This window comes from Phoenix dactylifera, chromosome 2 (assembly GCF_009389715.1).
Source record: "Phoenix dactylifera cultivar Barhee BC4 chromosome 2, palm_55x_up_171113_PBpolish2nd_filt_p, whole genome shotgun sequence".
NCBI classification, from domain to species: Eukaryota; Viridiplantae; Streptophyta; class Magnoliopsida; order Arecales; family Arecaceae; genus Phoenix; species Phoenix dactylifera.
In genome coordinates, this window is record NC_052393.1 from 17,747,757 (window position 1) to 17,819,845 (window position 72,089).

Consider the following 72,089-nt stretch of genomic DNA (forward strand, 5'->3'; position numbering starts at 1 on the left):
GCTCCGATTTTGGGGAGGAAGTGATTCTATCTTGCTGGTACATAGAGTGCAGGCAAGATTGGTAGAAGGTTGGAAACAAAAGTTTCTTTTGGTGATGGGCAGAGCTGTTCTAATCAAGTCGGCACTTTGTGCGATCGATAAAATTTCATACAAATGAAAGCTATAGGGTTGATAAATGATAGTTTCATTAGCCCATTGACTCGTAATCTGGGTACCAATCTACGTTTGACATCATAACTAGGCATTAAAAAGATGATTAATATATAAAAATCAATCTATGTTTGGTACCATACTAGACAATAGTGAAATGACTAAAATGCAAAAAAATCATGTAGTCTTTTCGCGTGAGATTTGTTGAGAGAACAAGATATCAAGTGCGGTAGAATTTGATATACATGTTGAAATCTTACTCCGCTTAAAAATTCATTTGTGCTTCCTTGGTGATGTCAGGCGTAAGATGTCTGATTGGGGATGAAAATTCCATCAAATGTATTTAGGGACCCATGGATCTTGCATCTACCTTTAAATCAAACCCATGTTCTCTTGAATAGCTTTGCTCTGGAGAATTCAAGGTAAAAAGATCGGATCGTAAATGAAGAAAGGAGATGGGATGAAACTCTTATCAAGCAGGTTTTTGGAGAAGAGAGCTCAGCAAGTCCCCTCTCTCTTGCTTTGTCGAGGTTTAAGGAGCATTATAAGCTTGGATGGGATGGTTTTGTATCTTCCAAAGACATGGTTAAGGATTTGTATAAACTTCGTTGTTGCAGAACCCTGGCTAGCAGGAATGTGGCATAGATAAGTGTAAGAAAATATAAAATATATAAATAAATCTATCTTATTTTATTAGCTTAAGCTTTTAGGATAAGTGGTGATTTTAACATGGTATCTATGAGACCCTGGAACTGGGCCCGGTCCACCCCAGTCCCAACGCAGCAACGGGATGGATTCTTTCCATCCCGAAGAAGAAGGAAGAGCCCTATTTTAGGGCTTTCTTCTCCTTCTCCTTCTCCTTTGAGCCCACCGAAGGAGAGCCGCCGCAAAGGGGGGAGGGTCTTCTTCGCGTTGCCGCCGAAAGTGAGAGGGAGAGAGAGGGCTATTGGGTTCGTACGGGGGGTCTTCTTCCTCTTCATTGCCGTCGGAGAGGGGGAGGCGCCGGTCTTCGTCGGGGCGGAGGTAAGAATCCTTAGCCTTTTTCTCCTCTTCTTTCACTGCTTGGCCATGACGTGTGGTGGGTTGGAACCGGCCGATCGCCGGATTTGGGTCCAAAACGGCTTGCTCTAGCCGTCGGCGTGTTCGCCGCCGCCAGTCGCCGGGGGTGGCCGGATTTGCTCCGCCACCCGCTGCCGCTGCCAAGGCCGGCCACCGCGGCCGCCTTGGGTTCGACCGGGAGGAAAGAAGAGGGGGCGGCGGCAGGGGGTCATGGATCCCCTGTTTCGCCGAAGGAGAAGAAGGGAGTCGGGAGAGGAAAGAAGAAAGAAGAAAAAGAAAAGAAGGAAAAAGAAAAGAAAAGAAAAAGAAAAGAAAAGAAAAGAAAGAAAAAAAATAATAATAATAATAAAAGGAGGGTGGTTTACGGGTATGAACCCGGATCCGATCCCGAACCCGGGGTGCTAGATACTTCGGCAGGGTCGGCCCTGGGAGAATGTTAAAATTTAGGTTTTATATATATATTGTGATGAATTTTAAAAGAAAATATGGTTTTTGAATATTAGGTTCTGCGAGGAATTTGCGGAATTAATTGGATTTGTTGTGGATCGCGTTCGCAAGGTAAGTGATGTAACCTCTTTTCTAGATTTATCGGCAAACTATATATATGTTTCACGAATCGAATTATTCGTGATTTCCAATTTGATGCATGGATTATATGTGTATTTTAGAGTATTATATAATTATAATTGAACGTATTTGCTTCTGATTTGAATTGTGTTTAATTGCTCTGACATTGTACCTTTTGGCTTGGAACACTAAACATAATGTAAGAAAAGATTATGACTTGAAATAGATTCAGACTTGCAGTCGGTCTATGTTGAGGACCCTACCAATGGGGGCTAATACATTGGTACCGCAAGAAGAATAGTCGGTGATATGATCCTACCACAGGGAACATGTGGTCATAGTTCCTGGCTGTTGAGTTGAATCTAATAAATTGAAAGAAATTAAGATATGAACGACATTTGGTTTTGACATTGTATGTTTTTTTTTATATATAACTGAAATATGAAATAGAGAACAAATCGAACTATCGACCTGGCTATGTTGAGGACCCCGCCAATGGGGGCAGATACGTTGGCAATTGACTGTCCTGAAGGACTCACCGCAAGAAGATTAGTCGGTGTTGATGACCCTGCCACAGGGAATATGTGGTCATAGTCCAGGATCGACATGATAAATTGAATATGTGAAAGAATCTTGAAACCGCGAAAAGAATCTTTTGAATTTAAGAAATACTTGACTTATACTTTGGAACTGCATATTTATTTATTTTCCACATATTATTTGCTTGATTTACCTAGCTAGAGTGTTCATTAACAACTGGGCTGTCTCGCTCATTATACTATCTCTTGTTGTTTTACAAATTTCGAGAACTAGTTTATTGGAGATTCAAAATGGGAGAGCGACTAAAAGGATTGTGGCACAAGTTATCTTAGATTAGGGTTATTTAAGTTGATTTGTTATTATGGACATTTATTATGATTGGCGGACTTTTGTTATTTAAGAATTTGGTTTCTGCATGTTGGTCAATTATTGTTCCGCTGCGTATTTAGAACTGTGAGACATTATGACTTGAATCAGTCAATGGAATAAGATTGCATTTATTCAGTTAAATTAATTAGATTTATAAAATTGAGATGTTTGGTGAAGATGCCTTGCATGCTCGTGGGGAGAGTTTCCTACGGGTGTATGGCGGTTGGCGCGACCCCCGGTTCGCAATCTCGGGTCGGGGGCGTGACAGTATCAGAGAAGAGGTTCTAAGTTCGAACCCTGTCTCCACACTTTATGCCCAATGCAGTGCTTATCTCTAGTCTTTCTTTAGACATGCAAAGCTCAATTCGAGGCCACATCGAGGTATATTCTGTCTAACCATACTATTTTTAAGCGCTACATTCCTTATCATATTTGGTTGGAATAGCTGAGTCTTTGAGAACGTCATGATTAGCCCCCAGCCGATCCTTATGAAGGCATCCATCCATGCAAATGAATTTAGCCATTCTAATGCCTCAAGAGAGATCTTTGACAGCAAAAGAAACCTTGTCTGTATCTTCTCATGTGATTTACTTCATGTGGGAGCCTCTCCTCCTCTCCAGCTTCCTCAAGATCGACTTTAATGCTAGTGTATGAATGGTGGAACCAATGTGAGGCTGGTTTTGTGATTAGAGGATCCGGTTATTCTTTACTAGTGTTAGGTAGTGCTTATACGATATTACCGCACCGCTTCCGGTGTTGAAGGCAGCATGAGAAGGATCAGTGTATGCCACTATGATTTTGGAGGCTAAAAGAGGACTCCAGGATGGTCATAGGTCAGCATATGATTCAGACTGGTGGAGCCCACCCACTTTTAATGGATATTTGGAGAATTGGATCTTCCTTGGCATCTTTTGAAGCCACTTATATTTATGAAGAAGCCTATTCTGTGGCTGATTGAACGGCCTGCATTCATGGCTCATCATCCTGACTCGATGATCTGGGAGTCTTGGGATTTAATCCCCATTCATCTTCGTGACAAGTTTGATCTCCGATGCTTCTGCTTGTAGTATTTATTCAAGGGCTGTGCAATCTGCAGCTCCAAAATCATAAAGTCATGATAAGAGGACAAAAGATCTTAATGATATAAATGCTATGAGAAGAAATCACCATGAATTAACAGCTTCTAGAGCGACATATCACAGTTATCTCCGATCTAATTTTTCCTTAATTAATGATATAAATACAAAGTGAAAGTTATCTTAGTGATTTAATTTTCCGTGCAAGTTTCATAACTTCTGAAAAGAACATAGAGGGCGTTTTACAATAAATGCAATTCCATTTTCATCATAACATGGAGTAGCTTGTGTGCATCACCCACTGTGTAGACTATGGACATATTGTTGCACATCAAGGCCACAGCAGATTTTGCACCTAACCCAAACCCTTGCTGTCGAACATGCAGGGTACTTAAAAGAGTTGGGGTTCTCCATATGTCAAGCAGTAGGAACCAAATGCTTTTATAATTAACAGAGATTTCAACTCTCAGATGTTAAGAAAAATCTATGATGTTCATAAACTATAGAAGAAGAAGAAAAAAAAGTAATTTGATATTGGAGGAGAGGAAAGGTGAGAAGGGAAGCCATCTCAGTGATCAACTGGATGCCTTCCTTGCACCACCACCTAATAGAGAAATTATATCCTACACGGCATGTACTATGTGGCCATTCACGCTACTGATCACAGCCTCTTGTTCCTGTGAGCTCTATGCATCAAGCGCTCGTCTCAGTGCACCGTTATAGAAACGAGCGGTTGTAATGCACGCTGTGCGGGATTTGATTTCTCCACCTAATGATGGTAACAAGTGCAGGCAAGTCAAGAACCGGTTAGGCCAAGAATCTATCTCCCTCGTTCCGCACACGCATTGACTTGCTTCCGAGAGACCCACATTCCACACACCCCATTGTCATATTTAATACCACCATCTTAAACCGTCCATTTGATACAAGCCATAATCCTATTGCTAATAATAGTAAATAAACCTTGTTATTAGCTACCAAATCCAACCCAATCCAATCATTCAAGAGAGCATCATGGGGTTTGCATGGGTTGGGTTGGGTGACATGTAGTATAACCAACCCAATAGTGCATAAAATTACCCAAGTCAAGCCCTCACACCTACTTTAAGCTTTCTTTATGCATGATATGCATGCATTATACAATTCCATTATAAAATCCAAGCCAACAATTAGCTAATTTTGTAGTCAAATTTTAAATTAGTGTCTTCCTGTTATAACGGGCCGGCAGAAGATATCTATGGTCCATGTAAACCACTAAACACATGCATCATATATACATTATATAAGGTATGTATGCTAATGGCACTACAAGAATATATTTATTGGTCTCTACTTTATAATATGGGAAAAGCAGCAGAAAAAATCGGTCCTTACATTATAAAGAGTGACATCCATTGGTACATGATTTAGAGGGTTTCACAGCCTATCTTTTTTATTTTATCTTCTTTTTTGTGTAGGCCAGCTCTTAAGGCAGACACTCTTTTTCTTACTCCTCTTTGACAAGGGCAAACCCATCACCCATCTGTATCACCCTCATCTTTTGTTGAATTTTAAATTAATCATTTTATTATCAGAATTATGCGCATCTATATTTATACTTTTTTATAATGCAAATTTGTCCATACATTTGCTGAATTTTAATGCCATGGACTCAATTATGAGAAATCTTTAAATGATGACATAATTAAAAATAATCTTCACAAACAACCATCAAAAAAAGATTAGGGGCTAAGCGATTGTTTTGGGGAGGTGAAGGGCCTTGAACCGGGATGGTGGCTCCTATAAGCAAATATTTTTTGGCTAACCTTTATTTCTTGGTTGTTCAGGAATTATGCGTTCTTTTAGCAGCCCTTATAAATCTTTTTCTTTTTTTTGGCCTAATATTAAGCATCACAAGCATATATAGTGAAATAATCATCCATTCATCATGTATTCTATATTTTTTTAATTGTATATAAAAACTACTAACTAAATTTTTAGATACCTTGCGAGTGACAGATAATTAAGTTATGTTATAAATTTCACTGCAAGGGAACTCCGCTAGGCCCCTCTTAGTTTCATCAGATGTCATGACTGCAGTAGCTTTGTTAATTGCTTAAATCCAAAATTTCTTTTCTCATAGCTTACCAAAATACACAGCTTGCTATCATCTTCCTAACTCAAGTACACTTATGTATGAAACATATAATAATAATAATAACAACAACAACATCAACAACAACAACAATAATAATAATAATAATAATTAGTGGAACAGAGATATTAAAAGAAGAGGAAGAATAGTGAAATGAATCATTCTAGTAAGAAACAATTGCTATTTCAATTGAAATAATGGATGCAGGCATCTTAGCGAGGGGTCCAAGATGATTTTTCTGTCTAAGCCAATTTCAGACTCGGTCCCTTCTCTTTTATGGATATATGTGCTTAAGCGCATGCAATGAAGATTGTTCAGTTTCTCCTCCAATAGTTATGGGCTTTATATAAATCGACTATAATTAAAGAATAATTTGGAAACTTGTATGGTTCTTTTAAGTTAATGGTAAAATAAAATATTGAAGTCAAATGCTTGGTATCCTTAGTGAGAAGAGCCCATAACCACATCTGCTGTTACTTACTCAAAACTAATTGGGCAGAAATTCTTCATCTCACATATTACCAAAAAACTCACCTATTATGTGTAGAAATATTGGTGTAGAAAAAAATTGCAAAGAGCCAAAGATATAGTAAATAGTCAAAAGAATAATTTTCATTCAGGAAAAAAAGTACTGCTTATTGTCCTATAGAACTGAAACTCTGGAGGGATGCCTCATCAAACTTCCCAATACCAACTCTTCCATGTGCGGATCATATGCCATATTCCGATCCACAAAAGTTAGAGAGAAAGAGGGAGAGACACCACAAAAGAGGTGTTTATGGTAGAGCAGATTTTATTATTAGAAGTGCTAGTAATGCTTTTGTAGTTGCAGGTGGCGTTAGAATTTATGACAACCATTTCAATAGCAGAATTGCATGATGTGTGAAAAAGGCCGTCTTATGCCATTTAAATATTTTGGACTACTCATATTTATAGAGAAGAGATTCTCAGACACTTATTAGATGGCTTTCTGCCGAAATCAGACTTCATTCTCTTCTCTTGGATTGCTGGCGCTTGCTACGTTTGTTGCTCATATTCAAGATTTCTTATATATATATAGGAAAATCAACCGTACAAGTGATTGGATGGTGTGTTATGTGGCTAAACACACAGTATCAACAGTATGAGATTTTAGGACACAGATTTACTTATACTCATTCAATTTAATTTATCTGATTTATCAAAAAGCTTAAAAAAAATCTACAGTAGTGTATTATATATATATATATATATATATATATATATATATATATATGGCAGCTGCTTTACAAGTAGTCCCTACAATCTTTAGTAGTGGAAGTGTGAGGGCGGTGAGCGGGGCCCTCTTTGCTTTTCCATTGAAAGCCAAGCTAGCCACCCATCTACTTCTCCGATAAATAAAGCAAATGTACAGACATGTAAAAGAAGGTAAATAATGTCCACATATTAGAAACTCTAACAGGAAGAACAAAAAAAAATACTTAAAAGAAAACAAAAGAGGGTGAGGAGGAGCGAATTCTCCGTGGTTCTAGGCTTGCACTCCAACTCCCTATCACCGAGAATCCTCGCACTAGAAGTTGACGGTTTTGCTTCAAAGCCAACCGAACCTCTCCACCCCTATTCTTATCCTTCTTGTTTGCCCCCCTCACAATATTACTGACCTCCTCTCTTTTTAGCTAGCCCTTGTTAGAGAAGCAAGGCAAGGACATGCCTTTACCGTGCTCCACTTTTGTTTCATTTTTAGCTATAACTCCCTCTCCTTTCTCTCTAGCTATACCTGTGATTTTTTTGGAGCCAACCCTTTTCTTAACCAACCTTAGCTAAGGGGCCGAGTGCACACAACTCGGTTAGATAGCTCTTCCTCTCTGTCCCTTTCTATTTGTTTCTTCCCACTCCCCCTCTCTTCACTCCACACCTCTCCTATTTCCACCTAATTTCCTATATTTTAACTTCTCTCTCTCTCTCTCTCTCTCTTAGCTATATGTGAGCAAGTGAGCTTGGCAACGGAAGGAATGGCGGACTAATTCACGGTTCTTCGTCACAAGAGGAAAGGGCGGCTTTTGACTCCTCTCGCTATATATAAATAAATAAACTCCCACCCATCCCATCTTTGCTCTGCCTTTCTCTCACTATAAATATATTATCGACACCCTCTTCCACTCCATCCACCTCGCTTCCTCCATCACTCTACCTTGTTTTCTCCTCCTCCTCTTCTCTTTCTCTCTCGTCTTAGCTAGGGGAAGGGGATCGATCGAGATGGAAGCTCCAGAAGAAGCCATGGGCTCCAACAGCACCACCAGCAACGGCATGGGCGGCGAGTGTACTCATGGCGCCTCCGCCACCATCGTCGCGAAAGGAAAGCGCACCAAGCGGCAAAGGATCCACCCGCCGGCCCTGGCGGCTGCCATGGCGGTCACGGACTCCTCGTCGGCCTCCTCGGCTGATGCTTCGGGGAGCATCACCGAGGAGGAGGAGGACATGGCCAATTGCCTCATCCTCCTTGCCCAGGGCCGCGGCCGCTCCCTCGATCCCGGCCCCAAGCCGGAATCGCCGGCCGAAGAGGGCGGCGGGACCGAGAAGTTCACGAGCCGGAGATTCACAGAGGCGGCGGCGACGACTACCGGCGGCAAGGCTGGGTTCTACGTCTACGAGTGCAAGACATGCAACAAATGCTTCCCGTCGTTCCAGGCGCTCGGCGGGCACCGCGCCAGCCACAAGAAGCCTAAGCTGGCGATCCCGGCGGCCGAAGAGAAGAAGAAGATGGTCGAAGAAGATATGCTGCGGATGAGCATGAATTCTTTCCCCAAGGCAGTCGTCGGCGGCAGCAGCAGCAGCACCAAGCCGAGGGTGCACGAGTGCTCGATTTGCGGTTCGGAGTTCAACTCCGGCCAGGCGCTGGGGGGCCACATGCGGCGGCACCGGCCGGCGGTCATCCCGGAGGCCCCAGAAGCCAAGAAGGAGCGGACTATCCTCTCCTTGGATCTAAACCTTCCCGCGCCCTCCGACGACGACCGGCCCGACCTCCAAACACCGTCCTCCCCGGCTTTCTCCTTTGCCACCAAGCCGCCGCTCATCTTCTCGCCGTCGGCGTCAGCCCTGGTGGATTGCCATTACTGAGACCAAAATAATGGAAACAAAGCCATCCATTCTTTCTTTCCTTCTTTTTCATTTCATTTCATTGGCCTTTTATTTTTTTGTTCCAACAGATTAAACTGGGGATTATGTGGGTCATGTGAACTACTTATTCGCAAGTTGCTATTGATATATATCTATATATCTATATATATATGGAGAAGATTCTTTGAATTCTTTTTATCAATATTGATCTTAGTTTTCTTCGATTGAGCTGGTGCCCATATGCCTTCTGCGAAGGGGACGAGGAGAGAGTGCCATTGCGTTCACGTAAAGGGAGTGAGTTCTCTCTCTTTTTCACTCTCTCTCTCTCTCTCTCTCTCTCTCTAAGAGTTAGCTCGGTTTGGTTTCTCCACCACCAAAGAAAAGGCCGTGGATTAGGTTCGTCCTCCCATGAGTTTGTTTCGTTTGTAAGACACCTATCCCCGCCCAATAAATGCCAAAGGCCTAAAAAGAGACGGACAATGTGGCAACTTGGTAACTTTCAAGGCCCTTGGAGCCTACCAATCACCCACTTGGACCATCCGCCACCTCTCTCGCCCTTTTATTTTAAAGGAAATTACTTGTTCGACTCTAGAATTGCATGCACTTGATACTTTTACAGTGGCCAGAGCTTGCAAGTGACTCGCTTCGCTCCCATCAACCATTATATATCCAGCACTGACCATTTACAAAGCACCAAATTCAACAATTTATGCGGTTCTAAAATTCATGTACGCATCAATTATTTTGGCTTTCGTACAGATTTTTATGTGCATCACCGAAAACCACCAGCTACCGAGGGACCAATGGACAGAAGAGGTTGCCTAATATCTAAGCGCCTAGACATATCTCCTATAAACGAGGCCATCCCAACTCATTCCTCGCCTAACATCACGACATCGATGTAACATATCAAGTGCAATGCATGTGAAGCTACCACCGTATAACAACTCCTTCGAAGAACCGAAAAATTTCTTTCGATTAACCTTATATAATACTCCAAGATCTCATCCAAAATAGCTAGTTAGAAGATATTATTTTAATTTTCTGATCCTGTATAAGTACCCAAGACGAATAATCAATGTGGGATAAACACATGGCCGCACGGGTTCTCATAACTTGTGACCCCTAGAAAATTTGGCTATGGAATTACGGAAAATTTCCTTAGGGCTGATTTAGTTCGCGGAAAGCATTTTTCCTTCTAGGAATATGATTTTTGGGAAGTTGATTCCTGAGAAGAGAATGTCTGGAAAAGAACTTTTGGCGTGTTTGATTGACAATAGAAAAGTCATAGATTTTCAGAGTGCTTATGTTTGGTTGACCATCCACTTTCCTGAAAAAATTGTGTAATTCATATTATACTCTTAATAAAAATTAGGTCTTTAATTAATGCCTCTTTAATGTTGAAGGACTTTTTTGAAAAAAAATAAAAATTGAGTGATTTCTGACTCACGGAAAAGTAATTTTACATGATTCTCATGGAAAAGACTTTTTCATAAAACGTGGGAATCATATTTCCATGATAATACAAATTTTCCATCTTTTTTAAAAAAAAATCCAACCAAACAAAAGGCATCCATTATTTTTTCGTTGACCACACTTTTCTTCCTTCTTTTCTCGCGAACAAAACGAGCCCTTAATAAGCTTAGCTTAACGGCATCTTCGCGACTTAATCTAGGCTTATTAGACTTGAGTGCACGTTTTGGCAGTGAAAGGTGTGGGGGTGCATGACGATGCCACATGGGGTTGGGTGGATGCCCTTTTTTTAATCCATCGACTCCACCAGCCCTTTTTTTTATTCTTTGAACTATGAACTGTTTCAAAAGATTTTGATTGGTGGGATTCCTCTCAGCAAGTACAGTTGCCTGCTACTAGCGGAGTGCTTCACACCCTCAGCAAAGTGACGAGCTTTCACCGGCGTTTATGAAGTCAAGGGCTACTCCAGTAGTTACAAGTCGCTGGATGCTACAGCGAGGCCACTTTGCCTTCTGGCTTCTGCCGGATGCTGAGAACTACTTTTTGTGATAGAATTGAATCCATGGATGGTGGTTGGCGAGCCATTGGGTACAGAGATGGCAACACAAAATATAGTTTGAGGGTCGACTTCGTCATCATGGTTACCATCCTTCCACGGTATAAGCTTCCGTGTAATGGCTGGTTTGCTGATGACCGTTCGACTTGGACTTCGCAGGCTCCCGTGGTGGAGTCGGTGCCGCTTGACACTTTCTATGGGCTGTCTCTGGAATAATATCTTAATAGCCTTTCAGGAGCATTCCATGTTGCATGCATAAGAATCTGACTACTAAAATGAAAAATGAATAAATACTCCTTTTTTTGCACTGATTATTTTCAATTAATGAACAATCTGGTTAATTATAACTCTTTTTTTCTGTATGTCGCCGCATGTTAATCAAGAATTAAAACATATAGTGATTTATATAGATCAAAAGGATAAAAGCTTCTTCATATACTTTCTGTATTCAAAAAAAAAAAAAAAATCAAAATATTAAAAATGACTGAAAATAATTTCTATTATTTAAAGGAAGTCAAATTCCAAAAGAAGAAAATAGTGAAGCATACTACTATATTAAATCCATCGGCAATTAATGTCAAGCATTGAAGCATATAGCCATCAAGAAGCACATATATTGTTTCTTAGGATCGATATTGTTAAGGATTAATTTTATTTTTTCTTAAACAAAAGTAATCTTGGATCCCAGGTCATGCTAAGGCCTAGATTGTCGGTTCCTCGTTGTGATGATTGCATCTTTAGCCACCACTTGTGTGCGTGTCAATGAAGATTAATTAGGGAGGCTGTGTAGGACGAGTGTCCTTGCCAACGGCTATGTTCCTTCCTTATTTCCACATCATGTTTGCCATAACCAGTAAGCTTTCGCGATTGAGTTGAAGCTGGATTACATGGATAACAACAGAATGATGGGAAAAAAATCTTATGCAGCTATGCCTTCAAAGTGAGGCAATCCTGTGGAGTCCTCGCCATCATGAATAGCAAAAATGAACTCTATGAGCTGTGGAAAGAGAGAGAGAGAGAGCCGGGAAAACAAAAACGTTATGTGAGTTTAAAGGAGAGAGCCGATTGCAATTAAAGATACAAGAGAGTTTATTTGGATTTTGTGGTAGGATTTGATTTGGCCCGAATGGTTGTTCTCTTGTGATGTACGAGTGACTTATAGTTGCATTGTTTGAGTAATTTGTGGACATCTTGGGATCTATGGGTCTCTCTCGCAGGAGCTATGTATGATGGGAATCGAGGTTGTCACTTGGTCACCCTGTCTCGGAAAACAATGAACGGGATTTGGACAGGCCCATTGGGCATTCAGGCCCTTATGTATATGATTAGTTGCTTCTTAGGCTCGGCATGCGGATACTAATTTCTTGGGATGGATTACAGCCAGGTCAGAAAGGTAGTTGGGATGTTCATGAGAGGTGCATAGCTCCAAACCTATTTACACCGTTATTGGAGTTGAGAGGTATTGGCATTAGGTATTGGGGAAGGAGCAAGATGGTATCGAACAAATGCTGCAGTTGTTATACTCCTCTTGAAGCTGGTTTCAAATAAGGCAGTCACAAAGCAGAAAAAAAGAAAAGAAAAAGAAAAACCAGCGATTTGATGTTATCATTTTTTTTTCTTTTTTTTTATTTTTTGATAGCCGGGTCGAACAAGTAAGAGGGTGTTACCACTCAGCTCGCATTATATGAACATAACAAGATGAAAACGCAATGCAATGTCCAAGTGCAAAAAGATCTGTGTTTTTATGCTTCTACACCCTAAAACTTGTCTCACTTCTATCAAACACATAGATAAATAACATATAAGTATTCAGAGTTTTGGCACCGATTCGGCTAACCTTGCTCTAAACATTAGACACTGTATTTGTGACATCAAGCAGCATGTATCTGATAGTGTTAATAAAATTTTGGTAGGCAATAAGGCTGTCAAGGATGAGAGCAAGCAGGTAAAATCTTTCATAAAACTGTAGCTACAACTCCGTTATTTTCTGGATTCATGATAGTGATCTGGTCTATCTGCTAGGCCGAGCCAACATCACGAGGCCAAATGTTAGATATGAGTACGGCATAATATTTTTTTTCAAGACTTTAAATTGCTTGCATATGATCTGTCTAAATGCTGTCACCTGTAAATTATAGTACCGCTGCTTCAACTTGGATATGTGCAGAGAGGAAAAACGGAGCAGGTTTCATTTACCACTGCCAGGAGAAAAAACAAAGGTTAGCAGAAGTGACTTCAAAGCTGAGGAATGCCACCTAAGACGGTAGGGTCTGAGCGCTGTTCTCAAGCAACCAGTTTACTGTGGTTAACTGAAGAATTATAAGAGATTACTTGGACATCTTATGTGCACTTTGTTTTCAGTTTGCCAAGGTTTTCCATGTGATATCTTTTTTGCACATCTGCTAAATTGCATCTGATGGTCTGTCGGTGGCCATTGTAGCTGTTTCTCACCACTTCAGCTCATGTGATGCCTTTACACAAATTCCTGTTCAAGTGCCTCCTAGCTTCTCTGAATGGAAATTTATACATTTGTACTATCAAGATTATTGCAGTTGCTTTAGTTTTGTGTTCTTAATGACCTGAAATTATGCTCTTTTTTTTCTGAAGGAAAATGACCTGAAATTATGCTAATTAAAGATATATAAATTTCTGAGAATTATTTGTGTACCCTAAGGGTTCACTTAGAAGAAGCTCCAATCATTAATACTGGCACTTGATTTCTAATCTTCTTCAAAATACAAGTTCATTCAACTACTTAATCAGCATGTACCCAAAAAAAAAAAAACTACTAAATCGTCATTTTCTTTTCTTAACTTGCCAATTGTGATGACACTGAAGACAGCCACGGGCAATGAAATCAGTTCTTACCTTGGCACCCTTTGGAAAGATGGTTCAGACCAACCAGGATGTAAATTCTATTGCAAGGAAGCATTGCTCGCAACCTTCTAAAATAAAGGTAGGTAGCACCTTCTCCATGTTTTGAAAAATGAATATAAAGAGACCGGTGCGATAATTTACCTGCATACAAAGCAAAAGTTGCTTTATTTGTGTTTTATGCATTTTTTCATGAAAGCATAAGTTTATTGCTTACCAAAAGGAAAAAAGACAGAAGTTTATTGCCCCATCCCAGTTCTGTCAGCATCCAATTATCACTGATGTGACAATACACTAGCTATGCGAAAATTGCACTCCGAAAATTAGCTGATAATTAATTACAGATCTTGTGTTCATGCCCTGCATTACTAGTCTTGTGTATTGCATATCACTTGGTCTTCTAGTAACCTAAAGCAAAGTTCCAGGATATCAATGCTTGTAGTAATAAAAGTTTCTCTAATACCATGCCCCACGGATCCACAAATAATTTGCTGTTAATCTCCAGCTCCTGCCACCAGAGCTTAAACCCATCACAGCACTAATAAACTGGATTGCCCCTATATAAATCCAAGTTTTATCAATCCAAATGTCATGCCAATAGCATTTTGATGAGTTTTATTTTATTTTTATTGACCTGGCCAATCATAAGTCTTGATGTATTAATATGAGTACAAAAGAAACCAGACTGGCTTAAATTAACTCTGAATCAGGACTCTAAGTCCAACTTTCACTAGGTTACAAGCATTTATAACAAAAGGATTTATTGAAAAGATACTTGAGATTATGCCTAGTTGCCTTCCATATTACTTGTTCCTTGCACCTAACTCCAAAAAACACATTGTCCGCAGCAACTCAAAGTTGACTTCAAAACATCAATAAATCACATAACTGGAGTCAACCCAACAACACCTGCACATACAATACAGTGACGAGAATGAAAAGATGAGAAAAGAAAGGAAAATTATTGATAGCTGAACCTGTAGAAAAGGAATAGTAACTATACACAGAGAAGAGATAATAATTGCAGCTTGACCATGAAATCTAAGTAAAATGTGAATATCTGCACTTGAATTATTATGCCCCTCGGAACCATAACCTTCAGAATTTCGACATTTCTAGAATCAGGTAGGTTTAAAGTTCTGAAATTTACAAAATATTGGACAATTTGCCAAAAGTTTGGAAATAATTCAAATCATTGAAATAAGAAATTAACAAAATAAGTTTAGAATTATCTGTATGTTTATATTTTTAATAAAAATAATAAGCATAGGATAGGTTGGGACAAGAAATAATTGCAAAACAACATCAGCAGCAATAATAGATAGTGCCCTTAGCTTGTATGCTATTAGTTTTCTTGAATCAGTTCATGAACAAAACAACAAAAAAGTCCCCAAGAACTCTTGATTAATTTGACTCAACAATCATTAGGTCAAATGGAAAATATGAATAACTCAAGAAGTTTATATGATTCAGACAGCATTCTTCAAGCTAAGCACAAGAACTTATCCTGTTAGAAAGAGCAAATTATTTTTCCAGTTGGCACTTGGCACCATAGATATCTACAATGTCAATTGAAGTAGTTTTGCAAAATGTTATAATGATGCTTAAAGCAAGAGATTTGTGAAGTGAGCCTACAAAATTATCAGCTCTGATGCACCCATTTTTCCTATCTGTGCTCAAGACTTCAATGCTACCTAGTGATCGGCACTACACATATATTATGTAACCGGGTTAAGTTCATAATCATCTGTAATAAATTAATTATTATGTATACTTGGGCCCATAGCCGCTGTCTACTCTTGTTCACTAGTGTCTAAATATGCAATGCACATGAAGGTAGTACTCATCTGAATTAAAGATTTTATCATTCATGTAACTTGATACATACACTCCTAAATTAGGGTCGTGCAATTTTTTCTCTGATTCACCAACCTGCTAGTTCTTTTTATGAGGCACAAGAACTGAACTATGTGGTATATTTATTTATAATGGATTTGTTATAGTGATGTGGAGACAGGCAGTTCAGAGGTGCATGAGTGCATGATTGAAGTGACAGTCTGGATGATAATAGAATAGATAGAATAAATATACCTTTTTTGTCTTCATATCACCCAATTTTCCTCTCCAAGTTAAAATTGTTTGGAGGCCATCAGAGGCTCAACTTTCTTCTCAAAGTACGTAATTAGTATTCTAAACCATCAACTACAAAAATACATAATTTGTACCTCCCCGTCACATACCAACCTCAAAGATAATTTCCTATCTTCAATGTTCATATAGAGTCATTTACATCTTAACCTAAAATCTCAAGTCATCAAATGAATGCTCAATTGGCTTAATCATTCTATTCATCAGCATTTTCTTTACTGATGCTAATCAAATTCATTGTGAAAAATATAATATAAAAATACATGGCACCATATTTCGCAAAACTCAAATTGCATTGGCAAAACTTTCAGAAGAAAATTATCATTCTCCATATCCTCTTCATTATACAAATGAACTAAAACTTAAAGCATGGTTAAAATCTCACACTTCACAAGAGGATAACAATTAATGCAGCAGAAAGCCATATGAGGCAGATATGCCAATTTTGGTATTCAAAGACACAAGGATTGTTCCAAGCAAACAGCATGCAACGAGACCTTCTCTATACCATATATGGAACACTCAGAGTTAATCTCCACGAAGTACTTGGGATTTAGGAAAGCAATAGCTTATGATTTATATGTGTGTGTGTGTGTGTAGAATGGCTAGCAAAACTAGAAATCCAACAGATTAGCAGAAGAGAGAAAATGTCAAAATAATTTGCATACCACATGCCAATCGCCCTCCCGCATTTCCAGTGGTAAGGCTAAGTTCATGCCCTCCTGCAAACAAACAATGAGAGAAACTAATGTTTGCATCCCAAGAGGTACTTAGAGAAAGAAGGAAAATAGGCAAAAAAAAAAAAAGCAGATTAAATAATTTGATAAATTCTTTAATAGAAAATTCATAAGAAACCATTTGAGACCAAAAGATTCTAAATGACAAATATCCAGATGACAAGATTACCCTTTCCCAGATCATCCTGAAGTTCATGAACCACAAATGCTCTTCCAATAATTGCATTAGGTCCACTCAGTGGAATCTATACATATAACGAAGACAAACAGTCATGATGCAGAATGATCAAGGAAAGAAAGAGAATGAGAAAGTTTCAAAAATAGAGAAAAGTGGAGTAAGAGTGGGAACTAAGAAAGCACTATTATTATGTTATTCGAATAAAAGAGCTAAAGATCAAATTTGAGATTTTAAGCATACCTGGTTATCTACAATTGTTGCCTCAGCCACTCCTATATTTATTTAAAGCAAAAACAACAAGCATATCCATCAATTCCTATCTTAGGTCAAGAAGCAGTTTTATGGAGCTTGCTATTATCATGAGATTACCATCAGAGTTTGCAATTATGTTTCCCAGGTCACCTGCATGACGGATTTGGTCTTCTGGAGCACCATGGGTCATGTTGTTAGGGTTGAAATGCGCCCCTGTGAGGAAGGCCAGAGTTTAATGGAGGAACATCAGAAAACATGATGAATGGTCCAGAAAAAAATGTACGGGTAGATGGGTTTGACACCATCTCATCAGGATCGGCATAACTGACAATATTGAATTCAAAAAAACTACTGCATATTCAAAATTGGGCTAACTGGTTATGCTTTTAGTTCTATATGTTTAACCTTTTTTATAAAAAAAGGGAGAATGTTTCAAATTTACCTGTTGAGATGCACCCATTGGTAGTGTCCCCATGCTCATGCTGCAGGACGGGAAAAAGGCATTATCAATGCATTATCTTAAGGAGATGGTAACAAAGTAACATATCTAAAGCACTCACAAGATGGAAGCCATGAGGTCCAGGTGTGAGTCCAGAAACACAAACTTTTACAGTTGTGGGACCTGTCAAAAAATCCTAGAATTAAAAAATCATGGATAAATTGAAGACAAAAAAACACACACACACATAGGGAGAGAGGATAGGATCGCTAGCAGCACTCACCTCTCTCACTGTCATGTCATAAATTCATGACATTTTACAATGGAACCACATGAAAATAACCCAGATTTAGTTCCACATTGAAATCAATGGTCGAATTATTACCTGACGTTTTAGCTTGTAAAGATGGTGTATAACAGGAGACTACAATTTGTGGCTTATATCAGATTTGCATGCACATGGAAAAGTTGTTGGAGCCATGTAAGGATATATATGCATGTCCATATTAGCAACTGCTATTTGATGTGTCCAAACATAACTGTTGTATTAAACACTATTCATGCAATCTGGAAGTTCCAAAAATCCTGATTTTACTAATATCTAGATTAGATGACTCTGAACAGGGTAAAGGAAGATGAGAAGGATGCCTTTATGATAAACTCTCATCCCAAATGGACTGTATTTCACGCTGAATGCAAATAACAAGTCAAGGATCTTTAGCCCTCAGGTCAAATGGAACAAATCCTACGTTGCTAAAACCAAATAAACTCTAATACCATTACTCTAACAAGGTTAGCATAACCATAGAATTCCAACCTGGGCGAGTGGAGGTTCTGACATTCAAAATCTTGATTCTATCGGCTCTTTGATTATAAAATTACAGACTTGATATGCTCCTCGCAGTTCTTCTCTCCAAATAGAACTCATGATTAAGATTCGATAAAGACAAATAACACGATCAAAGTCTCTTTCCAGTGCACAAAATAAGCGCCATCCCACAAATTAGCCAAAAATTTGTACAGAAAAAAATGGTTAAAACACAGCCACATGTATATTTGTCATAATTGAAGCTTAATTAACAATAATTCATGTAAACACAAGAAAGTAAAAATTAGAAAAAGGCAACCAAGTGTATTCCAGTTTCCATCAGCAGAATGGAAAAGAACAAAGAAAGGCGAATCGGGAGAGTAAGGAGCAAGCAGACCGTTGTCTTCTTGGAGGAGGGTGACGACGCCCTCGACCTGGGAGCTGCCCTTCAGGACGGCGACCGCCTTCTTGGTAGCGGCGACGATGGTCAGTGCCCTCCCGGGGGCGGAGACGGCGAGCCTCGAGGAGGAGAAACGGCGGGGAGAGCGCCCGAGGAGAGTCGAGCGCAATGGTCGAGCAGGGGAGGGCACGAAAGGAGAGCACCGGGCGTGGGGCGGCGACGCGGTCCAGACGGTGCGGGCGGCCATCGCCGGCGAGGTTTCGGGTTGCCCCGGAGAAACCAAGAAGCAAAGGCCGCGAAGGCTGTTTTCTTTGGTCAATCGCCGCCGCTTATATTTAAAACCTTCACAGGCTGCCCAGCCGAAAGGCGACGTGTGATCGTTTCTGGAAATTTCTGCAGGGTGACAGCATGGCCGTGAAGGGTTCATTGAACGGGTCTTGCTGCAAGGACGAGGCAGCATACCATGCCGAGTTACTGGGCCCAGCTTTGCTGCAGGCCTGGCCCGTTTGCCTTGGATTGAAGTGGAGAACATGGAGGCCCTCAATTAAAAAATAAGATTTTTTTTGTGTACGTATGCTCCTAAATATTAAAATTTATATAAATATGATTCTAAAATTAATATTTACATATATATTCTTATAAAATATTTATTTTGCATGTATATCCTTTATTTTTCCTTTTTCTTGCATATGTGTCTACACCATGCTGTCAAAAAATTAGCAGTTTAAAATAAAAAATGACTGAAATATCCGTAATAGGTAGATATACAAAAGAAAATATTTGTAAGGATATATATTTAAATAATACTTTGCGAGAGTATTCAAAAAATTTCATATATTTAGGAGGGTTTACATGCAAAAAATTCTAATTTTTTTTAAGCCTGTTTTAACACTGGGATTTGGTTAATATGGCATGACTTTTAACTACTTAAAAAGTAACAAAATTTACCAACAAACAAAAACTTTGTGTTATGACATTGAAAAAATAATGTTTCAATTAATTTATTATAGCAATTATTTGAAATATTGGATGAAAGCAAAATTTTATTAATAATATATATTTAACAACAAGATATCAAGTTGAGTAAAATGTTTACTTGTAGAAGTAAAAGATTGAAAATTCAACTACAACTCAAAAGTGCGGTCAACGAGAAAGTAAAGAGATGTTTCTTATTTGGTTGGAGTTTTCAAATGAGAGAGACGAAAAAGTTGTATTTCCGTGGAAATATGATTCCTACGTTTCATGGAAAAGTCTTTTCCTTGAGAAACATAGAAAAGTTACTTTTTCGTGATCCGAAAATTGAAATATTTTTATTTTTTTTTCAAAAAGACCCTTAAGCATCAAATCAAGGATTCTTATTTAATCCAAAGCATTAAAAGCCTAATTTTTATTAAGAGTATAATAGAAATTACATATAACTTTTTCAGAAAAATGGATGGTCAACTAAAAATAAGCACTATGGAAATCTGTCACTTCCCATGATCAACCAAACATGCCAAAAGTACTTTTCCGGTCATCTTCTTCTCAAGAATCTATTTCTCATGAATCATATTCCTATGAGAAAAAATGCTTCCCGCGAACCAAATGAGCCCTATATTCTTTTCTTTCTTTCTTTTTTTTTTTTTTTTGGTTTAGGCCAAAAATGGCTGGGCCGGTTTTGTAGACTGGGCCAAGTTTGCTGGGTTTTCTAGTTTCTTTTTCAAACTTTTCTAAGGTCCGTGGGTGGTGAAAGAATAGACCAATGGCAGTTTCTTAATGTTTCCGGCTCATCTGTAGGCATAGTAGTAGGGCGGAGCTCACGATGCGTTAAATGTATCAGAACATGGAGCAAAACATATTCTCTCACAGTCAAGTTGAAGAATCGAATTCTAAACTTCATGCTCCTTCACCACCGTCCATGGTCCAACTGATGGGATGCAGCTCCAAAAGAATTTCTGGCTGGAGCGACTAGAAATTAGAAGCATTTTTTATGGCTGCTTGATAATTGGCGGAGACTTTAATGTCATCACCTTATACCGTAATGAAAGGAAAGGGTAAACCCAAGGTCGAAAAGATTTTGCTGCATTTCAGAAGTTTATTAGAGACCTTTATTTGACAAAATTGCCTTTAAAAAGATCAACAGTTTAATTACATGGTCTAATCTAACAAAAAAACAAACATTAGCAAGGCTAGAGCGTTTACTTATCTTGGTTGAACGGCAAATTATAATGATGAATGCTGCAATGCAAGTTAGCTTTCCAATTGTTTGGCAGGGCTTTATGTAAATCCAATAGATCTTTGGTACATGTAAAAGATCAAAGAATCCAAATAGATTTGTTTGGCTAGATTTTTTCAATAAGATCCTAAATTATTATAAACAATGTCAGAGTGAATCCATGCTGCAATACCTCCTAATCTAAATAAACAGAATTAGGTCTGCTCCGATGCTACTTTAACTGCCATGCCTTCGACCCAAAAGCAAAATTTGAGTATACAAAATAGGGTGGTGATTCTTGAGCAAGAAAACTTCATAACAAAATCAAATTTTTCCAAAAAAAAAAAAGAAGGATCTCTTCGGAGAAGTTCATCTCGCATCTAGGAGTCCTGAAGTCATTACCAGCGTTATGGAATACAACTTCTATCTTGGGTTAGAAAATCAAAATCTATATAGACCAGTGCCGGAACAAGCTGACATAGAGGATAATGTATCGATTTCAAGATTGATTAGCATTTGCATTCAAAATATGCCTCATGAAATTCAGTGGGATGGGGGTGAGTTCTAACTTTCAAGATGCTAAGTTTTATAATTTTATAATGACTCTGGTCTCTTATCTCCTCTTTACAAAATTCTTAGAACGATCAAATATTTTGTCTGGCTTGCTTGCTGTAGCAAACTTAAGATGAAAAAGAACATGAACAGTTAAAAAAAAAAAAGGCTTCTGAGTGATGCCTACTTTCTTCTTTTGTGGTTCATATGAAGAATCCACATGGCACTTCCTTCCGACACATCGATATTCTCAAATTTGATCAATCTTTGAATATCAGAGGAAAACGAAGGAAATGGTCGGCTTTTCCTTAACATGCGAATGGGAAGAAGACGGGTGGGCACAAGATAAAAAAAGATAAGAAATAGTTTCTTCTAACTTAAAAGTATAAAAATAAAAATAAAAATATGTTTGAATATTTCTATAGTATTGGATTGATATTCTTATAAAAAATGGAACCATTTAGTTTATATTTTTTAAAATTTATCCAAACCCAATCCATATTCTAGCTTTAGACTGTATATTTTTTTTAAAAAATTATTGAGGTTCTTTTTTTTCTTTTCATAAGATTAAGGAGAAATAGAGTTTGATTGATAGCGGATCATACTTAAATAGGTGGTCCAATCTATTAATTTTATAGAACTTTTAATCCAAATATGTATATATATAGCTAAAAATATAAACTTCAGAAAGAAAAAAAAAAATACCATATTGGTGCGGATAACGTTACTAAAATCTACAGTCGTCGCTGTAGGTGGATGTTCCGGCCAGCTTGATTTTATTTTGAGAGTCATTATATATTATTGGGCTTATTAGGGTATTTTGCTATTTGATATTTTTTAGGACTTGTTTTGGTAATTCGTTATTTTGAAAAATTTTTATGAGACTAGTTTTTTTTTAGAGATTTATTTGCATATTATTATTTTAGAATCGTTATGAGATTGTTTTTTTAGAAATCTTTTTGTTATTTTTTAATCGAGTCCATGCACTTATTTAAAATTATTAAATAATTTTAAATTATTGAATGATTTAGAATGATTGAACAAAATTGTTTGCTTTCCTTCTCTTTCATTTTAGGACGAGAAGTTGGAAAGCATAAGGATGGTAGTTCCCCATTTTTTTTAAACTATATACATCCCCAATTATGTCTAATCACTGGGGTTGGTGGCGCATGGTCCAATGAACACCCGCATCGGGATACGAGGCCTTTGGGCCCGTCTCAAAGACTCAAACTTACTTTCCCATGGCCATGGATGCCCCCCTCACTTGGGTGGCGAAGGTCAACTTTCATGCTGCCGCCAGGCCGACGCATGCCCACGGAGAAGCTGAGGACTGCTTAGAAGGCCCTCTTCAATAAAGTAGGGCTTTAAGAGGACCCTACAGTCGTCACATCAATATTGTTATAAAAAAAAATATATATTTCTATCTATTTGTTGCAATATACGTGAACAATTTTATATATACTGAAAGATCGATGTAGTTTGATAAAATCGATTAAATTTGACATAATCAATCATCCTAGCCAATCATATGATTTTAATAAATGTGATAGAACATGTACGGATTTATACAGACCTCATTAGGGCTTGTGCCTTAAAGGATAAAAAGTTATATTGTATTATTATATATAATATAATAAATATTCTATTATATTATATTATTATTATATAAATATAAAATAAGGTTGAGGGTTATTTTAGAAATAAAAATAAAAAAAATATTTTACTGATAGAGAAAAAAAATATCCTTTCTTCTCAGACTATTTTATGAATAAATATTGCTTATGAAAAAATAACTTACTTGTCTAAAAAAAAAGCATCAGAATATAAGTAAATTAGTCAATAAAAAAATTAAATAATTTTTTTTATAATATTTATCCACTAAATAATAGAATTATAGAGCTCTCAAGCCTCCCACAAGAGGCAAATTTACCTGTGGATTTTCATGCCCTTTTGCTGTATATGTAGGTTAGGTAGTTCAAGTTTTGCCACATAATGCCGATGCATGAACTGTAGAAAATAAGCTTCATCCAAGAGTAGAATTAGAAAAAAAATAAAAGAAGAAACAATTAAGTTAGATCCACCACTCCAGTTCTCGAATGCATGTAGGGTGTCTTTGGTTGGTGATCGAAATGGGAATCAAAATTGCCATTCTTCCAATGTATTTGGTCCATGGTCGGAATTAGAATGGAATTTAAAAACTTGTGGAGAGCAAGGGTTGTAATTTTGGAAGATTAGCATATTCTTATTTTCTGGAATTGGTATGAAAACAGAATTTTTTTCAACCAAACGGTTGGAATAGAAGTCACTCATTTTTATTTTTATTTCAGAGCCCAACTCATTCCAATCAAATTTGTCCTTGCTTGTTTCGACATTTATTAGGGATCTTTTTTTTGCTTAAAAAAAGGGGTAGGGGGAGGAAGGGATAAGCCCACTCCCGCGTAGCATTCCTCACTGGGCCCCCGTCCCGCTAGGAGAATGTTCGATATGGGTAGATACCGTTTTACTCATACCCTCTCGATCCGAAAGTGAGTACGTCACATCTGGCACCACCAAAACTACCAGTGGACCAATAAGTGCTCATAGACTCCAAGTTCAAGCAGTGTCACCACATTTTAATCGACGCGCGGGTGATGTGGGAATTTATTTCACATATTTTCTTAGTCTTAATTGTTTTGTTTTAAAGTGTTTTGTATGTTCTTAGCTCATTTGTCTAGAATTTAGGTGTCTTCTATATTTATTTAATTCTTGAAAATTCTAGGCATTTTGCAGGTGTTTAATTATTGAATTTGGTTGAAATTGGGCTGGTCTAGTCAACCCAGAATACTGTTCGGTTTTTGGATTCTAACTGGAGCTACATACCTTCGTTTCATATGTTGTTTAGCTTGTTGGAAAGATAAGACATAGACCTAAAACTTTTATGAAGATCACAAAACCATGTTATGCCGTTTTGAAGTCCAAAACTTAGCCGAAACGGAGAAGTCTGAATCTGTCCAGAATTTTACTGCGGCCTAGACCCTATTTCGGTTTTCAGCTTGTATCTAGAGTTATATAAGTTAGAATAATGCAAACCTAGGTGCGTTGGAAATCTGAGAATGAGATCTAAAACTTTCATGAAGGGTCCAACTCCAAAGTATATCGTTTTGGTGCTCTAAATCCAGCTGGGAGTCAAGTCTAAAAATCAGCCTAGATTTTCGGATTTCAGCTAGCAGATAGGGAGGAAATCTGTTTTAAAATTCAAAAAAAGGAAATTCCGAGAAGAGGAGGGGGCCCAGCATATACGAAGAGGAGGACAAGCAGATAAAAAATAAAAAAATGCAGAGAATCTGAAATTCCGAGAGGAGGAAAATCTGAAATTCCGAGAGGAGGAAAAAGCTGGAATTCTGGGAGAAAGAACGGAATAGAGAATTTTTGCAAATACAGAGTTCTTTTCCTTTCTCTTATATATATATTATTATTTTTTTATTTGCTGAATTGTTATTAAGAATGTTGAATGCGAATTTATGTTTGAGAAATAATTAGATTGATTTATTAGTTATGATTTGCAAGTTTTCTTATCCTAGGGCTAGGACGTAGTCATTGAATTTTTGATATGAATTGAGTATGGTTGTATTGAATATCTTTTGTTAATTGCAATTTGATGATTTCGGTTTTCATTCTTGCAATTTACTGGCCATGAATTGCATGCTTAAGATGTTGAATGAAGTAACGAAAGTTGAAGTTCAATATTAGTTGATGAATTTATCAAACATTGGTGGTGTAGTTTAGAAATAAATGCACACCCTTGTGTTGCCCAGATAGACAACCCAAGAGGGGTTGGGTTTTACACTAATTTTGCAATTAAAACGTTTGTGGATAACTAATTAATTCTTTTTGCAGGTTAATTAATTAGATGCTGTGAGCAGTGAATGAAAAGAAAGTGCAAATAACAAGACAATCACAAACACAAGGATTTTATAATGGTTCGGAGCTAACCCTTGCTCCTACGTCCACTCCCCAAGTCTCACTTGGAAATTCACTATAACCCCTCGGATTACAGCCGGTTGTTTTACAAGCTCACAACCAAACTTGTTGTTTTACGAGGTCACAACGAACTCGGTCGGTTTTTCCAGGCTCACCGACTAGAACCACCCCGATTGTTTTTTCGGGATCACAATCGAACCCTTACACCGTTGGTTTCAACCTAGGCTCACCAACAAACCTATACACCCTTGATTCAATTCCCTGATTGAATCAAGTAAAGACCAAATGGAAAGAACAAAGACAAACAGAAAAATAGAGCTTCTAAAAAGCAGATATACATCGATATAACTAAGAGAGAAGTTTAGAGCCCTCAAACACGTTTGAGTTGGAGTAGAGAAGGGCTTCTTGAACTTTCTGTCTCCTCTTGAATGTCTGGAAGACTTGAAGGCTAGAGGAGACTTCTTTAATGCTGGGAAGAGTCGGTTGAATAGAGTTAATGGTGCTCTTCCTTCTTTTTCGTTGAAAAATCGTTTGCAGATGAAGGATTCTTGTTTTCTTTGAGTGGAATGTTTCTTCTCTCCTTTGCTACAGTCCTCTGTGGCTATTTAAGCCATTCCCCACGGAAACTAGCTGTTAGACTCACTTTACTAGCCGTTCTGCACCCTCTGCACATCCTGACAATGTGTCCGTTGGGGTCGGAGTCGACTCGCGCGATCTGGAGTCGACTCGGCTGTAGCGGGAGTCGACTCATGCTTTTCTGGAGTCGGCTCGGCAACTGTTCCGGATTTGAATTAAAGTGAGCTTCTCGACTGGGAGTCGACTCGACTTAACCCGGAGTCGACTCGCCAAAACCTGGAGCTGACCTGGCATTTTTGGAGTCGGCTCATCCCATAAAATCCACAGAGCTATTCTTCAACTTGGCCCACTCGAGTCGACTCAGAAATACTGGGAGTCGACTCGGCGCTCAGAGCCCGAACTCCCGATCTTCTGTCTTTTGGCTCGTCCAGTCTTGGAGTCGACTCGAGCTGTTCCGGAGTCGACTCGGCTCTCAGTTTCCGAAACACAGCCTTCTGTCTTTTTGGTGTAGCGCTGCCTTGGAGTCGACTCGAGCTGTCTTGGAATCGACTCGCGTCTCAGAGACAACAATTCGGTCTTCTGTCTTTTTGGGGTCGCGCTGTCTCGGAGTCGACTCGGGCATTGCGGGAGTCGACTCGGATCTCAGTGTCCGAAAACTGCTCTCTGACTTTTGCCTAGTATAACACTGAGAGTCGACTCTAGCTTTCTTTGGAGTCGACCTGCCAACCATCGGAGTCGACTCGCGTTCCTCAAGAGTCGACTCGGCTCTCAGGGTCGAAAATTGCTCTCTGACTTTTTGTCTATAACTCCCTGGAGTCGACTCATACTACTCCAGAGTCGACTCGGCAAGCTTCGGAGTCGACTCGCGCTCTTCAGGAGTCGACTCGTTGACAGGTTTTGAATTGAGTCTTTCTGTTCATCTGTCTGTTCTCAGTCGGAGTCGACTCGTAATGTTCCGGAGTCGACTCGAGCCTGTGCCAGTGCTTCTGATACGCTTGGAGTCAACTCGTAATATCCCGGAGTCGACTCAAGTCTCAGACTTTGGTTCAACTTGACTTCTTAACTTATCCAAAATATCTTGAACCAAGTCTAGACGCACTTAACCATAAATTTATAAGATTTTCACTGAAACACTAGATTGAATTCATTAGTAAGCATAAGATATACTCAAATGCTTTGATCTCATCAAAATCAAATAGGGTTATGATCAATCACTCCACAATCTCCCCCTTTTTGATGATGACAAAACATTGAGTATATGTACAGTGAATTGCGCAACACACAAGGAAATTTATTGATAAAATTTTGAAATGAATTCAAGTGTCTGGTTATTTAATTTATCCAAACTTGAAAGGTGTGAAATAATAAATTTTGGAGTTAAAGCTCCCCCTTTCATTTGGAATTATATAAGCCTTCATGTCATGCAATCAATTGTTTGGCTTATTTGTCTTTAATGATTTTGCTTTCTTAAAAGTTCAGATTCTCCCCCTCAACATATGCATTCAACTTGTTTTGATTCTCTAAATTTTCTTTTAATGCATTGAAGCTTTTGAACTTAAATTTTTGGTTTTTAGAGGAAAAATCTGTCACTTTGTTCTTGAGTAGGATTCAACTAATCTCCGAATATCCCTTGAATAGATTCTGGAGTTACTCCATTAGGAGCCCCAACAGAGAGATAATGAGCCTCGAGGTATTGAATCCACTTAGAACAAATTATTGTGTGTTTTAAAAGTTTTCCTTTTTATTGATTTTCTTTTTCCTTTTACATATCTATTAAATATATTCTCCCCCTTTTTGTCATCATATAAAAAAGGAAGTGAGTAGAACACACAAGCAAGCAGAGATCAATTTGCACAATATTGAAGAGAATTTGTCTACTCATTGTATTGATGTATATGTAAGTACATTTGTGAATACAATAAGTAAAACAGAAAATACATGTCAAAATAAAACAAAATCAGCTAGGGTCTCCTCGAGGATGTGGCTCCTCCTCTCAATCTGTTTTGCTCCATGAGGAGACCGACCCCGTCCACAACATTCCCTAGCTGGGAGATAATGGCCGAGGTGGCCCTGCTATGTGTCGTGGAGAGCTCGGTCAGAGTCTCCTGAAGTGTGTCCAGCTTGGCGATCAGCACATTCGCCAAGCACTCGGCCCCCTGACTAGTAGTCCTCATATCTTGTTGGATGTCATCGCGCATCTTCCGAGTGTTGCTCGTGACATCGCTCATGTTGGAGAACTGGGCTTGTATCAGGCTCCTGACGTTGAAGATCTCCTCCCTCAGATGAGCCGTCATCTCGGTCACGGCTGATAAGGAGGGAACCAACGCAGAGGAGGGTGCAGAGGCTGGACCTCGGAGCTCCCTCAGCAGGTCGTCATCTCTAACAATCTCCTGCCGCAACTCCTGGAGCTGCTCAGGAGAAATTCGAACCTCCATGGGCTGAGTAGGTGGAGCTGAGGAGGAAGGTCCGGCTGAGGTGGTGGGAGCTGAGGTGGAGGGAAAGGTAGGGAAGTCTGAATCAGGATCTGGACTGGGGGAATGTCTGGTAGTAGGTGTGGAGGAAGATGGTTTCCTGACCCAAGTTCCCTCTACCTTACGAAACCCCATCCTGTGTAGGGTTCCCTCACGCATGCGATCTGTCCATCGCAATGCGCGAGAGGGTTCCCCCTCAGGAATAGGAATCTCAGACTCCCTAAAAATAAGTGTGTACATCATCCCATAAGGAAGGGTGAGCCTAGGTCTATCTAGTGGCTCACATAAGTATCTATAGATCATCTTGGGGAAGTTGATAGGGGTGTCTGGGAGAATGTAGTACATGAGGGCTAGGTCCCTCTCAGACACAAAATCAAATCGGCCGGTCTTAGGGAACAATGACCTAGAAATGATGCTCAGGAAGAGCCGCATCTCAACAGAAAGTGAGCTAGCGGACACCTCATCTAAGGGGGACTGGGGTGGACTCCCTAAAATGGCCATAAGGGCCTCAGTCCTATCCTCGGGGTGTGTAGGAGATACCCCTACTTGGGGAAGGTGGAGGATTTGAGCTATGAAATCCTCGGAAATAAATAATGGGACACCGGCTACGGTTCCCTCTATCCCACCATTTTCCCTACGCACAGTTCCATAAAACTCCCTAACTAGACCTGGGTATGTGGGGAGATCTAAAGAACAAAAGAACTCTAAACCCTGGGCCCTCAACCTCTCCCCTATGGTGAAGCCCTCCCGGGAGAGATAGTCAAAGTCGACGTATCTCCCGGTGGAGACCGCCTTCCCGGCGCACGGTCGCGAGGGAACCGCCCTCGGCGGGGAACGAGCCGGAGGTTGTGGCCTCACGGGATCGTTCCGAGCTTTGGAACGTCGCTCGGCACCGATCGCGGGTTGGGGCCTCTTCCGGCTTGGGACAACTGACTTACGGGGCATGGTTGACCTAGGGATGAGGAAAACACCTAAGGGACGGAAGAAGGTCGACGGAAAAGCCCTAAGGACGGTCGGAGACGTTGTCGGAGTCGGCTCTAGGGTTTGTGAACAGTGGCGGCGGTGAATAGAAGTATTGATTAAACGCTTGGATTAGGGTTAAAAACTCGGATCCCGACCGCGAGTCGACTCCTGTAAGTCTCGAGTCGACTCGACCTCGAGTCGACTCCAAAATATGCACGAGTCGACTCCCTTATGCTGCCATTGATCTCGAGTCGACTCCCGTATATGTGCGAGTCGACTCCCCCTTACGAGCCGACTCTGAAACTTACTCGAGTCGTCTCGAACTCTGGCACGTACCTAAAAATCATGCTCTTTTCGTGCCGAATGAGGGAAAATCTCTAAGTTATGATCTGATTTGATGATCATAGATAAGAAACTCTATATTTTGCACAATCTAATCATCAAAATCAATGAGCTAGAAGAGAATATTACTAGGATGGATCAATCACTCCTAATTCTCTCCTAAGCACACTAAATCTCTCTTCACTCAAGGGTTTTGTGAAGATATCAGCTAATTGATCATTAGTGCAAACAAATTGGAGTGTCACATCACCATTCAGAACATGATCTCTTATGAAGTGATGTCTTATCTCAATATGTTTAGTTTTTGAATGCTGAATTGGATTTTTGGTTAGATTAATTGCACTTGTATTATCACAATTAATGGGAATTTTGTCTTGTTTAATGCCATAGTCTTCAAGTTGTTGTTTAATCCACATAATTTGTTCACAACAACTCCCGGCAGCTACATATTCAGCTTCAGCAGTAGATAATGCAACCGAGTTTTGTTTCTTGCTAAACCATGAAATTAAGTTTTCTCCTAGGAATTGACATGACCCGCTGGTGCTTTTTCTATCAAGTTTACAACCAGCAAAGTCTGAATCTGTGTATCCTATTAAGTTCAGACTAGATTCTTTAGAATACCATAAACCTATACTTTTTGTTCCTATTAGGTATTTAAAGATTCTTTTTACTGCAATTAGATGAGATTCCTTAGGATTAGACTGATATCTAGCACACATGCATACACTAAATATGATATCAAGTCTACTTGCAGTGAGATACAATAAAGATCCTATCATACCTCTATACATCTTTTGATCTACAGATTTACCTGATTCATCTTGGTCTAGTTTGCATGATGAGCTCATGGGTGTGCTGATTGACTTGTTTCCCTCCATATCAAACTTCTTAAGCATCTCCTTGATGTATTTAGCTTGATTGATGAAGATCCCTTCTTTTGATTGTTTGATTTGAAGCCCGAGAAAATAGTTCAGCTCTCCCATCATGCTTATTTCAAACTCACCCTACATCAAGTCAGCAAACTCTTCGCAGAGGCGATTGTTAGTAGCACCGAAAATAATATCATCAACATAAATCTGCACTACTAACATATCTTTGTTTTTCTTCTTTAAAAACAGTGTTGTATCTACATTTCCCCTAAAGAACTCATGATCTAGTAGGAATCTGCTAAGTCTTTCATACCATGCTCTAGGTGCTTATTTCAAACCATAAAGAGCTTTGTTCAGTTTTACACATGATTAGGGTATTGATGATTTTCAAAACCAGGAGGTTTACATACACCTTCTCATTAATATACCCATTCAAAAATGCACTCTTTACATCCATTTGAAATAATTTGAAATCCTTCGAGCATGCAAATACTAATAATAATCTAATTGCCTCTAGTCGAGCTACAGGAGCAAAGGTTTCATCAAAATCTATACCTTCTTCTTGATTATACCCCTTTGCTACTAGTCTAGCCTTATTCCTTATTACAATTCCATTTTCATCAAGTTTGTTTTTATATATCCATTTGGTGCCTATAATTGAATATTCAGAAGGTCGTTCAACTAGATTCCATACCTTGTTTCTAGTAAATTGGTTTAATTCTTCTTGCATTGCATTTATCCAATTTACATCTTTTTCAGCTTCTTCTATGTGTTTGGGCTCAAAATGTGAGACAAAAGCTAGATGATTATTTAAGTTCCTAAGAGATGCTCTAGTCCTAACAGGTTGAGATGGATCATCTAAAATTAATTCCTTAGGATGCCCGTGAGCAAACCTCCACGCCTTAGTCAGTCCATGATCCACAATAGCCTCTTGGCTTGATGATGCATCTCCAATTAATTTTTGATTATCATCTTGTAACGTCATCTCATCTATCTTTTCTTCAAGAATTTTAGCATCATCATCAAGATTAACTCTCTTACTAGAAGAGGTATCACTAGAATCATCAAAAACAACATGTATGGATTCTTCTATAACTAGGGTTCTTTTATTAAAGACTCTATAGGCTTTACTAGTTGTAGAGTACCCTAAGAATATACCCTCATCAGATTTAGAGTCAAATTTTCCTAGATTATCTTTCCCATTATTATGAACAAAACACCTACACCCAAAGACATGAAAATAATTTACCTTTGGTTTTCTGTTTTTCCAAAGTTCATAAGGTGTTTTCTTTATAATGGGTCTCAATAAAACTCTATTTAATATATGACAAGAGGTATTGATGGCTTCTCCCCAAAAGTACTTAGGAAGGTTACTTTCACATAACATGGTTCTAGCCATTTTCTCTAGAGTTCTATTTTTTCTTTCCACAACTCTATTTTGTTGTGGTGTCCTAGGTGCAGAAAAGTTATGAGTTATCCCCTTTTTACTACAAAACTCATCAAATAAGTGATTTTCAAATTCGGTTCCATGGTCACTTCTAATAGCTATGACTGAAGTATCTCTAGCATTTGTTACTTCTTTATGAAATTTCTTGAAAACTGAAAATGCTTGATCCTTATGAGCTAAGAACATGACCCAAGTGTATCTAGAATAATCATCTACAATAACTAGCCCATATTTATTTTCACCTAGACTTGTGGTTCTAGTTGGTCCGAACAGGTCCATGTGTAGTAGTTCTAGAGGTCTAGAGGTAGAGACACAATTTATAGATTTAAAGGAGTTCCTTGATTGTTTGCCAAATTGACATGCTTCACATATTTTATTCTTTTCAAACTTTAGTTTTGGCAAACCTATCACGGAATCTCTTTTAACTAGTTTTGATATTGTGTCCATGCTTGCATGACCTAACTTACGGTGCCATAACCAACTAGCATCATTATCCTTAGTTTCATTAACAACTAAACATGGGTTATGTTTGGCAAGATCCTCAAGGTCTACAACATACACATTCCCACGTCTTATTCCTTTAAAAACTAAACTATTGTCATTTGAGTTTGTTAAGATGCATAGTGATGGTTTGAACATAACATCATAACCTCTATCACACAATTGACTAATGCTTAGTAGATTATGCTTAAGACCATCAACATATCGAACATTATTAATAAAGGTTGAAGGGGTAATTTGTACTTTACCTATACCAATGATGTGACCTTGGTTGTTGTCTCCAAAAGTCACAGCACCTCCCTTCTTTGCTTCAAGGGTGAAGAATTGATCCTTGTCACCCGTCATGTGTCTTGAGCAACCACTATCCAAGTACCAACAATTTTTGTCGACCTTGGCTGCAAGACACTCCTCATTGTCGTTAGCCATAAAACACATATTGGTCTTTTCTTCTTGTTCTCCATCCGATGATGATGATGATGTGTCGGAGTCCGATAGGGTGGAGACGAGGACTTTCTTCTTCTTGTACTTGCTCCCCTTCTTCAGCAAAGGACACTCAGCTCTGAAGTGCCCTGGCTTCTTACACTCATAACATCCAATCCCCTCATTTTCCCTTTCCTTATCTTTATCCTTGTGATAGGAACTTGAGGGGCCTCTTCTTTGATGTGAGGACTTCTTCCGGTTGATGAATCTTCTGAATTTCCTTACAAGGAGAGCCTCATCATCATCTCCCTCATTGTCTTCTTCTTCACTGCTACTACTGCAAGATAAGTCTTTGTTAGTATGAACAGATTTTAATGCTATTACCTTTTTCTTGTGAGAAGACTCTTCTTCGCTGTGTTGTTTCATTGTGAGCTCGTGCGCCATTAGGGATCCAAGAAGTTCCTCAAGTGGAAGCTTGTTCAAGTCTTTGGCTTCTTGGATTGCCGTCACCTTGGCTTCCCATGACCTTGGTAGACAGCGAAGAATCTTCCTGACAAGTTTACTGTTAGTATAATTTTTGCCAAGGCTTTTTAGGCCATTGACAATGTCAGTAAACCTAGTGAACATGCAAGTGATTGTTTCATTAGAATCCATCTTAAATAACTCGTACTTATGAACTAATATATTTATTTTGGATTCTTTGACTTGATTCGTGCCCTCATGGGTCACTTCAAGTCTATCCCAAATCTCTTTTGCAGAATTGCAAGTAGAGACTCTATTGAATTTATTTCTATCTAATGCACAGTAAAGCTTATTCATTGCTTTGGCATTGAGTTGTGCCTTCCTAAAGTCATTGTCATCCCAATCTTTTTCAAGTTTGGGTACAGTGACACCCTCTACATAGATGGATGAGATGTATAGTCCATTTAATATAATGGTCCACATCTCGTAGTCTTGGGCTTAGATAAATACTCTCATCCTAGCCTTCCAATATGAGTAGTCGGATCCATTAAAGAATGGGGGTCTTTGGGTAGACTGGCCCTCAATGTGGGAAGATCCAAATGGGGTTGTCATTTTGATCTTTTACTCTTTGGGTAAAAAGAGTTCAGGCTCTGATACCACTTGTTGCCCAGATAGACAACCCAAGAGGGGGGAGTGAATTGGGTTTTACACTAATTTTGCAATTAAAACGTTTGTGGATAACTAATTAATTCTTTTTGCAGGTTAATTAATTAGATGCTGTGAGCAGTGAATGAAAAGAAAGTGCAAATAACAAGACAATCACAAACACAAGGATTTTATAATGGTTCGGAGCTAACCCTTGCTCCTACGTCCACTCCCCAAGTCTCACTTGGAAATTCACTATAACCCCTCGGATTACAGCCGGTTGTTTTACAAGCTCACAACCAAACTTGTTGTTTTACGAGGTCACAACGAACTCGGTCGGTTTTTCCAGGCTCACCAACTAGAACCACCCCGATTGTTTTTTCGGGATCACAATCGAACCCTTACACCGTTGGTTTCAACCTAGGCTCACCAACAAACCTATACACCCTTGATTCAATTCCCTGATTGAATCAAGTAAAGACCAAATGGAAAGAACAAAGACAAACAGAAAAATAGAGCTTCTAAAAAGCAGATATACATCGATATAACTAAGAGAGAAGTTTAGAGCCCTCAAACACGTTTGAGTTGGAGTAGAGAAGGGCTTCTTGAACTTTCTGTCTCCTCTTGAATGTCTGGAAGACTTGAAGGCTAGAGGAGACTTCTTTAATGCTGGGAAGAGTCGGTTGAATAGAGTTAATGGTGCTCTTCCTTCTTTTCCGTTGAAAAATCGTTTGCAGATGAAGGATTCTTGTTTTCTTTGAGTGGAATGTTTCTTCTCTCCTTTGCTACAGTCCTCTGTGGCTATTTAAGCCATTCCCCACGGAAACTAGCCGTTAGACTCACTTTACTAGCCGTTCTGCACACTCTGTACATCCTGACAATGTGTCCGTTGGGGTCGGAGTCGACTCGCGCGATCTGGAGTCGACTCGGCTGTAGCGGGAATCGACTCATGCTTTTCTGGAGTCGGCTCGGCAACTGTTCCGGATTTGAATTAAAGTGAGCTTCTCGACTGGGAGTCGACTCGACTTAACCCGGAGTCGACTCGCCAAAACCTGGAGCTGACCTGGCATTTTTGGAGTCGGCTCATCCCATGAAATCCACAGAGCTATTCTTCAACTTGGCCCACTCGAGTTGACTCGGAAATACTGGGAGTCGACTCGGCGCTCAGAGCCCGAACTCCCGATCTTCTGTCTTTTAGCTCGTCCAGTCTTGGGGTCGACTCGAGCTGTTCCGGAGTCGACTCGGCTCTCAGTTTCCGAAACACAGCCTTCTGTCTTTTTGGTGTAGCGCTGCCTTGGAGTCGACTCGAGCTGTCTTGGAGTCGACTCGCATCTCAGAGACAACAATTCAGTCTTCGGTCTTTTTGGGGTCGCGCTGTCTTGGAGTCGACTCGGGCATTGCGGGAGTCGACTCGGATCTCAGTGTCCGAAAACTGCTCTCTGACTTTTGCCTAGTATAACACTGAGAGTCGACTCTAGCTTTCTTTGGAGTCGACCTGCCAACCATCGGAGTCGACTCACGTTCCTTAGGAGTCGACTCGGCTCTCAGGGTCGAAAATTTCTCTCTGACTTTTTGTCTGTAACTCCCTGGAGTCGACTCATACTACTCTAGAGTCGACTCGGCAAGCTTCGGAGTCGACTCGCGCTCTTCAGGAGTCGACTCGTTGACAGGTTTTGAATTGAGTCTTTCTGTTCATCTGTCTGTTCTCAGTCGGAGTCGACTCGTAATGTTCCGGAGTCGACTCGAGCCTGTGCCAGTGCTTCTGATACGCTTGGAGTCGACTCGTAATATTCCGGAGTCGACTCGAGTCTCAGACTTTGGTTCAACTTGACTTCTTAACTTATCCAAAATATCTTGAACCAAGTCTAGACGCACTTAACCATAAATTTATAAGATTTTCACTGAAACACTAGATTGAATTCATTAGTAAGCATAAGATATACCCAAATGCTTTGATCTCATCAAAATCAAATAGGGTTATGATCAATCACTCCACACCTTGTGACCTACAATCAAGAATTTCACATATCATAATAAATTTATATAAATTTCTATGATCACAAAAGTAGACATAGGATTAATATAGGTATAGGTGTTATGCCTTGAAAGAGGATATCATATAAAAAAAGGGGATTCGGTCATTGTAATTAATAGAATATTAACAATCAGATTTAAATTCATTGAAGGAATTCAATTGATGAAATCCAAGCCCTAGGAACCTTTCATATTTGATTTTTTAGGTCAAGAAATTGCAGTCAGTCACATCAATTTGGGATCGTTTAAATAATATAGAAAATTTATAAATTAGTACTTGAATCGCCTCCTTGTGGAAACGATACTCTTTTTGCCCTATTCTACTTGTCATGACCCATGCACTTGTGGTAGAGTCTAGGGACTATCAAATTTTTGGCGCCATTGCCGGGGAGGATTGTTTTTAATATCAATACAAATAATTTTTTGCATTAATTTAGACTGTTTTGTTCTTTTTGTTAATTTATGTTTTCTATATTTAGTGTATGCCATGAAACTGTGAGCTAATTGAGCCTTTTGATCCAGAAATTGAAAGAACCTTACGAGCATTAAGAAAACAACAAAGATTAGACCTAAAGCAAAAAACAAGCAGTAGCCATGGCAGATAACCAAGATAACCAGAATAAAAGGTTGTTGAGTGACTATGCCGTGCCGAATGTCAATGGTGCTCAACCCAGTATTGTGAGACCTACAGTCAATGCTAATAATTTTGAGATGATTAAGCCTGGTCTCATCCAAATGTGCAGCAGGAGCAGTTTGGTGGAGGACCTACTAAGGATCCACATACATACCTTGCCAATTTCTTGGAGATTTGTGATACAATCAAGATGAATGGAGTTAGTGATGATGTTATTCGACTCCGACTTTTTCCATTTTCTCTAAAGGATAAAGCCAAGGCCTGGTTGAATTCTAAAGCACCTAACTCTTTCACCACATGTAATGCCTTGTCACAAGCTTTTCTGAGTAAGTATTGTTAGCAATATATCATATAAATAAATAAATAAATCTATTAATTCAATTAATGGAAAGTCTTAAAGGGAATAATATACATGCATATTATTCGGCATCTAAATAATTTATTTCAATGCAAAATAAATCTAATCTAGCACAAAATAAATCTATGTATTTAATAAATTTATATCATAAAATTTCAAATCCTACAAATCTACTAATATTAAATTAAAAATAAAAGTAGAAGAAAGTAGCCTGATTGAAGACAGGTCGAAGCGCGTAGACGCTGTCCCAAAGAAGTATTTGCCCCCACGTACGGGTCTCCCGGCAATCCTTCTCGGAGATACGACGACCCTACAACTTCTTCTTCGGCACGTCTCGGAAGAAGTCAAAGCGAACTCGATCGGACTTGCAGATCCAGCAAAGAGCGGAATGAAAAGAACTAAATAAACTGAATAAAAATGTAAAAACAAAATTTGGAAGTGGCTAAGAGGAAGAAGAATTTTTCTAGAATTTTTCCACTATTTTTCTCAAATTTTTCGTATTAGAAAAGAGATGAAATCAAGGAATTTATATAGGGATTTTTACAGGGGCAAAATGGTAATTTTGCGGATGCGTCCACGCATTCCGCGGATGCGTCCGCGACCTTCACGCGGAACGTTTGCAACGTGCGCCTTCTAGAACAGCTGAAAATCCACTAAAGTGCAAACTATAGGACTTGGTACCCTTAAAATACCTAAGGATCCTTTCTAATGCTGTCCAGTGATCTCTATTTGGATTAACAGTATATCTGCTAAGTCTATTTACAGCATATGCTATGTCTGGCCTGGTGTAGTTTGTTAGGAATCCTAGTGAGCCTATGATTTGAGCATATAGGCTTTGAAGGACAGGAGTTCCTAAGTTCTTTTTAAGATGAGTAGAGGGATCAAATGGAGTTGAGACAGGCTGACAATCAGAATAATTAAATTTATTGAGTATCTTGTCAACATAATGACTTTGGGATAACTCAATACTATTTGCACTTTTAATTATTTTGGTATTTAAAATTAAGTCAGCTTATCCCAAGTCTTTCATATCAAACTTATGACTTAAAAATTATTTTACTTCATCAATTATCTGAAGATCTGTCCCAAAGATCAGTGTATCATCTACATAAAGGCACAAGATCATAAATTTGTGCCCAACTCTCTTATGATATACATATTCATCTGTGCTATTGATTTCAAATCCAAATGTCATTATTGTTTCATCAAATTTCAAGTGTCATTGCTTGGGTGCTTGTTTAAGACCATAAAGAGATCTGACTAATCTGCAAACTTTATTTTCTTGGCCTGAAATTACAAATTCCTCTGGCTGGTCCATATAGATTTCTTTATTTAAGTCTCCATTTAGAAAAGCTGTCTTGACATCCATTTGATGAATTACTAATCTATGGATGGAGGCTAATGCTATAAGGACCCTAATAGTTGTAATTCTAGCTACAGGTGCATAGACATCAAAGAAGTCTACCCCAAGTTTCTGAGTAAAACCCTTGACAACTAATCTAGCCTTAAATTTATCTACAGAGCCGTCAGGTCTAAGTTTCTTCTTAAAGATCCATTTGCACCATATAGTTTTACAACCAGGAGGAAGATCAGTCAATTTCTAAGTATGATTTTGGATAATTGACTGCATCTCATTGTCTACAGCTTCTCTCCAAAAAGGTGAATCCAAGGATTTCATTGCATCCTCAAAGGTAGTTGGAGAGTCTTCTATAAGAAAGGTATAGAAGTCATCTCCAAATGTTTTCTTTATCCTGGATCTCTTACTCCTCCTAGGTTCTGCTTCTACTTCTATTTCTCTTGTCTTTATTCTACTAGAGCTACTAGCTATACCGCTATTTACTTTAGTCTTAAGTGGAAAGGTGTCTTCAAAATATGTTGCATCTCTGGCTTTTATGATGGTGTTATTACTAATATCACTTTCTTCTGAATTAATCACCAGAAATCTATTGGCATTACTATTGGCTGCATAACCTATGAATATAGCATCCACTATTTTAGGTCCTATTTTTTTTCTTTTAAAATTAGGTATTTTCACTTTTGCCAAGCACCCCCACACTTTCAAATAGCTAAGATTAGGTTTTCTATGTTTCCAAACTTCATATGGGGTCAGATCATTATTTTTAGAGGAAATCCTATTAAGGATATAACAGGCTGAAACTAGAGCTTCTCCCCATAAATTCTCTGGCACTTCTGAGCTTATAAGCATGGAGTCACCATATCCATTAGAGTCCTATTCTTTCTTTCTGCTACTCATTTGATTGGGAAGAATATGGAGCAGTCACTTCATGAATGATTCCATGATCTTCACAAAATTGAGTTATCTCATTAGATGTATATTCACCTCCCCAATCTGATCTAAGAATTTTAATTTTTTTTTCCTGTTGGTTCTCAGCTTCGATCTTAAAAATTTTAAATTTATTGAGGACCTCATCTTTGGTTTTAATTAGGTAGATGTAACAGAACTTGGATAGATCATCTATGAATATCACAAAGTTTCTGTTACCTCCCCTAGAAGTTCTACCAAAGTCACAAACATCACTATGGATCAACTTTAATAGATCTGAATCCCTATTAACGAATTTAAAAGGCTTCCTTGGAAGTTTGGCTTCTACACAAATTTGACATTTCTCATGGTTCTTAAGATCACTTTTTGGTATTAGATTTAGGTTCATAAGTTGCTTAATTGAATTATAATTTACATGACCTAATCTACCATTCCAAATAGAAGGGGGTTCTATATTCATAATCAAAGGATTTTCATTTATTGAAGGAGCTATTACATTCATCTTGAATAATCCTTCACTAAGGAATCCTTTTCCAATAAACATTACACCATGAAAAATTACAACCTTATTGGACTCAAAAACAAGACGAAAGCCTTGCTGGACAAGCAAGGAACCACTAATGAGATTTCTCCTAACAACTGGAACATGTTGGACGCTGTGCAGGTACAGAACTTTTCCAGAGGTAAGCTTTAAGTCCACACGTCCTACTCCTAGCATACGCGCCTCCGAGCTGTTTGCCATGATCACAGCTCCTCCACTTGAGATCTGGTAAGAAGAAAACCAAGAGCGATCCGAACAAATATGAATACCAGCTCCGGTATCAATCCATCAATCAAGTGCTTGTAAAGTCATGTTAACTTCAGGAGTGAAGGAAACAGACCTGAAAGCTGTCTCAGAGGAGCCAGCGCCGGAAGTCATCATGTTGACTTGAGCACTGGATGTGTGTGGACCCTTCTTCTTAGATTGAAGAGGTACAGTCTTCTTATAGAAGCACTGGGGAGACAAATGGTTGGTCCGACCACACACATAACAGAAACGAGCACCACCTTCTTCTTTCTTCTTCTTCTGCTCCTAGGATTGAATAGGCTTCTCATTGTAGTGGTGGTTAGGGTTTCTAGGGTTGTAGGGTTTCTTTTTGAAATTCTTACGGAACGGTCGGTTTTGATTTTTCTTAGGAGGGGCCTCTACATTATATGCATTATTCTTGGATCCAGTAGAGGTATTATTCCTGAGCCTGTGCTGCTCTTCAATCCTAATGGAACTCAAAACTTGGGTTAGGGTGAGAACTCCTTGGGTGTGGCTCAGGGTCTTAGCAAAATCAAACTAGGAAGTAGGTAGTTTATCTATCAGACAGGCTACCTGGAATGATTCATCCAAATTGGTTCTATTAGCCCTAAGCTGGTGGATCAGGATTTCAAAATCATGGATTTGGTCGTTCATAGGCTTTGAGTCCACCATCTTAAAATTATTGAAGTCGGAGGCCTTGAACCTTTTTACCCCAGCATCATCAAGACCATATTTGCTATCTAGGGTGTCCCAGAGTTCTTTAGCACTCTTGGCTATGTAATAGATATCATACAGCCTCTCAGAAAGAGCACTTAGGATTCTATGGATACAATGATAATCTATCTCATCAAGTGTTCTAGAGGGTGTGCTAGTGGTGGCAGAATGTTCAGTATTGGAAGAGGTAGTTGGGTTGGACCCGTTATCAACTTCGGTAGTACTTTCACCTATGGCTGAGGTTAACCCTAATATGGTGAGCCAGAACCGTATTTGGTTCTGCCACCTCCTAAAGTTATAGCTATCAATTTTTCAGGTTTGGCACTAAGGTGGTCACTAGTGTTTGAGGCTATAGGATCATGGTTACAAAATAGAGACAGTAACCTGATTGAAGGCAAAAAATTTATGTCAAAAGATTACACTAATATTTATATTGAACTTTGGATGTCTAATTGATATATCCAAAAAAACTAATAGCTAGATCAGCTCCAGATCGGTGGTGGAGCACTAGGCTCACTTAAGTACCAATCTTTCTTAGGCACGTATGCCTTTTTAACAAGCTTTTCTTAGACACTATTAGTTAGTGGATATAATCACTAGAAATCACACAAATTCAATATTTAAAACAACCTAAATGCAAATTTAAATGGATTAACTAATTTTTGAATTTTTTGTTTGAATTTTTTGAATTAGTAACAATTGATCACTAAATTTAATGCTAGCAAAACAATTATTGTAATTAAAATTTAATTTATCAATTCAATGAATTATATATATTATAATTGATTTATTTTCTTATTAGAATAATTGATTAGTAATTTTGTGGTCGCAAATCAATTATTGTAATTAAGATGTCAATTCAATGAATTAAAAAATTTATTTCTTTATTAGAATAATTGATTGAGATTTAATAAGTCAATTCAATGAATTATAAGATTTATTTCTTTATTAGAATAATTGATTGAGATCTAATAAGTTAATTCAATAGATTAATTATTATGTATCAACCAATTTCTGAATTTTTCGTTTGAATGGGATCTGGAAATTACTCCTTGAGGAGTCCAAATGGAGGTATAATAAACCTCTTGGAGGTTAACCAAATTATTACCTCTTTAGAATAATTTATTATTAATGATGTGCTGGCAAACATAATTATTGCAATTAAAATCTAATATGCCACAATTATAATAAAGAATTTAATTAATTATATATTACTAACAAAAAATAAAAATAAATACTTCTTTGGATTGTTAGCGATATAACATATAAATAAACAAATAAATCTATTAATTCAATTAATAGAAAATTTTAAAGGGAATAATATACATGCATATTATTCGGCATCCAAATAATTTTATTTCAATGCAAAATAAATCTAATCTAGCACAAAATAAATCTATGCATTTAATAAATTTATATCATAAAATTTCAAATCCTACAAATCTACTAATATTAAATTAAAAATAAAAGTAGAAGAAAGTAGCCTGATTAAAGACAGGTCGAAGCACGTAGACGCTGTCCCAAAGAAGTATTTGCCCCCACGTACAGATCTCCCGGCAATCCTTCTCGGAGATACGACGATCCTACAACTTCTTCTTCGACACGTCTCGAAAGAAGTCAAAGCGAACCCGATCGGACTTGCAGATCCAGCAAAGAGCGGAATGAAAAGAACCAAATAAACTGAATGAAAATGTAAAAACAAAATTCGGAAGTGGCTAAGAGGAAGAAGAATTTTTTCACTATTTTTCTCAAATTTTTTGTATTAGAAAAGAGATGAAATCAAGGGGTTTATATAGGGATTTTTACAGGGGCAATATGGCAATTTTGTGGACGCGTTTCGTGTCCTTCATGCGGAACGTTTGCAACGTGCGCACGTGGGCGCTGGCTCAATACCAAAAATGCCCAACGAACATTTTATTTTTCAAACACGCACGCGGCCCAAGATTCGGCCGCGTATGCATTTAATTCTTCCTTTAGCGCCCGGCCGTTTCCAAATCCAAATGCGACAGCGGAATTAAATTCTGCGACGCTGGCACCCGTTGGTGCCAGCGAGGGAGTGCTCAGGTGCACGCGGGCGTAAATCCCAGTGGGCCCCGTGCATTAATTTTTCCATCAAGTATTTTCTCCAAGGTAAGACTGCCAAACTTAGAACTGATATTACCAGTTTTGCTCAGTTTGATGGTGAATCTTTGTATGAAGCCTGGGAGAGGTTTAAGGATTTACAGAGGAAGTGTCCACATCTTGGTCTTCCTAGCTGGCTGATTGTACAGACTTTCTATAATGAATTAACACATTCAGTCATGATTACCATAGATGCAGTTGCAGAAGGTACTTTAATGAGTTAGTCAACAGAAGAGGCATATGAGTTATTAGAAGAAATGATCTCTAACAATTATAAGTGGTCTAATGAAAGAGGTATGCCTAAGAAAGTTTCAGGTATGTATGATGTAGATGGCATAAACATGTTGAATGCCAAGGTTGATTCTCTAGTAAAAATATTCGGTAAGTTGGGTAATGTGAATTCCGTTTCTAGTCCTGTATTGAGTTGTGATTGCTGTGGAGGAGCTCACATAAGTTCTGATTGTATGCAGGTTCAATTTGTGTCTAATTATAACAGGCAGCAGCAGCAGAACAACCCTTATTCCAACACATACAACCCAGGCTGGAAGAATCATCCCAACTTTTCATGGAAAGATCAAGGTAATCAAGGTAGCAGTTCTAGACCTCTCCATCCTCCTGGTTTCCAACCAAGACCATCCCAACCAGAAAGTAAGCAGTCTTGGGATGTAGCTATTGAGAAGTTAGCCAATGCCAGTTCAGAGAGATTTGAGAGACTGGAAGCAAAGGTTGACCAGTTGGCGAGTTCCAATAGAAATGTGGAGGTGCAATTGGGGCAGTTAGCCAATTCCATCAATTCTCATGGACAGGGTAATTTGCCTAGTAAGACAAAGGTCAATCCGAAGGAGCATTGTGTTGCCCAGTTAGACAACCCAAGAGGGGGGGGGGGGGGGTGAATTGGGTTTTAAAATAATTTTGCAATTAAAACGTTGTGGATGACTAATTAATGCTTTACCAAGATGATTAATTAATTGCTATGTGCTGTGAATGAAATGAGAGTAAAAGAAAGAGACACACAATCACAAACACAAGGCGTTTATAGTGGTTCGGAGCTAACCCTTGCTCCTACGTCCACTCCCCAAGTCTCACTTGGAAATTCACTATAACCCCTCGGATTACAGCCAGTTGTTTTACAAGCTCACAACCAAACTTGTTGTTTTACGAGCTCACAACGAACTCGGTCGGTTTTCCCTGGCTCACCGACTAGAACCACCCCGATTGTTTTTCCGGGATCACAATCGAACCCTTACACGTTGGTTTTACACTCGGCTCACCAACCAACCTCTACACCCTTGATTCAATCCTCCGATTGAACCAAGCAAAGACAATATGGAAAGAATAAGAAACAAACAGAAAAACTGAGCTTCTTAAAAAGCAGATTTGCTACAATATAAACTAGAGAGGAGTTAAGAGCCCTCAAACACTTTTGAGTTGGAGTAGAGTAGGGCTTCTTGAACTTTGAGTCTCCTCTGGAATGTCTGGTCGACTTGAATGCAGGAGGAGGCTTCTTTAAAATGCTGGGAAGAGGAAGTTGGATGGAGTTAATGGCGCTCTTCCTTCTTTTCGTTGAAGACAAGTATGCAGAGAATGAATGCTTGATTTCTCTGAATGGAATGGTGCTTCCCTACCTTGCTACAGTCCTCTGTGGCTATTTAAGCCATCCCCCACGGAAACTAGCCGTTAGACACCTTTTTCTGCCCGTTCTGCACACTCTGCACAACCTGACAATATGTCCGTTGGGGGTCGGAGTCGACTCGCGCGATCAGGAGTCGACTCGGCTGTAGCGGGAGTCGACTCATGCTTTTCTGGAGTCGACTCGGCAACTGTTCCGGATTTGAATTAAAGTGGTCTCTTCGACTGGGAGTCGACTCGACTTGACCCGGAGTCGACTCGCCAACTTCTGGAGCTGACTTGGCATTTTTGGAGTCGGCTCATCCCATGAAGTCCACGGAGCCAATTTTCAACCTGGCCCACTCGAGTCGACTCGACAATCCTGGGAGTCGACTCGGCGCTCAGAGCCCGAACTCCCGATCTTCTGTCTTTTGGCTCGTCCAGTCTTGGAGTCGACTCGGCTCTCAGTTTCTGAAACATGGCCTTCTGCCTTTTTGGTGTAGCGCTGCCTTGGGGTCGACTCGAGCTGTCTGGGAGTCGACTCGGCTCTCAGAGACAATAATTCGGTCTTCTATCTTTTTGGGGTCGCGCTGTCTCGGAGTCGACTCGCGCATTGCGGGAGTCGACTCGAATCTCAGAGTCCGAAAACTGCTCTCTGACTTTTGTCTTGTGAACCACTGAGAGTCGACTCTCGCTTTCTTTGGAGTCGACCTACCAACCATCGGAGTCGACTCGCGTTCCACAGGAGTCGACTCGAATCTCAGGGTCGAAATTCGTTCTCTGACTTTTCTGTCTGTAACTCCTTGGAGTCGACTCATACTACTCCGGAGTCGACTCGGTAAACATCGGAGTCGACTCGCGCACTTCAAGAGTCGACTCGCTGACAGGTTTTGAGTTGATGCTTTCTGCTCGTCTGTCTGTTCTCAGTCGGAGTCGACTCGTAATGATCCGGAGTCGACTCGAGCCCGTGCCAGTGATTCTGATACGCTTGGAGTCGACTCGTAATACTCCGGAGTCGACTCGAGTCTCAGACTTTGGTTCAAACTGACTTCTTAACTTATCCAAAATATTATGAACCAAGTCTAGAAACACTTTAGACAAGATTTTCACTGAAACACTCAATTAAATTCATTAGTAAACAAGAGATATACTCAGATGCTTTGAGCTCATCAAAATCAAATAGGGTTATGATCAATCACTCCACAATCTTCCACTTTTTGATGATGACAAAACATTGAGTATATGTAAAGTGAATTGCTCAATAAACAAGGAAATAAAATCCATAAATGAATTCAAGTGTCTGGTTATTTAATTTATCCAAGCTTGAAAGGTGTGAAACAATAAATTTTGGAATTAAAGCTCCCCCTTTCATTTGGAATTATATAAGCCTTCATATCATGCAATCAATTGTTTGGCTTATATATATTTAATGATTTAGCTTTCTTAAAAATTCAGATTCTCCCCCTCAACATATGCATTCAACTTTGTTTTGATTCTCTGAATTTCCTTTTAATGCATTGAAGTTTTTGAACTGAAATTTTTGATTTTTAGAGGGAAAATCTGTCAATTTGTTCTTGAGTAGGATTCAGCTAATCTCCGAATATCCCTTGAATAGATTCTGGAGATTACTCCATTAGGAGCCCCAACAGAGAGATAATGAGTCTCGAGGTACCAAATCCACTAAGAACAAATTATGTTTTAATTTTTGATTCTCATTTTGAGTTCTTTTATGTTGATTCCATTTACATATCTACTAAATATTTCTCCCCCTTTTTGTCATCATATCAAAAAGGAGGTAAGCAGAACAAACAATCACTTAGAGATCTGTTGCTGGTGGTCCAAACCGAGAACGATTGGCACAGCGGTGTGAACGGGGTTCCATTTGAGTTGCCTTGGTTGGTGTTGATTGCGCTCCACCTTCCACTAGGAAACCTGCAAGCAAGCCTCGCACCACCACTGGGGTAGTGGGGGCCCTCCGACGATCAAGTCAGAGGAGATTGGAGGAGAAGGAGAGATAATAGTAGCAAGTAAGAGAATACTCTGGAAGTTCTTGCTTACCCTTCCCCTTCTCCCCCCAGCCGCATATATACCAGGCTGGGGGGTCCTTTTGGGGGGTTGGTCATCGTGTAGCACGATGGAGCTGCCACTGACATGGCCGTTACAGGGCGTCGCGGGGCAGCGCTGGGTACGGCCATGACAGGGCGTAGTGGAGCTCCGCTTTGTACGGCTATTACAGGGGATCGTGGAGCAGCGCCGGATACGACCGTTGCTGGGTGTAGTGGAGCAGAGGGCCGCGGCGTGCCTCTGGGGAATAGCCTGTCGTTGTCGAGAGATGCCCGACTCGGGGTCGGTCTGCGGAGACGAAGATGTCCGACTCGGGGTCGGATTGCTGGATCAAGGGGCTGCCGTAGTCTTCCTGGGCGCGCGTGCCGGTCACGTGGGGCATGGTGGCTAAGTTTTCCCGTAACAAGATCAAATTGCACACAATTGAAGAGAATATGTCTACTCATTGTATTGATGTGTATGTAAATGCATTTTAGAATACAATAAGTAAAGCAAAAAAGTACATGTCAAAATAACACAAAATGATCTAAGGCTTCCTCGAGGAGGATGCGGGTCCCCGGGGCATGCGCTCTGCAAGTAGTGTGACTGCATTGGTGACGTGCTCGAGCTGTCGGATAATGGCCGAGGTGGCCCTGCTATGTGTCGTATCAAGCTCGGTCACCGACTTCTGAAGTGTGTCCAGCTTGTCGATGAGCACATTCGCCAAGCGCTCGGCCCCCTGGGTAATGGTGCCCATATCCTGTCGGACGTTATCGCGCATCTTCCAAGTGGTGCTCGAGACTTCGCTCATGCTATGGAACTGGGCTTGGACCAGGAACCGTACATTGTCGATCTCTTCCCGCACATGGGCCGTCATCTCAGTCACGGCTGTCAAGGAAGGGACCAACGCTGAAGATGGTGCAGGAGAGGGAGCAGGCACTGAACGCCGGAGCTCCCGAAGTAGATCATCCCGCAGGTCTCTAACTATCTCCTGGCGCAACTCCCGGAGCTGCTCAGGAGCGATCCGGACCTCCATGGGCTGAGGAGCTGAGGAGGAGGGTCCGGCTGAGGTGGTAGGAGCAGAAGTGGAGGGAAAGTCAGGATAATCTGAGTCTGGCTCAGGACTAGGGGAATGTCTGGTGGTATGTGTGAAGGTGGAAGACTTCCTAACCCAGGTCCCCTCTACCTTCCGAAATTCCATCCTGTGTAGGGTCCCGGACGCATGCGATCTGTCCATCGCAATGCGCGAGAGGGTTCCCCCTCAGGAATAGGGATCTCGGCCTCCCTAAAGATAAGGGTGAACATCATGCCATAGAGGAGGGTGAGCCTAGGTCTATCTAGTGGCTCACATAGATATCTATATATCATCTTGGGAAAGTTTATGGGGGTATCCTGAAGAATGTAGTACATGAGGGCTAGGTCCCTCTCAGACACAAAATCAAACCGTCCGGTCTTTGGGAACAAAGACCGAGAAATGATGCTCAAGAGGAGCCGCATCTCAACTGAAAGTGAGCTGGCGGACACCTCATCTAAAGGGGACTGGGGTGGATGCCCTAGAATGGCCGTAAGGGCCTCAGTCCTATCTTCGGGGTGTGTGGGAGCCACCCCTAACTGTGGAAGGTGGAGGATTTGGGCTATGAAATCCTTGGAAATAAACAATGGGACACCGGCTACGGTTCCCTCTATTCCCCCATTCCCCCTATGGACAGTACCATAGAACTCTCTAATTAGGCCAGGGTATGTGGGGAGGTCTAGGGAACAAAAGTACTCTAAACCCTGGGCCCTAAGTCTATCTCCTATAGTGAAGCCCTCCCGGGAGAGATAGTCGAAATCGACGTATCTCCCGGTGGAGACCGCCTTCCCGGCACACGGCCTCGAGGGAACGGCCCTCGGCGGGGAACGAGCCGGAGGTTGTGGCCTCACGGGGTCGTTCCGAGCCTTGGAACGCCGCTTGGCACCGATCGCGGAATGGGGCCTCTTCCGGCTTGGGACAGTGGCTTTGCGAGGCATGGTTGACCTAGAATGGTATGAAATCCTAATGGACGATGAAGGATCAACGGGAAAAGGACCTAGGGGCGGCCGGAGACGTTCTAGGAGTCGGCTCTAGGGTTTTGAACAGTGGCGGCGGTGAAAATAAGTGTTTTCTAAACGATGGAGTTAGGGTTAAAAAGTCGGATCCCGACTGCGAGTCGACTCCACTGAGTCGCGAGTCGACTCGACCTCGAGTCGACTCCAAAATATGCGCGAGTCGACTCTCCTTAGGCGCCTGTTGACCTCGAGTCGACTCCTTACTGTATGCGAGTCGACTCCCCCTCTGCTGCCATTGTTTTCGAGTCGACTCCCGTAAATGTGCGAGTCGACTCCCCCTTACGAGCCGACTCTGAAACTTACTCGAGTCGTCTCGAACTCTGGCACGCACCTAAAAATCATGCTATGTTCGTGCCGAATGAGGGAAAATCACTAAGTTATGATCTGATTTGATGATCATTGTAAAGAGACTCTAAATTAACCACGATCTAATCATCAAAATCAATGAACTAGTGGAAAACACCACTAGCATGGATCAATCACTCCTAATCCCCTCTTAAGCACACTAAATCTCTCTTCACTTAGGGGTTTTGTAAAAATGTCAGCTAATTGATCATCAGTACAAACAAAATGTAGTGTCACATCACCATTCAGTACATGATCTCTTATGAAGTGATATCTTATCTCAATATGTTTAGTTCTTGAATACTGAATTGGATTCTTAGTTAGATTAATGGCACTTGTATTATCACAATTAATGGGTACTTTATCTTGTTTAATGCCATAATCTTCTAATTGTTGTTTGATCCATAAGATTTGAGCACAACAACTCCCGGCTGCAACATATTCAGCTTCAGCAGTAGATAATGCAACCGAGTTTTATTTCTTGCTAAACCATGAGATTAAGTTTTCTCCTAGAAATTGACAAGACCCGCTGGTACTTTTTCTATCAAGTTTACATCCAGCAAAGTCTGAATCTGTGTATCCTATTAATTAGGCTAGATTCTTTAGAATACCATAAACCTATATTCTTAGTTCCTATTAGGTATTTAAAGATTCTCTTAACTGCAATTAGATGTGATTCCTTAGGATTAGACTGATATCTAGCACACATGCAAACACTAAACATGATATCAGGTCTACTTGCAGTAAGATACAATAAAGATCCTATCATACCTCTATATAGTTTCTGATCTACAGATTTACCTGATTCATCTTGGTCTAATTTGCATGATGAGCTCATGGGGGTGCTGATTGACTTGTTCCCCTCCATATCAAACTTTTTAAGCATCTCCTTGATATATTTGGCTTGATTGATGAAGATGCCTCCTTCAGACTGTTTGATTTGAAGCCCGAGGAAGTAGTTCAGCTCTCCCATCATGCTCATCTCAAATTCACTCTGCATCAAATCAGCAAATTCTTCGCAGAGGCGATTGTTAGTAGCACCGAAAATAATATCATCAACGTAAATCTGCACTAATAACATATCTTTGTTTTGCTTTTTCAGAAATAGTGTTGTATCTACATTACCCCTAGAGAACTCATGTTCTAATAGAAATTTGCTAAGCCTCTCATACCATGCTCTAGGTGCTTGTTTCAAACCATAAAGTGCTTTGTTCAATTTATATACATGATTAGGGTATTGATGATTTTCAAAACCAGGAGGTTGTTCTACATATACCTCCTCATTAATATACCCATTTAAAAATGCACTTTTTACATCCATTTGAAATAGTTTGAAGTCCTTAGAGCATGCATATGCTAATAATAATCTAATAGCCTCAAGTCTAGCTACAGGAGCAAAGGTTTCATCAAAATCTATACCTTCTTCTTGATTATAGCCCTTTGCTACTAGTCTAGCCTTATTCCTTATGACAATTTCATTTTCATCAAGTTTATTTTTATAAATCCATTTGGTACCTATAATTGGATATTCTGAAGGTCTTTCGACTAGATTCCATACCTTGTTTCTAGTAAATTGGTTTAATTCTTCCTGCATTGCATTTATCCAATTTACATCTTTTTCAGCTTCTTCTATGTGTTTGGGCTCAAAATGTGAAACGAAAGCTAGATGAGTGTTTAAGTTCCTAAGGGATGCTCTTATCCTAACGGGTTGAGATGGATCATCTAGAATTAATTCCTTAGGATGCCCGTGAGCAAACCTCCACGCCTTAGTTAGCCCATGATCTACTATAATCTCTTGGCTTGATGATGCATCTCCAATTAATTTTTGATTATTATCTTGTAATGTCATCTCGTCAATCTTTTCTTCAAGAATTTTCGTATCATCATCAAAATTAACTCTCTTACTAGAAGAGATATCACTAGAATCATCGAAGACAACATGTATGGATTCTTCTATAACTAGGGTTCTTTTATTAAAGACTCTATATGCTTTACTAGTTGTAGAGTACCCCAAGAATATGCCCTCATCAGATTTAGAATCAAATTTTCCTAGATTATCTTTTCCATTATTATGAACAAAACACCTACATCCAAAGATATGAAAATAGTTTACCTTTGGTTTTCTGTTTTTCCAAAGTTCATAAGGTGTTTTCTTTATAATAGGTCTCAATAAAACTCTATTTAATATATGACAAGAAGTATTAATGGCTTCTCCCCAAAAGTACTTAGGGAGGTTACTTTCACATAACATGGTTCTAGCCATTTTCTCTAGAGTTCTATTTTTCCTCTCCACAACTCCATTTTGTTGTGGTGTCCTAGGTGCAGAAAAATTATGTGTTATCCCCTTTTTACTACAAAACTCATCAAATAAATAATTTTCGAATTCGGTACCATGGTCACTTCTAATAGCTATTACTGAAGTATCTCTAGCATTGGTTACTTCTTTATGAAATTTCTTGAAAACTGAAAAAGCTTGATCCTTATGAGCTAAGAACATGACCCAAGTGTATCTAGAATAATCATCTACAATAACTAGACCATATTTATTTCCACCTAGGCTTGTGGTTCTAGTTGGTCCGAATAGGTCCATGTGTAGTAGTTCTAGAGGTCTAGAGGTTGAGACACTATTTATAGATTTAAAGGAGTTCTTTGATTGTTTGCCAAATTGACATGCTTCACATATTTTATTCTTTTCAAACTTTAATTTTGGCAAACCTATCACCGAATCTCTTTTAACTAGTTTAGATATTGAGTCAATACTTGCATGACCTAACTTACGGTGCCATAACCAACTAGCATCATTGTCCTTAGTTTCATTAACAACTAAACATGGATTGTGTTTGGCAAGATCCTCAAGGTCTACAACATACACATTTCCACGTCTTATTCCTTTAAAAACTAAACTATTGTCATTTGGGTTTGTTATGATGCATAGTGATGGTTTAAACATAACATTATAACCTCTATCACATAATTGACTAATGCTTAATAAATTATGCTTAAGACCATCAACATAGCGAACATTATCAATAAAAGTAGAAGGGGTAATTTGAACTTTACCTATACCAATGATGTGACCTTGGTTATTGTCTCCAAAAGTCACAGCACCTCCCTTCTTAGCTTCAAGGGTGAAGAATTGATCCTTGTCACCCGTCATGTGTCTTGAGCAGCCACTATCCAAGTACCAGCAATTTTTGTTGACCTTGGCTGCAAGACACTCCTACACAAGCAGATCATATAATCTTAGGTACCCAAGTTTTCTTGGGTCCTTCATGGTTAGTCATATTGGTTCCTTTTGAAACCCATACCCTTTTAATTTTTCTTTTAGTTTTTCCTTTCCTATAGTCACATACAGTTGCTTTATGTCCTACAGTTCCACAACAAAAGCAGGTTACTTTCTTAGTTTTGCTTTCTCCAGCTTTAACAAAGAAGTTACTCAGAAGTTTTTGCTTATTTTTAGGTTTATATCCTAAACCTGCTCTATTGAATACTGCTCGTTGACTATTAAGTATCATATTCAGTTTTTCTGAACTATATGTAAATTTTTCAATCAAGGGTTTGTATTTTTCAAGTTCTTTAGTTAGTGTTTGTTTTTCTGGTTTTAAATCATTCAGTTCTTTTGTGATACTCTCATTTATATGTTTATTGTTTTTGGGTTCTAATGTTTCTTTGTTCAGCCTTTCATTTTCTTTAGTTAAGGTATTATTCTTTTGTATCAAGATTTGGTTGCTTGTTTTAAGTTCTGCATTTTCTTTGGTGATACAATCCTTATCCTTAACTAACTTATCGTATTTATGTAGGTAAGATTGATTAGCTATTTTTAGTTCTTTATTTTTAAGATTTATGGCCTTATATTCAATCATTAATTCATTAAATGCATCATACAATTCATCAAAGGTAAAATCGAGATGCGTGTTGGATGTTACCTCATTTTCATTGGCCATGAAACAGAAATTGGCCTTTTCTTCTTGTTCCTCATCCGATGATGAAGATGATGCGTCGGAGTCCGATAAGGTGGTGACAAGGGCTTTCTTCTTCTTGTACTTGCTGCCCTTCTTTAGTAAGGGACACTCAGCTCTGATGTGCCCCGACTTCTTGCACTCATAACACCCAATCCCCTCATTTTCCCTTTCCTTACCTTTATCCTTGCGATAGGAATTTGAGGGGCCTCTCCTTTGATGATAGGACTTCTTGTGGTTGATGAATTTTCTGAACTTGCGCACAAGAAGAGCCTCATCATCATCTCCCTCATGATCTTCTTCTTCACTGCTGCTACTGCAAAACAAATCTTTGTTAGATGATGTAGATTTGAGAGCTATTACCTTTTTCTTATGGGAGGACTCTTCTTCGCTGTGCTGCTTCATTGTTAGCTCGTGAGTCATTAGGGATCCAAGGAGCTCTTCAAGTGGAAGCTTGTTCAAGTCTTTAGCTTCTTGGATTGCCGTCACCTTGGCTTCCCATGACCTTGGTAGACAGCGAAGAATTTTTCTGACAAGATCACTGTTAGTATAGTTTTTGCCAAGGCTTTTTAGGCCATTGACAATGTCAGTAAACCTAGTGAACATGCTAGTGATTGTCTCATTAGAATCCATCTTAAATAGTTCATACTTATGAACTAATATATTTATTTTGGATTCTTTGACTTGATTCGTACCCTCATGGGTCACTTCAAGTCTGTCACAAATCTCTTTTGCAGAATTGCAAGTAGAGACTCTATTGAATTCATTCCTATCTAATACACAGTAAAGCACATTCATTGCTTTAGAATTGAGTTGTGCCTTTCTCATGTCATGTTCATCCCAATCCTTTTCTAGTTTAGGTACAGTGACACCCTCTACATAGATGGATGGGATGTATGGTCCATTTACTACAATGGTCCATATCTCATAGTCTTGGGCTTGGATGAATATTCTCATCCTAGCCTTCCAATATGAGTAGTCGGATCCATTAAAGAATGGGGGTCTTTGGGTGGACTGACCCTCAATGTGGGAAGATCCAAATGGGGTTGTCATTTTGATCTTTTACTCTTAGGATAGAAGAGTTTAGGCTCTGATACCACTTGTTGCCCAGATAGACAACCCAAGAGGGGGGGGGGGTGAATTGGGTTTTAAAATAATTTTGCAATTAAAACATTGTGGATGACTAATTAATGTTTTACCAAGATGATTAATTAATTGCTATGTGCTGTGAATGAAATGAGAGTAAAAGAAAGAGACACACAATCACAAACACAAGGCGTTTATAGTGGTTCGGAGCTAACCCTTGCTCCTACGTCCACTCCCCAAGTCTCACTTGGGAATTCACTATAACCCCTCGGATTACAGCCAGTTGTTTTACAAGCTCACAACCAAACTTGTTGTTTTACGAGCTCACAACGAACTCGGTCGGTTTTCCCTGGCTCACCGACTAGAACCACCCCGATTGTTTTTCCGGGATCACAATCGAACCCTTATACGTTGGTTTTACACTCGGCTCACCAACCAACCTCTACACCCTTGATTCAATCCCCCGATTGAACCAAGCAAAGACAATATGGAAAGAATAAGAAACAAACAGAAAAACTGAGCTTCTTAAAAAGCATATTTGCTACAATATAAACTAGAGAGGAGTTAAGAGCCCTCAAACACTTTTGAGTTGGAGTAGAGTAGGGCTTCTTGAACTTTGAGTCTCCTCTGGAATGTCTGGTCGACTTGAATGCAGGAGGAGGCTTCTTTAAAATGCTGGGAAGAGGAAGTTGGATGGAGTTAATGGCGCTCTTCCTTCTTTTCGTTGAAGACAAGTATGCAGAGAATGAATGCTTGATTTCTCTGAATGGAATGGTGCTTCCCTACCTTGCTACAGTCCTCTGTGGCTATTTAAGCCATCCCCCACGGAAACTAGCCGTTAGACATCTTTTTCTGCCCGTTCTGCACACTCTGCACAACCTGACAATATGTCCGTTGGGGGTCGGAGTCGACTCGCGCGATCAGAAGTCGACTCAGCTGTAGCGGGAGTCGACTCATGCTTTTCTGGAGTCGACTCGGCAACTGTTCCGGATTTGAATTAAAGTGGCCTCTTCGACTGGGAGTCGACTCGACTTGACCCGGAGTCGACTCGCCAACTTCTGGAGCTGACTTGGCATTTTTGGAGTCGGCTCATCCCATGAAGTCCACGGAGCCAATTTTCAACCTGGCCCACTCGAGTTGACTCGACAATCCTGGGAGTCGACTCGGCGCTCAGAGCCCGAACTCCCGATCTTCTGTCTTTTGGCTCGTCCAGTCTTGGAGTCGACTCGGACTGTTCTGGAGTCGACTCGGCTCTCAGTTTTCGAAACATGGCCTTCTGCCTTTTTGGTGTAGCGCTGCCTTGGGGTCGACTCGAGCTGTCTGGGAGTCGACTCGGCTCTCAGAGACAATAATTCGGTCTTCTGTCTTTTTGGGGTCGCGCTATCTCGGAGTCGACTCGCGCATTGCGGGAGTCGACTCGAATCTCAGAGTCCGAAAACTGCTCTCTGACTTTTGCCTTGTGAACCACTGAGAGTTGACTCTCGCTTTCTTTGGAGTCGACCTACCAACCATCGGAGTCGACTCGCGTTCCACAGGAGTCAACTCGAATCTCAGGGTCGAAATTCGCTCTCTGACTTTTCTGTCTGTAACTCCTTGGAGTCGACTCATATTACTCCGGAGTCGACTCGGTAAACATCGGAGTCGACTCGCGCACTTCAGGAGTCGACTCGCTGACAGGTTTTGAGTTGATGCTTTCTGATCGTCTGTCTGTTCTCAGTCGGAGTCGACTCGTAATGATCCGGAGTCGACTCGAGCCCGTGCCAGTGATTCTGATACGCTTGGAGTCGACTCGTAATACTCCGGAGTCGACTCGAGTCTCAGACTTTGGTTCAAACTGACTTCTTAACTTATCCAAAATATTATGAACCAAGTCTAGAAACACTTTAGACAAGATTTTCACTGAAACACTCAATTGAATTCATTAGTAAACAAGAGATATACTCAGATGCTTTGAGCTCATCAAAATCAAATAGGGTTATGATCAATCACTCCACACATTGCAAGGCAGTCACCTTGAGAAGTGGTAAGCAACTTGGTCAGGTAAGTGGTGAGACTATAGTTGGTGATGAAGTAGACTATGAAGAGGTGAGTAAGAAGGTCAGTGAAGAAGTTGAGGACCTAGCCAAGACACCATCCCCACTACCACCAGTTGAACCTTATGTTCCTCCCATTTCTTTTCCTCAAAGGCTTAAGCAGAATAAAATTGATCAACAGTTTGAGAAATTTTTGAAAGTGTTTAGGCAGTTTCACATTAATATTCCTTTTGCGGATGCCTTAGCACAAATTCCTGCATATACAAAATTTTTAAAGGAGATCATGTCTAAGAAGAGAAAATTGGAAGATTTCGAGACTATTGCCTTGACGGAGGAATACAGTGCTATTATCCAGAATAAGCTTCCACCAAAGCTAAGAGATCCAGGGAGTTTTTCTATTCCTTGTACTATAGGTGATGTTGATTTTTCTAGAGCTTTGTGTGATTTAGGTGCTAGCGTTTCACTAGTGCCTTTATCTATGTCTAGGAAGCTTGGAATATTGAAGGAGTTGAAGCCTACTACCATCTCTTTGCAGCTAGCTGGTCGATCGGTCAAATATCCTTTGGGTGTTTTTGAGAATGTGCTGATCAAGATAAAGAAGTTTATCATTTCAATTGATTTTATTGTTTTGGAGATGGAAGAAGACACTGATCCCTATCATTTTAGGCCGGCCCCTTCTAGCCACAGCTGGAGCTATCACAGATGTTAAGAATGGTAGGTTGACTTTGAAGGTTGATGAAGAAGAGGTAGAGTTTAATTTATTTGAAGCTACTAAATATCCTTCTTTTACTGATCATGTTTTTCGAGTTGATGTTGTAGATGAGTCGACCAGAGAAGTTTTTAGGGCTAAAAATACTAAAGAACCTCTTAAGACTTATTTAGTGAGCGCAGGGACAAGTAAAGATGATAATCTGGAGGTTGCTAAAGTGGCATGTGCATTAGAGGCTACATGTCCTAAGCCAAAAAAGAGAGGTATTTATTTTGAGGATATCGGCAAAGGTAAGCCACCCTCTCCTCCTTCTAATGTGCAAGCACCAATTTTGGAGTTGAAGCCATTACCCTCACATCTTATGTATGCATTTTTAGGTGAGAATAATACTTTGCCTGTGATTGTGAGTGTTTCTTTGTCTGATGAGCAACTTGACAAATTGATGCGTATTTTGAGATGGAGAAAAAAAGCCATAGGATGGACTATATCAGACCTTAGAGAAATTAGCCCTTCATTGTGTACGCATAGAATTTTAATGGAGGATAACCATAAACCTATTGTTGAAAATCATAGACGGTTAAATCCTAACATGAAAGAAGTAGTTAGGGCTGAAGTTCTTAAATGGTTAGATGCAGGGATTATTTATCCTATATCTGATAGTTCATGGATTTGTCCAGTGCAGGTAGTACCTAAAAAGGATGGGATGATTGTGGTGCATAATAAAAATAATGAATTAATTCCCACTAGGACAGTAACTGGGTGGAGAGTCTGCATAGATTATAGGAAAGTTAATAGTGTTACCCGTAAGGATCATTTTCCTTTACCTTTTCTTGATCAGATGCTTAAGAGACTTGCTGGGTATGCGTATTATTATTTTCTAGATGGTTATTCAGGGTATAACTAGATTTCTATATCCTCCGAAGATCAAGAAAAGACCACCTTCACTTGTCCTTATGGTACTTTTGCATTTCGTAGGATGCCTTTTGGTTTGTGTAATGCACCTGCTACATTCCAACGTTGCATGATGGCTATTTTCTCTGATTTTGTTGAAAAGATCATGGAGGTTTTCATGGATGATTTTTCTGTTTTTGGATCTTCTTTTGATAGTTGTTTAGATAACTTGTCTCGAGTTTTGCAGCGCTGTGAGGAGACCAATTTGGTCTTGAATTGGGAGAAATGTCATTTTATGGTGCAGGAAGGTATTATTTTAGGCCACAAATTTCAGCAAGAGGCTTTGAGGTGGACCGAGCAAAAATAGAAATTATTAAAAAATTGCCACCACCTACAAATGTTAAGGGAGTTAGAAGTTTTCTTGGTCACACAGGATTTTACCGGCGTTCTATTAAGGATTTCTCTAAAATTTCTAAACCTCTTTGTAATCTGTTGAATAAGGATGTTGTGTTTGATTTTGATAAGGATTGTTTGAATGCTTTTAATAGGTTGAAGCAAGAGTTGGTGTCAGCACCAATTATGGCAGCCCATATTGAAGTTTGCCTTTTGAGCTAATGTGTGATGCTAGTGATTTCGCTTTGGGCGCTGTTCTCGGCCAGAGAAAAGACAGGAAGTTGCATATTATATATTATACTAGTAGAGTTTTAGATAATGCACAGTTGAATTATGCGACTATTGAAAAAGAATTGCTTGCTGTTGTGTTTGCTTTTAACAAGTTTCGATCTTATCTTGTAGGTTCCAAGGTGATCGTATATACGGACCATTAAGTAATTAAGTACTTGCTGAAAAAAAAAAGATGCCAAACCACGCTTGATTCGGTGGGTGCTGTTGCTTCAAGAATTTGATCTTGAGATTCGAGACAAAAGAGGCATGGAGAATGTGGTGGCAGATCACTTGTCTAGATTAGAAGGGCAGTCAAGAGCAGATGAGGTGCCTATTAATGAAAGCTTTCCAGATGAGCAGTTGTTGGCAATTTCAGTCATCCCCTGGTATGCTGATTTGGTGAACTATTTGGTGAGTGACATTGTTCCTCCTGATTTGAGCTATCATCAGAAGAAAAAGTTTTTGTGGGATGTGAAGCATTATTTTTGGGAAGAACCGCTACTCTATAAACACTATGCAGATGGGATGATTAGAAGATGTGTGCCCCAAGATGAGATGCAGGATATACTTGACCATTGCCATTCCTTGGAGTGTAGTAGACATTTCAGTACCTCCAAAACAGTTGCAAAGGTATAGCAGTCTGGTTTTTACTGGCCGACCATGTATCAAGATACTAGACAATATGTGAGCATATGTGATAGATGTCATAGGGTTGGCAACATTTCAAAAAAGAATGAGGTGCCCTTGACCAATATCCTGGAGGTTAAACTGTTTGATTTATGGGGAATTGATTTCATGGGCCCATTTCCTTCTTCCTTTAATAATTAGTACATTCTGGTAGCAGTGGATTATGTGTCTAAATGGGTTGAAGCTACTGTAACTCAGACTAATGATTCTCGGGTGGTGATGAGATTTGTGAAGAAAAATATTTTTTCCAGATTTGGTGTGCCGAGAGCTATTATTAGTGATGAAGGCTCCCATTTTTGTAATCGGTCATTTAAGGCTTTGTTGAAGAAATATGGGGTTACTCATAAGGTGGCACTTGCCTATCATCCCCAAACAAATGGGCAAGTGGAACTTGCAAATAGGGAATTGAAGCAAATTTTGGAGAAAACTATGAGCAGTTCTAGAAAGGATTGGGGAATAAGTTAGATGATGCACTTTGGGCCTATAGGACAGCTTTCAAGACACCTTTGGGTATGTCTCCTTACAGACTTGTCCTTGGAAAGTCTTGTCCCTTACCAGTGAAATTGGAACACAGGGCCTATTGGGCAATCAAGGAGTTGAACATGGATTTGAAAGCTGCGAGAGAAAATAGATTGTTACAGTTGAGTGAGTTGGAGGAGTTTAGGTTGGATGCTTATGAAAATACTCGGATTTACAAGGAAAAGACAAAGCATTGGCATGACAAACATCTTCATTTTAGAAACTTTGAAATTGAGCAGCAAGTATTACTCTTCAACTCAAGACTTAAGTTATTTCCAGGCAAGCTTAGTTCTAGATGGTCTGGCCCATTCACGGTAACGAAAATGTATCCATATGGTGCTGTTGAGGTGCGTAGTGAGGTCACTGGTGCATTCAAGGTTAATGGGCAGCGTTTGAAGCCTTATCTTGCTAGTAATGCGGTTCCTAAAGGAGTGATTTACTCTTTGAAGAATCCTACCTATAGTTGATGGTGTGGAAGTCAAGCTAATGACTGTAAACAAGCGCTTCTTGGGAGGCAACCCAATCACCAAAAAAAAAAAAAAAAAATCCTTTCTTTTGTCTTTTGTTATATGTTTTAATTGTTGTTTTATTTAAGTCTTTGAATAATTATTGTTGTGACCCCTTTTTTTTTGGTTGTGTTGTGTACGTGCAGAAAAATCAAGCAAGAAGCTAGTTCGTGTTCAATTCAGTCGGACATTCATTGTGTTCAGTCTTGTTAAAAGGAAAGTATTAGTCTTCCATTTTTCTTTGCTTTCACATTGAGGACATGTGAAAATTAAGTTTGGAGGAGTGGATATTTGATTATGCTGAATGCTGGTGCTGGTTATGTTTGTTTGAGAAAGAAATTTTTTTCGAAATTCTGGTTTGTTCACTTTCATGCAAGTTAATTGGTGATCATTTCCATGTCTTCCAAACCAAATTTTTATGTGAAAGTGTTGCCCAGATAGACAACCCAAGAGGGGGGGTGAATTGGGTTTTAAAAATAACTTAGATATTTAAAACGTTATGGATGATTAATTAAAAACTATTGCAAGTTATTTAATTAATCCTAAGTGCTGTGAGTGATGTGAGAGTAAGAAGAAAAGAGCCAATCAATCACAAACACAAGGTTTTATAGTGGTTCGGAGCTAACCCTTGCTCCTACGTCCACTCCCCAAGTCTCACTTGGGAATTTCACTATAACCCCCTTGGATTACAGCCGGTTGTTTTGCAAGCTCACAACCTAACTTGTTGTTTTACGAGCTCACAACGAACTCGGTCGGTTTTCCCAGGCTCACCGACTAGAACCAACCCCGATTGTTTTCCCGGGCTCACAATCAAACCCTTACACACGTTGGTTTTAAACCGGCTCACCAACCAACCTCAATCCCCTTGATTCAATTCCCCGATTGAACCAAGTAAATACAAGTGTGTAGAAAGAAAACAGAAAATAAGCTTCTCAAAAGCAGATGTAAAACAATATAATCAAAAGAGGAGTTTAGAAGCCCTCAAACGCTTTTAGAGGAATGGCTTCTTGAACTCCGGTCTCCTCTCGAATGAGTAGTCGACTTGAATGCAGGAGGAGGAAACTTTGATTGTTGGGAAGAAGTAGTTGGATGCAGTTATTGCAGATCTTCCCCTTTTTTCGTTGAAGAGCACTTGCAGAGCTTGAAAGCTTGAATGCTTGGAGTGGAATGTTTTTTCTCTTCCTTGCTACAGTCTTCTGTGGCTATTTAAGCCAACCCCCACGGAAACTAGCCGTTACACTGCTTTTTCTGTCCGTTCTGCACACTCTGCGCAGCCTGACAATATGACCGTTGGTGGGTTGGAGTCGACTCGCGCGATCAGGAGTCGACTCGGCTGTAGCGGGAGTCGACTTAAGCTTTTTCGGAGTCGACTCGGCAACTGTTCCAAATTTGAATTAAAGTTGCCGTCACGACTGGGAGTTGACTCGTCTTGACCCGGAATCGACTCGCCAACTTCTGGAGCTGACCTGGCAATTTTGGAGTCGGCTCATCCACAGAAGTCCGTGGATCCAATTTTGAATTTTGTCCACTCGAGTCGACTCGACTGCCCTTGGAGTCGACTCGAATCTCAGAGCCCGAACTCCCGATCCTCTGTCTTTTGGCTCATCCAGTCTTGGAGTCGACTCGAACTTCCTTGGAGTCGACTCGGCTCTCAGTTTCCGAAAGTTGGTCTTCTGCCTTTTGACGTGAAGCTTGTCTTGGAGTCGACTCGAGCTGTCTGGGAGTCGACTCGAATCTCAGAGGCAGTGACATGGTTTTCTGTCTGTCGATGGTCGCGGAGTCTCGGAGTCGACTCGTGCAATGCGGGAGTCGACTCGAATCTCAGAGTCCCAAAAATGCTCTCTGACTTTTTTCTTGTGTTCCGCTGAGAGTCGACTCATGCTTTCTTTGGAGTCGACCTGCCAACCATCGGAGTCGACTCGCGTTCCACTGGAGTCGACTCGAATCTCAGACCCGAAAAACTGCTTTCTGACTTTTCTTTGTGTACCTCTTGGAGTCGACTCTTACTACCCTGGAGTCGACTCGTTGAACATTGGAGTCGACTCGCGCACTTCAGGAGTCGACTCGTTGACAGGTTCTGAGATGAGGCTTTCTGTTCTTCTTTCTGTTCTCAGTCGGAGTCGACTCGTACTAGTCTGGAGTCGACTCGAGCTCGTGCCAGTGAACTTGATACGCTTGGAGTCGACTCGTGATATTCGGGAGTCGACTCGAGTCTCAGACTTTGGTTCAGCATACTTCTTAACTTATCCAAAATACTATGAACCAAATCTAGAGACACTTGGACAGGATTTTTACTGAAACACTCAATTGAATTCATTAGTAATCACAAGATATACTCAAATGCTTTGAGCTCATCAAAATCAAATGGGGTTTTAATCAATCACTCCACAATCTCCCCCTTTTTGATGATGACAAAACTTTGAGTATATGTAAAATGACTTGCTCAATAAATAATGAAATAAAATCCATAAATGAATTCAAATGTCTGATAATTTAATTTATCCAAGTTTGAAAGGAGTGAAACATTAAATTTCGGAGTTAAAGCTCCCCCTTTCATTTGGAATTATATAAGCCTTCATATTATGCAATCAATTGTTTGGCTTATATGTCATTAATGATTTAGTTTGATTAAAGTTCAGATTCTCCCCCTCAACATATGCATTCAACTATGTTTTGATTCTCTGAATTTCCTTTTAATGCTTTGAAGTTTTTGAACTGAATTTTTTGTTTTTAGAGGGAAAATCTGTCAATTTGTTCTTGAGTAGGATTCAGCTAATCTCCGAATATCCCTTGAATAGATTCTGGAGATTACTCCATTAGGAGCCCCAAAAGAGAGATAATGAGCCTCGAGGTACCGAATCCACTTAGAACAAATTTGTGTGTGTTTTTAAGAGTTTATCTTTTTATTTATTTCCATTGATTTCTTTTCATATTTCTCCCCTTTTACACATTTTATACATATTTCTCCCCCTTTTTGTCATCATACCAAAAAGGAGGTAATCACACACAATCAATGGCACAAATGGCACAACCAATCATCAAATGGCACAGAAGTGAAGATAAGATGTCTACTCATTGTATTGATATGAATGTGAATACATTTGAGCATACAATAAGTAAAGTAAAACAATACAAAACAAAACTCAAACACATCTATGTCCTCCTCGAGGATGAAGCTCCCCCTCTCGAGGATGCATCTCCTCCTCTGGAGGATGTGGCTCCTCCTCTCGAGGATGTGGCTCCTCCTCTCGAGGATGGTGCTCCTCCTCTCAATCGGCTCTGCTCCATGAGGAGGGTGACTGCATCTGTGACATGGCCAAGCTGTGTGATGATAGACGTGGTGGCTCTGCTATGTGTAGTGGAGAGCTCTGTCACCGACGCCTGAAGCCCAGTCACCGATGTCTGAAGTGCGTCCAGCTTGTCGATGAGTACATTCGACAAGCGCTCGGCCCCCTCGGTGGTGGTGTGCATGTCACGACCTATCTCCTCTCGCATCTGTCGAGTGGAGCTCGTGACCTCACTCATGCTGTGGAACTGGGCCTGGACCAAACTCCGGACATTGTAGATCTCTTCCCGTACATGAGCCGTCATGTCAGTCACGGCTGTCAAGGAAGGGACCAACTGAGAAGATACGGATGCAGGAGTGGGAGCAGGCACCGCACCTCGGAGCTCTCGAAGCAGCTCATCCCGCACCTCTCTGACTATCTCCTGTCGCAGCTCCCGGAGCTGCTCAGGATCAATCCGGACCGCCATAGAGGGTGGTGCCGAGAAGGAAGGTCCGGCGGAGGTGGTAGGAGCAGGAGGAGTGGATGGAAGGTCTGGATGGTCTGGAAGGTCTGGGTAGTCTGAATCGGGCTCAGGACTGGGTGAAGGTCTGGTGGTCTGAGCGGTGAGGGTAGACTTCCTAACCCATACCCCCTCTCTCTTCCGAAACCCCATCCTGTGCATGGTCCCCGTACACAAGCGATCTGTCCATCGCAATGCACGAGAGGGTTCCCTCTCAGAAATGGGAATCTCGTACTCCCTAAAGAGAAGAGTAAAAATCATGCCGTATGGGAGGTTGAGCCTAGGTCTATCTAGGGGCTCACACATATACCTATAGATGAGTTTGGGGAAGTTGACCGGGGTGTCCTGAAGAATGTAAGACATAATAGCTAGGTCCCTCTCATTTACAAAATCAAATCTTCCTGTCTTAGGGAAGATGGACCTGGATAGAATACTCAAAAGGATTCTCACTTCAATAGAAAGTGAGCTAGCAGATACCTCGTCTAGGGGGGACTGAGGTGGATGCCCTAAGACGACCGTAAGGGCCTCAACTCTATCCTCAGGGTGTGCGGGAGCCACCCCTACTAATGGAAGGTGGAGGATGTGGGCAATGAGATCCTCCGTGACACGCACAGGGACACCTACTACTGTGCCCTCGATACCTCCATCTCCCCGATGGACGGTACTATAGAACTCCTGAACAAGGCCAGGGTAAGTGGGAAGGTCCAACGTGAGGAAGTACTCTAGGCCCTGGGCTCTAAGCCTATCACCTATGGTGAACCCTTCCCGGGAGAGATAGTCAAAGTCGACATACCTCCCGGTGGTGACGGCCTTCCCGGCCAACGGCCTTGCGGGAACCGCCCTAGGCGGGGAACGAGCCGGAGGTGGTTCCCTCGCGGGATCGTGCCGCGCCTTGGAGCGCCGCTCGGGACCGGCCTCGGGACGGGACCTCTTCCTAACCACGGTCTTATGAGGCATCTTGGCCTAAACGGGAAGAAACACCTAAAGGACGGAGAAAGGTCGACGGAGGAGACTCGGGACGGACAGGAGACGACCTAGGAACGGACGAAAATCCTAAGAACCGGTGAAAAATCGACCGAACAGAGGTTGGAGACGATCGGGGACGACCTAGGAGTCGGCTCTAGGGCTTTTTGAACAGTGGCGGCTTGAAAGAAAAGTGTTTGCGAAACGACAAACCTAGGGTTAAAAAGTCGGATCCCGACTGCGAGTCGACTCCCCTGAGTCGCGAGTCGACTCGACCTTGAGTCGACTCCAGAATATGCGCGAGTCGACTCTCCTTATGCGCCTGTAGACTTCGAGTCGACTCCCGACAATGTGCGAGTCGACCCCCCCTCAGCTGCCATCTTTGCGAGTCGACTCCCGCAAATGCGCGAGTCGACTCTCCCTTAGGAGCCGGCTCTGAAACTTACTCGAGTCGTCTCTAACTTTGGCACGCACCTAAAACTCATGCTATAATCGTGCCAAATGAGGGAAAATCACCTAATTATGATCTGATTTGATGATCATTGAAAAGAAACTCTATTTTAACTACATTGTAATCATCAAAATCAATTATTCTAGTGAAAACCACCACTAGGATGGATCAATCACTCCTAATCCCCTCCTAAGCACACTAAACCTCTCTTCACTTAGGGGTTTTGTAAAAATATCTGCTAATTGATTATCAGTACAAACAAATTAGAGTGTCACATCACCATTCAATACATGATCTCTTATGAAGTGATGTCTTATCTCAATGTGTTTAGTTCTTGAATGTTGAATTGGATTTTTAGTTAGATTTATGGCACTTGTATTATCACAATTAATGAGAATTTTATCTTGTTTAATGCCATAATCTTCTAATTGTTGTTTAATCCACAAGATTTGAGCACAACAACTCCCGGCTGCCACATATTCAGCTTCAGCAGTGGATAATGCAACCGAGTTTTGTTTCTTGCTAAACCATGAGATAAGGTTTTCTCCTAGAAATTGACAAGACCCGCTGGTACTTTTTCTATCAAGCTTACATCCAGCGAAGTCTGAATCTGTGTATCCTATTAAGTTTAGGCTAGATTCTTTAGAGTACCATAGCCCTATGTTCTTAGTTCCTATTAAGTATTTAAAAATTCTCTTAACTGCAGCTAGGTGTGATTCTTTAGGATTAGCCTGATATCTAGCACACATGCACACACTAAACATAATATCAGGTCTACTTGCAGTAAGATACAGTAAAGATCCTATCATACCTCTATAAAGTTTTTGATCTACAGATTTACCTGATTCATCTTGATCTAATTTGCATGATGAGCTCATGGGGGTGCTGATTGACTTGTTTCCCTCCATATCAAACTTCTTGAGCATCTCCTTGATATATTTTGCTTAATTGATGAAGATTCCTCCTTCAGATTGTTTGATTTGAAGCCCTAGAAAGTAGTTCAGCTCTCCCATCATGCTCATCTCAAACTCACTCTGCATCAAATCAGCAAACTCTTCGCAGAGGCGATTGTTAGTAGCACCGAAAATGATATCATCAACATAAATCTGTACTAATAACATATCTTTGTTTTGCTTTTTCAGAAATAATGTTGTGTCTACATTTCCCCTAGAGAATTCATGTTCTAATAGGAATTTACTAAGCCTCTCATACCATGCTCTAGGTGCTTGTTTTAATCCATAAAGTGCTTTGTTCAGTTTATACACATGATTAGGGTATTGATGATTTTCAAAACCAGGAGGTTGTTCTACATACACTTCCTCATTAATATACCCATTTAAAAATGCACTTTTTACATCCATTTGAAATAGTTTGAAATCCTTAGAGCATGCATATGCTAATAATAGTCTAATAGCCTCAAGTCTAGCTACGGGAGCAAAGGTTTCATCAAAATCTATGCCTTCTTCTTGATTATAACCCTTTGCCACTAGTCTAGCCTTATTCCTTATAACAATTCCATTTTCATCTAGCTTATTTTTATATATCCATTTTGTACCTATAATTGGATATTCAGAAGGCCTCTCTACTAGATCCCACACTTTGTTTCTAGTAAATTGGTTTAGTTCTTCTTGCATTGCATTTATCCAATTTACATCATTTTCGGCTTCTTCTATATGTTTGGGCTCAAAGTGTGAAACAAAAGCTAGATGGTTATTCAAATTTCTAAGTGAAGCTCTAGTCCTAACCGGTTGAGATGGATCATCTAGAATGAGTTCCTTAGGATGCCCGTGAGCATACCTCCAAGCTTTTGTTAGCCCATGATCCACAATAGGCTCTTGGCTTGATGATGCTTCTTCAATCAATTTTTGATTATCATCTTGTAATCCCATCTCATCTATCTTTTCTTCAAGTATTTCAACATCATCATCAAAATTAACCTTCTTACTAGATGAGATGTCACTAGAGTCATCAAAAACAACATGTATAGATTCTTCTATAACTAGGGTTCTTTTATTAAAGACTCTATAGGCTTTACTAGTTGTAGAATAACCTAAGAATATTCCTTCATCAGATTTAGGATCAAATTTTTCTAGATTATCTTTCCCATTATTATGTACAAAACACCTACATCCAAAGGCATGAAAGTAATTAACTTTTGGTCTTCTGTTTTTCCAAAGTTCATAAGGTGTTTTCTTTATAATGGGTCTTAATAAAACTCTATTTAATATGTGACAAGAGGTATTAATGGCTTCTCCCCGAAAGTACTTAGGGAGGTTACTTTCACATAACATAGTCCTAGCCATTTCCTCTAGTGTTCTATTCTTCCTTTCCACAACTCCATTTTGTTGTGGTGTCCTAGGTGCAGAAAAATTATGGGTTATCCCCTTTTTACTACAAAATTCGTCAAATAATTGATTTTCGAATTCGGTACCATGGTCACTTCTAATGGCTATGACTGAAGACTCTCTAGCATTTGTTACTTCCTTATGGAACTTCTTAAACATAGAAAATGCTTGATCCTTATGCACTAGAAACATGACCCATGTGTACCTAGAGTAATCATCTACTATAACTAGACCATATTTATTTCCACCTAGGCTTGTTGTTCTAGTTGGACCAAATAGGTCCATGTGTAGTAATTCTAGAGGCCTAGAAGTAGAGACACATTTTATGGATTTAAAAGAGTTCCTAGATTGTTTGCCAAATTGACATGCTTCACATATTTTGTTCTTTTCAAATTTTAATTTTGGCAAACCTATCACGGAGTCTCTTTTAACTAGTTTAGTTATTGTGTCCATGCTTGCATGACCTAACTTACGGTGCCATAACCAACTAGCATCATTATCTTTAGTTTCATTTACAACTAGACATTGGTTATGTTTTGCAAGATCTTCTAGGTCTACAACATATACATTTCCACGTCTAATTCCTTTAAAAACTAAACTATTATCATTAGGATTTGTTATAATGCATAGTGATGGTTTAAACATAACATCATATCCTTTATCACATAATTGACTAATGCTTAACAAGTTATGCTTAAGACCATCAACATATCTAACATTATCTATAAAAGTAGAAGGGGTGATTTGAACTTTACCAATACCAATGATGTGACCTTGGTTATTGTCTCCAAAAGTCACAGCACCTCCCTTCTTGGCTTCAAGGGTGAAAAATTGATCTTTATCACCCGTCATGTGCCTTGAGCAGCCACTATCCAAATACCAGCAGTTTTTGTTGACTTTGGCTGCAAGACACTCCTACACAAGCAAATCATGTCATCTTAGGTACCCAAGTTTTCTTGGGTCCTTCATGGTTAGTCAAGTTGGTTCCTTTTGGAACCCATACCTTTTTAATTTTTCTTTTAGTTTTACTTTTCCTAAAATTACACACATTTGCTTTATGACCTACTGTACCACAACAAAAGCAAGTTATTTTCTTAATTTTAGTTTCCCCAGCTTTAACAAAGAAGTTACTGAGAAGTTTTTGTTTATTTCTTGGTTTATATCCTAAACCCGCTTTATTAAATACGGCTCGTTGATTATTAAGTATCATATTTAACTTTTCAGAACTATATGTAAACCTTTCAACTAAAGGTTTGTATCTTCCAAGTTCTTTAGTTAATGTTTGATTTTCTGCTTTTAAATCATTTAGTTCTTTTGTGAGATCCTTGTTTAAGATTTGTTTATGGTTTTTAAGTTCTGAAAGTTCCTTAGTTAGTTTTTCATTATCTTTCGTTAAGTTGTTAGTCTTCTTAATTAAGAGTTGGTTGCTTGTCTTAAGTTCTAGATTTTCTTTGGTAAGATTATCTTTATCCTTAATTAATGAATCATGCTTATGAATGTAAGTTTGGTTAGTTACTTTTAGTTCTCTGTTTTTAACATTTATATTCTTATATTCAATCATTAATTCATTAAACGCATCATAAAGTTCATCAAATGTAAAATCAAAATGCGTATCGGAAGTTACCTCGTTTTCGTTGGCCATGAAGCAGAAATTGGCCTTCTCTTCTTGTTCTTCATCCGATGATGAAGATGATGCGTCGGAGTCCGATAGGGTGGTGACAAGGGCTTTCTTCTTCTTCTTGTACTTGCTGCCCTTCTTTAGTAAGGGACACTCAGCTCTGATGTGTCCCGGCTTTTTGCACTCATAGCACCCAATCCCCTCATTTTCTCTTTCCTTACCTTTGTCCTTGCGGTAGGAATTTGAGGGGCCTCTCCTTTGATGATAGGACTTCTTGTGGTTGATGAATTTCTTGAACTTGCGCACAAGAAGTGCCTCACCACCATCTTCCTCATCATCTTCTTCTTCACTACTGCTACTGCAAGATAAGTCTTTGTTAGATGAAGTAGATTTTAAAGCTATTACCTTTTTCTTATGGGAGGACTCTTCCTCGTTGTGTTGTTTCATGGTGAGCTCGTGCGTCATAAGGGATCTAAGAAGCTCCTCAAGTGGTAGCTTGTTCAAGTCCTTGGCTTCTTGGATTGCCGTCACTTTAGCTTCCCACGACCTTGGTAGACACCGAAGGATTTTCCTGACAAGCTCACTGTTAGTATAGTTCTTGCCAAGGCTTTTTAGGCCATTGACAATATCAGTAAACCTAGTGAACATGCATGTGATTGTTTCATTTGAATCCATTTTAAATAGTTCATATTTATGAACCAAGATGTTTATTTTGGATTCCTTGACTTGATTCGTGCCCTCATGGGTCACTTCAAGTCTGTCCCAAATTTCTTTTGCAGAATTGCAAGTTGAAACCCTATTGAATTCATTTCTATCTAAGGCACAATAGAGTACATTCATAGCTTTGGAATTAAGTTGTGCCTTCCTCATGTCATGTTCATCCCAATCCGTTTCTAGTTTGGGTACCTTGACACCCTCTACATATATGGATGGGATGTATGGCCCATTTACTACAATAGTCCACATCTCATAGTCTTGGGCTTGGATGAATATTCTCATCCTAGCCTTCCAATATGAGTAGTCAGACCCATTAAAGAATGGGGGTCTTTGGGTGGACTGACCCTCAATGTGGGAAGATCCAAATGGGGTTGTCATTTCGATCTTTTACTCTTGGGTGGAAGAGTTTAGGCTCTGATACCACTTGTTGCCCAGATAGACAACCCAAGAGGGGGGGTGAATTGGGTTTTAAAAATAACTTAGATATTTAAAACGTTATGGATGATTAATTAAAAACTATTGCAAGTTATTTAATTAATCCTAAGTGCTGTGAGTGATGTGAGAGTAAGAAGAAAAGAGCCAATCAATCACAAACACAAGGTTTTATAGTGGTTCGGAGCTAACCCTTGCTCCTACGTCCACTCCCCAAGTCTCACTTGGGAATTTCACTATAACCCCCTTGGATTACAGCCGGTTGTTTTGCAAGCTCACAACCTAACTTGTTGTTTTACGAGCTCACAACGAACTCGGTTGGTTTTTCCAGGCTCACCGACTAGAACCAACCCCGATTGTTTTCCCGGGCTCACAATCAAACCCTTACACACGTTGGTTTTAAACCGGCTCACCAACCAACCTCAATCCCCTTGATTCAATCCCCCGATTGAACCAAGTAAATACAAGTGTGTAGAAAGAAAACAGAAAATAAGCTTCTCAAAAGCAGATGTAAAACAATATAATCAAAGAGGAGTTTAGAAGCCCTCAAACGCTTTTAGAGGAATGGCTTCTTGAACTCCGGTCTCCTCTCGAATGAGTAGTCGACTTGAATGCAGGAGGAGGAAACTTTGATTGTTGGGAAGAAGTAGTTGGATGCAGTTATTGCAGATCTTCTCCTTTTTTCGTTGAAGAGCACTTGCAGAGCTTGAAAGCTTGAATGCTTGGAGTGGAATGTTTTTTCTCTTCCTTGCTACAGTCTTCTGTGGCTATTTAAGCCAACCCCCACGGAAACTAGCCGTTACACTGCTTTTTCTGTCCGTTCTGCACACTCTGCGCAGCCTGACAATATGACCGTTGGTGGGTTGGAGTCGACTCGCGCGATCAGGAGTCGACTCGGCTGTAGCGGGAGTCGACTCAAGCTTTTCCGGAGTCGACTCGGCAACTGTTCCAAATTTGAATTAAAGTTGCCGTCACGACTGGGAGTCGACTCGTCTTGACCCGGAGTCGACTCGCCAACTTCTGGAGCTGACCTGGCAATTTTGGAGTCGGCTCATCCACAGAAGTCCGTGGATCCAATTTTGAATTTTGTCCACTCGAGTTGACTCGACTGTCCTTGGAGTCGACTCGAATCTCAGAGCCCGAACTCCCGATCCTCTGTCTTTTGGCTCATCCAGTCTTGGAGTCGACTCGAACTTCCTTGGAGTCGACTCGGCTCTCAGTTTCCGAAAGTTGGTCTTCTGCCTTTTGACGTGAAGCTTGTCTTGGAGTCGACTCGAGCTGTCTGGGAGTCGACTCGAATCTCAGAGGCAGTGACATGGTTTTCTGTCTGTCGATGGTCGCGGAGTCTCGGAGTCGACTCGTGCAATGCGGGAGTCGACTCGAATCTCAGAGTCCCAAAAATGCTCTCTGACTTTTTTCTTGTGTTCCGCTGAGAGTCGACTCATGCTTT

At 40.0% G+C, this 72,089-nt stretch overlaps 3 protein-coding genes and 1 non-coding gene across 4 annotated transcripts; 2 read left to right on the forward strand and 2 right to left on the reverse strand.

The window, feature by feature from the left end:
• Positions 1-7,186: 7,186 nt before the first annotated feature.
• On the forward strand, positions 7,187-9,193 carry LOC103719981 (zinc finger protein ZAT5). Its single transcript, XM_008809476.4, has one exon. The coding sequence runs from the start codon at positions 8,131-8,133 to the stop codon at positions 8,989-8,991; it is 861 nt and encodes a 286-aa protein (XP_008807698.1). The 5' UTR covers positions 7,187-8,130; the 3' UTR covers positions 8,992-9,193.
• Positions 9,194-14,466: 5,273 nt separating this feature from the next.
• On the reverse strand, positions 14,467-19,267 carry LOC103719980 (superoxide dismutase [Cu-Zn], chloroplastic). The gene is made up of 8 exons (XM_008809474.3): positions 18,854-19,267; positions 17,770-17,831; positions 17,652-17,691; positions 17,327-17,422; positions 17,198-17,229; positions 16,949-17,024; positions 16,711-16,764; positions 14,467-14,803 (listed from the first exon to the last, which is right to left on the reverse strand). The coding sequence occupies exons 1-8, from the start codon at positions 19,101-19,103 to the stop codon at positions 14,775-14,777; spliced, it is 639 nt and encodes a 212-aa protein (XP_008807696.1). The 5' UTR covers positions 19,104-19,267; the 3' UTR covers positions 14,467-14,774.
• Positions 19,268-43,210: 23,943 nt separating this feature from the next.
• Positions 43,211-43,317, reverse strand: LOC113461289. Its single transcript, XR_003383464.1, has one exon. It is a non-coding gene; the product is annotated as a small nucleolar RNA R71 (small nucleolar RNA).
• A 15,565-nt stretch (positions 43,318-58,882) lies between these two features.
• LOC120109989 lies at positions 58,883-60,288 on the forward strand. The gene is made up of 3 exons (XM_039123941.1): positions 58,883-59,245; positions 59,444-59,682; positions 59,790-60,288. Exons 1-3 carry the CDS (start codon positions 58,883-58,885, stop codon positions 60,286-60,288), a joined length of 1,101 nt encoding a protein of 366 aa, XP_038979869.1.
• Positions 60,289-72,089: the final 11,801 nt, after the last annotated feature.

What these genes read in the sequence shown, in the direction of transcription:
- LOC103719980 (XM_008809474.3), bottom strand. Translation starts at nt 19,103, where the DNA reads ATGGCCGCCCGCACCGTCTGGACCGCGTCGCCGCCCCACGCCCGGTGC. An exon ending in CAATGGGTGCATCTCAACAG is followed by an intron (nt 17,423 to 17,651) that starts GTAAATTTGAAA and finishes CCTTCCTCACAG; the next exon opens with GGGCGCATTTCAACCCTAAC. An exon ending in CATAATTGCAAACTCTGATG is followed by an intron (nt 17,230 to 17,326) that starts GTAATCTCATGA and finishes AAATAAATATAG; the next exon opens with GAGTGGCTGAGGCAACAATT.
- LOC120109989 (XM_039123941.1), top strand. Translation starts at nt 58,883, where the DNA reads ATGGAGAATGTGGTGGCAGATCACTTGTCTAGATTAGAAGGGCAGTCA. An exon ending in CCTCCAAAACAGTTGCAAAG is followed by an intron (nt 59,246 to 59,443) that starts GTATAGCAGTCT and finishes TTTAATAATTAG; the next exon opens with TACATTCTGGTAGCAGTGGA. An exon ending in TATCATCCCCAAACAAATGG is followed by an intron (nt 59,683 to 59,789) that starts GCAAGTGGAACT and finishes TTGGGCCTATAG; the next exon opens with GACAGCTTTCAAGACACCTT.
- LOC103719981 (XM_008809476.4), top strand. Translation starts at nt 8,131, where the DNA reads ATGGAAGCTCCAGAAGAAGCCATGGGCTCCAACAGCACCACCAGCAAC.